We start from the raw sequence: 72,089 nt of genomic DNA, 5'->3' as shown, positions 1-72,089 counted from the left end.
CCACCCACAAAGGGTCCACGAAGAAGCAACCTTGTCTATCCCACCATGGCCATCGCCCACATAGGACTTGCCTCACTAGCGGTAGATCTTCACAAAGTAGGCGATCTCCTTGCCCTTACAAACTCCTTGGTTCAACTCCACAATCTTGTCGGAGGCTCCCAAGTGACACCTAGCCAATCTAGGAGACACCACTCTCCAAGAAGTAACAAATGGTGTGTAGGTAATGAACTCCTTGCTCTTGTGCTTCAAATGATAGTCTCCCCAACACTCAACTCTCTCTCATAGGATTTGGATTTGGTGGAAAGAAGATTTGAGTGGAAAGCAACTTGGGAAGGCTAGAGATCAAGATTCATATGGTAGGAATGGAATATCTTGGTATCAACACATGAGTAGGTGGTTCTCTCTCAGAACATATGAGTTGGAATGGTGTATGTGTTCTGATGGCTCTCTCTTCGAATGAAGAGGAGGTGGAGGGGTATATATAGCCTCCACACAAAATCCAACCGTTACACAGTTTTCCAATCTCGGTGGGACCGAATCAACAAACTCGGTCGGACCGAAAATGTAAACCTAGTGACCGTTAGAGATTTTTCGTGGGACTGACATGCAACTCGGTAGGACCGATATGGTTAGGGTTTGGGCATAACGTAATCTCGGTGAGACGGATTACACAAACTTGGTGAGACCGAATTTGGTAATTAGCTTACCAGAGAGTTGGTCAGGCAAACTCGGTGGGACCGATTTGCTCTTTCGGTGAGACCGAAAAGTTACAAAGGGGAAACACTGAATTTACATTGCAATCTCGGTGGGACCGATTCGCTCTTTCAGTGAGACCGAAAAGTTATGAAAGGGAAACAGAGAGTTTGCAATCGCATCTCGGTGAGACCGAGATCCCTATCGGTAGAACCGAATTGCTAAGGTTTGGCAGTGGCTTATGACAAGTGAAACTCGGTGGCGCCGGATAGGAAGAATCGGTAGGACCGAGTTTGGCTTAGGGTTTAGGTCATTTGTGGAATTGGGAAAGTAGTTGAGGGTTTTGGAGCATATCACTAAGCACATGAAGCAAGAGGCTCATTAAGCAACACCTCATCCCTCCTTGATAGTATTGGCTTTTCCTAAAGACTCAATGTGATCTTGGATCACTAAAATGTAAAATGATGAGTCTTGAGCTTGAAGCTTTAGCCAATCCTTTGTCCTTAGCATCTTGAAGGAGTTCCCACAACCTTTAGTCCATGCCACTCCATTGTCGAACTTATCTGAAACATGCTAGATCGAAATGTTAGTCCAACAAGAGATATGTTGTCATCAATTATCAAAACCACCTAGGGAGCACTTGTGCTTTCAATCTCCCCCTTTTTGGTAATTGATGGCAACATACATCAAAGCTTTAGATAAAGATATAAAGAACAGAAAGTAAAGCTTTGGAAGGACATGTAACAAGCATAGGCTCCCCCTACATGTATGCACTCATGTAAATATGAAATATAGAGACATGTGAGAGCATAACCATGACAGAGTAGGCAGTGTGTTACATGCATCTTGGCCATATGCATCAGAGCAAAAGATTATCAAGGAAAATACCTTCATGCTCATGAGTCCTTCTTGCAAACAGTATGTACATAAGCAAGAACTCCTCATACTCATGATTTTGATGCATATACTTACCTTGTGGTCTTGAGTTGGCTTAGGATGGAATGAACCTGCACAAACAAGGTTAGGTAACACAGGTACGTCCACTAGCCAGAGCAAACAAAAGAAACCACAAGAATACCAAGACTGGGATGACATGTAGAGAGTGAGTACAAGGTACCACATTGAATTCAACATGTCCCCAAGAATAAAGATGTGCAATGAATTTGACTAATTTCTTTCCCTTAGGTGTCTTGCTCCCCTTGAATCTTCCATGGGATATTGGGAGAAGATAGGAAACAGAAAATCAGAGTTGAAAGATATGAATAGAACTTAATTCAAATGAGTTCATATGAACATGTCTTTCCCCCAAAAAGACATGTGGCATCTCTCCTCTTGGACATCAAGCATCTGGGATCCTTGAGTATTCTTTCCCCCTTTGAGATTTCTTTCTCCCCCTTAATATATGGGGTCCTTGAGTATTCTCTCCCCCTTAGTACTTTCTCTCCTTTGTAGGTGATAAGCTTTTGATGTGATCTCTCTCTCCCTGATGATAAGCTTTGATGTGATCTCTCTCTCCCCCTTTGACATCAATTTCCAAGAAGGTCTTTCCTGGAATCCGTCGAATAGGTTTGGTCCTTGAGATTCAGTACAAAGCAGGGAATAAAACTATGATGCTTGTAGAGGACAAGATTCATTGAGTGGAGCTGGATCAGAAGAAATATAGAATATGTGGCAAACTGTTTTTCCTGTTGCGAAATCGGTGGCACCGAGTGGCATGTTTCGGTAGTACCGAAGGGATTCGGTTGTACCGAAAATGGCAATTCGGTGAAACTGAGTTCATCATAGAGAAAAACACTTGTCACCTCAGCTCACTAGTCAAGTAAGATCTTACAAAGATTTGCAATGAATTAGCTGAAAGATTTGCAAAGAATTTGATGCAGAAATATGCAGAACAAAAATCAAAAAGAAAAGAGTGAAAGTTTCTAGATGAAGTTTTTTTTGTTTGAAAAAGAAGGAAACAAATATGCAAGGGACAAATGCAATAACTCAGAAAAGAACACAAGAGAACTTCATCTAGAATTGGGCGGTGACATAGTCACCTATGTTAGAGTATATTGACTTAGGAGTCAAGTGAGGACACTTGATCGTAGGTCATACTCATCGTTTTAAGCTCAAAATGGGGTTACCATTTTTCGTTTAAGCATCTTGATGTATTCTCACCTTGTTAAGTTGCTTTGACTCATGTCTTGGAGTAAAGCTTCTCTAAGATGGAATAACATACCTTGGGTGGTGGTGTGGTTCTTGCTCATGTAGTTGAACTTGTGTGGGTGCTCAAGGTTGATGTAGCTCATCAAGAGTTGGGAGCACCACTTGGAGTTTGAGTTCATCTACCTACATGGGTTAGTTCTTGCAAGGAAAAGCACTTGTGTATCCAAAAAGGACAATCATGAAGCTTAATATAGAATTTGTCAAAGGATATGTTTGAATGGTTTTGTGCTTCCTTGTCTTCAACCACTATTGTGTAGAGTCTTGGTGATGTAGAGATTGCTCAAGATATGAGTGAGTCGCAATCTCATGGAATTAGATTCAACCAAGCACCTACATGGGTTAGACAACATGCAAGGTGCAAATATATCCAAGACATAAGATAGTTATCATAAGAGATATATCATGGATTAGTCATAAGCTCATGTCTTGCATGTATCCAATGGAGTTTCTACTCCAAGTTCGAAGCATCAATGATGTTCAATTCTCCTCTCGACCTGCAAAACACTTTCTCATCAAGTGGTTTAGTGAATATATCCGCTAATTGCTTGTCGGTGCGAACATGCTTAAGATTGATGTCACCCTTAGCAACATGATCTCGAATGAAATGATGACGAACTTCAATATGCTTAGGTTTGAGAATGTTGTACAGGATTATGACCAATTTTGATAGCACTTTCATTGTCACAAAGCAGTGGAACATGTTTCACATAAATCCCATAATCTTTAAGAGTTTGGGTCATCCAAAGTAATTGAGCACAACATGAACCAGCGGCAATGTATTCCACTTCGGCGGTGGATAGGGATACTGAATTTTGTTTCTTGGAAGACCAAGACACAAGAGATCTACCAAGAAATTGACAAGTACCCGAAGTGGACTTTCTATCAACCTTGTCTCTGGCATAATCCGAGTCAGAATAGCCAACAAGATCAAAAGAAGACCTCTTAGGATACCAAATGCCAAAATTTGGTGTATGGATTAAATATCTCACTATCCTTTTCACAGCCTTAAGATGACAATCTTTAGGAGTAGCTTGATATCGTGCACACATGCACACACTTAGCATAATATCGGGACGTGAAGCACATAGGTATAGCAATGAACCGATCATAGAGCGATAAACCTTTTGATCAACCGGTTCACCATCTTTGGTTAAATCATTATGTCCACTAGTAGGCATGGGTGTAGACATACCTTTGCATTCTTGCATATTGAACTTCTTGAATAAGTCCTTGGTGTACTTTGTTTAAGAGACAAATGTACCTTCCTTAGTTTGCTTGATTTGCAACCCGAGAAAGAATTTGAGTTCACTCATCATAGACATCTCAAACTTCTCTAACATTAGCTTTCCAAACTTTTCACTAAAGAGAGGGCTAGTTGAACCAAATATGATATCATCAACATATATTTGGCATACAAATAGTTCTCCATTAACCCTTTTAGTAAAAAGAGTAGAATCAATTTTACCAATTTCAAAACCACTTGTAGTAAGGAACTTGGTCAAGCATTTATACCATGCTCTAGGAGCTTGTTTAAGACCATAAAGAGCTTTGTGAAGTTTGTAAACATGATTTGGTTTCTTAGGATTGATAAAGCCGGGAGGTTGTTTCACATAAACTTCCTCCTCTATTTCACCATTTAGAAAAGCACTTTTAATGTCCATTTGGTACAAGGTGATATTATGGTGATTAGCATAGGCAAGTAAGATGCGAATGGACTCAAGTCTAGCAACGGGAGCATACGTCTCACCATAGTCCATACCTTCGACTTGTGGGTACCCTTGGGCGACGAGACGTGCTTTGTTGCGAACCACTTGTCCATCTTCATCTTGCTTGTTGCGGAACACCCATTTGGTACCAATGATGTTGTGGTTGTTGTCGGGCTTCTCGACCAATGTCCAAACTTGGTTTCTCTCAAAATTATGTAGCTCTTCATGCATAGCGTTTATCCAATCCGGATCTTCCAATGCTTCTTCAACCTTCATAGGTTTAATGCTAGAGATGAATGAATAGTTTTCACAAAAGTTAGCTAAACGAGTTTTTGAGCGAGTGATTCTCCCGGTTTGTATATCATTTAGGATTTGCTCGACGGGATGATCTTTGGCAATTCTTGCTCGAACTCGTGAGAGCTTTTGCTTGGTTCTTCGTTGAACATCTTCTTCATCTTGTTCTTCTTCTTGGCCTTCTTCATTGTTGACGTCGTCGTTCTCTTGTCGTGGTGGAGAAGAAGGTTGTTGATGTTCATCTTGACGTACTTCCTCGTTTTCTTCATCTTGGTGTGTCCCACTTGTGGATGCTTCCGTGTCGATTCTTGGTTCACCTTGTCGTGAAGTAGAAGCTTACACTTGGACGGATGAAATACTCTCCTTCACCTCCGTTGGACGAATTTTGCCAATGGACAAGTCTTGAATTGCTTTTGAAGGGTCTTTGTCTCCTACATCAATTGGCAATTGCTCTACTTGCGAGCCATTAGATTCATCAAACTTCACATCTGCCGTCTCTTCAACCTTTCGGGTGAAATTGTTGTAGACACGGTAAGTGTGAGAGTTTGAGCCATAACCAAGTAGAAAACCTTCATGAGATTTAGGAGCAAACTTTGAACGACGATGCTTATCAAGAATGTAGCACTTTGAGCCGAATACTCGAAAGTATCCAACTTGGGGTTTGTTACCGGTGAGAAGCTCGTATGCCGTCTTGCCGAGTAGCTTGTGAAGATATAAGCGATTTGTTGCGTGACAAGCTGCTTCAACCTCTTCTGCCCAAAAGTGCTTTGGCGTCTTGTATTCATCAAGCATCGTTCTTGCCATTTCGATGAGCGTCCGGTTCTTCCTCTAAACAACTCCATTTTGTTGAGGTGTGTACGTAGTCGAGAACTCATGTGAAATCCCTTCTTCGTCAAGAAAGGTGTCCACATTTGCGTTCTTGAACTCCGTTCCGTTGTCACTCCGAACCTTCTTGATCTTCACATCAAACTGATTTTGGGCCTTCCTAGCGAAGTTTCTGAAGATCTTCTGGACCTGCGACTTGTCATTAAGAAAGAACACCCACGTAAATCTTGAAAAATCATCAACTATAACTAGACCAAAGGAATTTCCACCGAGACTCTTGTAGGCGTTGGGACCAAAAAGATCCATGTGAAGTAGCTCAAGTGGCCTCCTTGTGGTCATGATGTTCCTCACGGGATGTCTTCCTCCAACCTGTTTACCTGCTTGACAAGCACTGCAAAGTCTATCCTTATCAAATATGACATCGTTGACTCCAAGGATATGATTTCCTTTAATAAGCTTGTCAAGGTTTCTCATGCCAACGTGACCTAGTCGTCTATGCCACAACCAACCTTTTGAGGATTTAGCAACAAAGCAAGTTTTAGGTTGTGCCTTTTTAGAGAAATCGACAATGTAAAGATCACCTCTACGCATACCCGTAAAGACCATTTTATGATTGTCTCGACGAAATACTTGGCAATCTACCTCAGTAAATAGGACATTCAAACCGAAATCAGCAAGTCTAGATACTGAAAGTAAGTTGTAGCCAAGAGATTCAACGAGCATGACATTTTGAATGGAAATATCATGTGAGATGGCCACCTTACCAAGGCCAACCACTTTACCCTTTGAATTATCACCAAAGGTGACATATTTTCGAGGACCGTCATTTTCAGCAAGCTCACGAAACATCTCTTCATCTCCGGTCATATGATCAGTACATCCACTATCAAGAACCCATTCCTTTCCTCCTGATTCATATCCCCGAAGATTTGCCATAAGACCAAAATGTCTCATTGCATCATCAAGATCGAAGTCACTATCATCATCATCATAATATTCATGTTCATCATGATCTTGTGACTCATCATTTCCTAGAGAGGGTAATTCATTAGATAAATGATCATCAAAGTGGTCACTTTTATGAATTCTTATAGCGTTGAATATGATATCATTAATGATTCCAACATCTCCTTTAGCATGCTTAAGATTGGTAAGTTCAAATAGACATTTACCAAAACTAGGATCACTAGAGTTCATCTTACTCAAGGCAATAGATTTATGGAGAATTTCATCCAAAGTTTTCAAGGAATGATCGGGAAATCGTTCCTCAAGAAATTTCCATATAGTATAGGCACAATTTTGAGAAGGCAAACTAGCAATCAAATTCTTGGGCAATCCTCTAATGATGAGCTCAATAGTTCTAAGATTGTGAATCATGTCAATATCTTCATCTAGGGTAGGATGCAAAAGATCAATATGAGGTGCACAAGGGCTCGCAATATACTTGTTCAAATGATATTGATTGAAGATTAAAAGCATCTCATTTTTCCACTCATGAAAATACTCTCCATCAAGAATAGGCACTCTATGTCTAAGACTCCCTAGATTAGACACATCCATCTTCCTCCAATGGTGATTAAACCAAGGCAATGGAGACCAATGCTCTGATACAACTTGTAGGATCTAGAAGTAGATGTGTCTAGAGGGGGGTGATTAGACACTTAATGCTAAAGTTGCAATTTTTAAGCTTTTTCGGTTTAAGTGGAGTTTGGGCACAATTTCAACACACACAATACATATCAAGCAAGCATGCAAAGAGTATATGAGCAGCGGAATGTAAAGCATGCAACTTGCAAGAATGTAAAGGGAAGGGTTTGGAGAGATCAAACGCAATTTGAGACACGGATGTTTTTCCCGTGGTTCGGATAGGTGGTGCTATCCTACATCCACGTTGATGGAGACTTCAACCCACGAAGGGTAACGGTTGCGAGAGTCCACACAGGGCTCCACCCACAAAGGGTAATGGTTGCGCGAGTCCACACAGGGCTCCACCCGTGAAGGGTCCACGAAGAAGCAACCACCCACAAAGGGTCCACGAAGAAGCAACCTTGTCTATCCCACCATGGCCATCGCCCACACAAGACTTGCCTCACTAGCGGTAGATCTTCACGAAGTAGGCGATCTCCTTGCCCTTACAAACTCCTTGGTTCAACTCCACAATCTTGTCAGAGGCTCCCAAGTGACACCTAGCCAATCTAGGAGTCACCACTCTCCAAGAAGTAACAAATGGTGTGTAGGTAATGAACTCCTTGCTCTTGTGCTTCAAATGATAGTCTCCCCAACACTCAACTCTCTCTCATAGGATTTGGATTTGGTGGAAAGAAGATTTGAGTGGAAAGCAACTTGGGAAGGCTAGAGATCAAGATTCATATGGTAGGAATGGAATATCTTGGTATCAACACATGAGTAGGTGGTTCTCTCTCAGAACATATGAGTTGGAATGGTGTATGTGTTCTGATGGCTCTCTCTTCGAATGAAGAGGAGGTGGAGGGGTATATATAGCCTCCACACAAAATCCAACCGTTACACAGTTTTCCAATCTCGGTGGGACCGAATCAACAAACTCGGTCGGACCGAAAATGTAAACCTAGTGACCGTTAGAGATTTTTCGTGGGACTGACATGCAACTCGGTAGGACCGATATGGTTAGGGTTTGGGCATAACGTAATCTCGGTGAGACGGATTACACAAACTCGGTGAGACCAAATTTGGTAATTAGCTAACCAGAGAGTTGGTCAGGCAAACTCGGTGGGACCGATTTGCTCTTTCGGTGAGACCAAAAAGTTACAAAGGGGAAACACTGAATTTACATTGCAATCTCGGTGGGACCGATTCGCTCTTTCGGTGAGACCGAAAAGTTACGAAAGGGAAACAGAGAGTTTGCAATCCCATCTCGGTGAGACCGAGATCCCTATCGGTAGAACCGAATTGCTAAGGTTTGGCAGTGGCTTATGACAAGTGAAACTCGGTGGCGCCGGATAGGAAGAATCGGTAGGACCGAGTTTGGCTTAGGGTTTAGGTCATTTGTGGAAGTGGGAAAGTAGTTGAGGGTTTTGGAGCATATCACTAAGCACATGAAGCAAGAGGCTCATTAAGCAACACCTCATCCCTCCTTGATAGTATTGGCTTTTCCTAAAGACTCAATGTGATCTTGGATCACTAAAATGTAAAATGACGAGTCTTGAGCTTGAAGCTTTAGCCAATCCTTTGTCCTTAGCATCTTGAAGGAGTTCCCACAACCTTTAGTCCATGCCACTCCATTGTTGAACTTATCTGAAACATGCTAGATCGAAATGTTAGTCCAACAAGAGATATGTTGTCATCAATTATCAAAACCACCTAGGGAGCACTTGTGCTTTCAGCGGGCCCTAATAGCCTGCGGCCTTGGTCGACGCATGGCGGTTGATTGGATGTGGGCATCTCCGCTTCCCCACGTCGCCTCAGCAACTGCCTGACTTGACGAGTCCCTGCCGCATGCAAGAAAAAATCATCATTATTACCTTAGATCATGGAGGCCGGTGGTTGGCCTCCCTTTGGCTATAAATGGGAGGTGGGGGCGGAGCCCCATCACCTGTCTCTCCTCTGCCTCTCCCGCTTCTCCTCCTTCCTTGCTCCACTCCTTGCTGGTGCAGTCATGGCGCTGATTCAGAGGTTCTCGGCCGCGGAGAAGGGAAAGGCTCCCCTCAACAAGCCCGAGCTGCTCCCGCCGAAGAAGAGGAGGTCCCATCACCGCGAGATGGTCGTGAGGCCGGTGGTGTCACGGCCGTGGTACAAGAGGCCGCCTCCTGGGTACCCGTTGCCCTTGTATGCTCACGCCGATGATTCCGGAGGGAGGAGCGACGAGCACTTGGATTCTCTTCCCTTTCTTCTTCTCTACAGAGATGCCGCCAAGGGGACCCCTCGAGCTTTCGCTGCAGCACGCCGACTGCGACGCCCCGGCGACTGGAGCGGAAATTGAAGCCATCGCCTCCGGGAGGATATTCATGACCCGAGGCTGGGGCGATATTGCCCGAGTCTGCCGCGCAGAGGGCGCCCTCACGATCCACTTCGAGTACGACGGCGCCTCCATGCTTCTCTTCAAGGTCTTCGATGAGGAAGGCCGCCGCCTGGAGTGCTGCCTTGAAGGAGGTCGCCAGGATGGTGCAGCGGCGGGCACTAGGCTGCCGCAGGCCTCGCCTGCAACTCCTCCAGCGATAGCGGCGACTCCTGGTGGTCCAGCGACTCTCCCGAGCTCATGGAGTCTCCGGAGACAAGCGACGACAGCTACGTGCCCCCGAGCTCCCATCGCGCCCGAAGCAAGGCTGCAGTGTCTGGCTGCCACCGTTGATGATCTGGATGGGGTTGGCGCCGGCCTCTCGTGGCTCACTGTTGATGATGGCGTCAGCATCGTCCGGCGCATGTAGATAGAGCTCCTAGGGATTCCTTTCCTTTTGTTCCCTGCGAGGAATCGAAATGGACCCCGCTCGGGCGTGTAAGGCGTCTATAATGTCCTTTGTTGATATCATCCTTATTATGAAGATGTGCGTGTGCGTGCTCCATTCCGGCTTGGTTTCCCCTTTCCAACCTTGCGATGGCGTGGTGCTCTACGCCGACAGGTCCCGGTCCCCAGGCAGGCTTCAGCCGTCACTGGTATGCCAGGTCTCAATGTCGTGGTCAAGGCCAGGAGGTGAGCGGCCCGAGGTCCAGTAAGAGCCCCTGAGACGCGATGCTCAGGAGGTCCCCTTTGGCGCACAAGCGACCACCGAGAGGTAAGAGAGGGAGACTACGTCGCCACAGCAGGGCAACACAAATGAGAACTCTATGCTGTAGCGGTTGGTTGACCTGAGTGTGAAACTTATCTTGGCAATCCAGTGTTGGTCCTTCACGAGATGTCGGGCTTGGGCGCTGGCCACTGCTGAGTAGCTAGGTTTAGACCCATGCGGGCCTCCCCCTCTTCTCCATGTTCTTCCTGGTGATCTACGTCCTCAGGTCCCGGCCCTCGAGCGAGCTCAGCCGCCGCTTGTATGCCAGGTCACGATGCTGTGGTCAAGGCCAGGGGTGAGGTCTGGAGAGCCAGTAAGAGCTCTGAGTCGCGATGCTCAGGTGACCCCCTTTTAACGCGTAAGCGAATTGCATGGGAAAAGAGAGAGAGTCCACGGTACCACCTGCTATAGCCTTTGGGAAGTTCCTGCAAGTTAGCGTGAGGAAGGGCACCAATCGCCATGGTGATTGCCGATCCGCCTCTGGTACGTGGAAGGGGACTCCTTAGTGCGGAGAGCCCCCGGGGCGTGTACAACCCTGCCCTGACACGTGGCTTGCATACCAGGGCTAGACGAGGTGTGTCTGGGCACTCGTGAGCCAGGGCGGGGATCACGAGGCCCTACCTCATGGTGGGTTGCGCCTGGTCTTGATTCTTGTTTGCTGTGTTGGTCCTGCGAGGTGGTCAGACAACCTGCGCCGAACGAATCTCCTGAGGTTATCGCATGAGAAAGCCAAGCACCAACGGCCCCAGGATGTGACATGAACAGGGTCGGGCCGCCAGACAGAGCTCAGCCGTTGGATTTATCGACGCTGCAGGGACGGACCTGAACACAGACGCCGTGCCTAACCCTCTCACGCGAAGGATCCTGAAGAAAGACGACCGGCGCGCGGCTCCGGCGGTGCGCGACAATCAAGCAGGTGATAATCATAGATAGATTAAGCGTGGAAGCCAAACTAGCTCAGGTAAATGCATAAATGATACGGGCCACTGGGTCTAGCCCGAGCGGCTTGGGGATAATGCAGCCCGAGGGGCGCCCCTAGCAAGGTAAGCTAAAGACATAAAAAAGAAGGGATACATGCCACAGGGATGGACCCACGCGACCTAGGAATAATGCAGCCCCCTGGGTGCTCCCAGCTAAATAAACTTGGAAAATGTCACCTGGTTCCGTTGATGAAGGGGCGTTGAGGTAGCTGAAGGTACGGGGCGAAGGGCTTTCTCCTCACGAGCCACCGGGGCCCTGAGCCTCGGGAGGCCTTGGGGGTCCAGGCGGTTCCTTGAGGACCATCACCATCTCCGCCAGGACTATGTGGTGCCTGGCCTCCTGACCCACCATGACGTTCCGCAGGTTGCGCTGGAAGGCAGCAGACACGCTCGGCAGGCCGAACGGCATGCGAACGTAGTTGTGAGGTGGACCTTTGCAGCGCCCAACACACGAAGGCCAGAAGCGCTCCTGAGATGCGGCTCGGTTGAGCCCTGGTATGTTGATGCAGACGTGCAGCTCACCACCCTCGCCTGGGTGGGGAGCAACGCCAGGTGGGCTGCGGTCGCCGCGTATTGCTCTTGCTTCCTGAAGCTCCTGAGATACCTTGGTGATGAACTCCTGAGCACCGGGCGCTCCTTGCCTAGTGTCCTCCTGAGTGAGACGTGCCGCGAAACACACCTCCAAGTGGTGCCCGAGCGCCTCCCTCGTGACGTTGGCGAGGTCTGAGGCCCTCCAAAAGAGAGCCCCCGAGCCCTGCCCGAGGAGGGCGCCGGGCGTGCCTTCCTATGCGACAGAGGGAGGCGCCCTAGGTGCGGGCGCTGATCCTGACGAGGTACCACTAGCGGCGGTGCCCTCTTGAGGCCCGGCACGGAGTAGCTGCTTCTTCTTCTTGGGGACGACCTCAGGAGGGTACCAAGCTACATTGTTGCCAGGGTCTTCGATTGACGCTGCTTGGAAGGCACGCTCGAGGGAGCACACCGCATCTCTTTCTTCGCGGGGGACTGTGATGATCCCGCCGCTTCCTGGCATCTTGAGGACGTCGTAGGCGTGGTGCGTCACTGCCATGAACTTGGCTAGGGCTGGATACCCAAGGATGGAATTATACGGCAGACGAATGTGGGTGACGTCGAAGTCGATGAGCTCGGTGTGGTAGTTGTTGTGTTCTCCAAAGGTGACTGGGAGGCGGACCTGACCTATCGGCGTGGTGGAGCCATCGGTCACTCCTAAGAAAGGCTTGGTAGACTGAAGCTGATCATATGGCACTTGAAGGTTGTCAAATGTCTCAACGGACAGGACGTTGAGCCCTGCGCCGCCATCGATGAGGGTCTTGCTGACTTGCATGTTGCTGGTGACGGGTGAACAAAGCATTGGGAGAGCACCAGCGGTGGCCGCGCACTTGAGCTGATTTGCTGAGCTGAAGGTAATAGTGCACTTGGACCACCTGAGCAGGCGTGTAGCCTCGAGCTTCAGAAGGGCTGCGTTCACCTCGCGGGCAAACTGCTTGAAGATACACTGTGAGGCTGGGGCTTGAGCTCCGCCCAACATGCAGGCGATAGCACGCGGCTCCTGGAAGCCCCCAGCCCGCTCGTCTTGGTGGTGGTCGTTGTTCCTTCTTGGTGGCGGCAGTGGAGGAAGTCCAGCATTGTCGTGAGGACGGTCCTCGCGAGGCTGATCCCTCCAGGCACCTTCGCAAGGCTAACCCTGCCAGCGGTCCTCATGAGGCCGATTGCGCCACTCCTGGCGTGGGCCCCGGTCGTCCCAATGTCCTCTGTCGCGTCTTCCTCCTCGGCCATAGCCTCGATCGTTGCGCTCTGGGCGTCGACCGAAGCGTCCGTCGCGCATGGCTCTGAGCTCTTGGCAATCGTTGGTGTTGTGGCTGTGTATGTTGTGGAAGGCGCAGAACGGTCAGCTGCCCTTTGATGACTTAGGCTGGTCCCTGCCGCACTTTGTGTCTGGCTCTGCCGCAAGCACGGCGACTCCCTTGCGCTTCACATCCTTGGCCTTGGATTTATTCTCCTCCGGGTCAGCGGCTGGGAGCTCGAGGAGAGAAAGGCATCCTTCCTCAGCCCTTGAGCACCTGGTCACCAGGTTAAACAGCTCCAGGGATGTGCCCAACTTCTCATGGATGGCGAGCTCCTCCTTCATCTTGAGGTCGCGGACGCCATCGGAGAATGCAGAGATGATGGCCTCGTTCGTCACCTTGGGGATCTTGAGACGAACATTGTTGAAGCGTTGGATGTACTTCTGGAGGGTCTCCCCTGGTTGTTGCTTGACGCAGCGCAGGTCACCCATGACCGGGGGACGGACGCGAGTGCCCTGGAAGTTGGCGACGAAACGGTCGCGCGTCTCGTCCCAGGAAGAGATGGAGCCAGGAGGCAGGTTCAGGAGCTAGGAGCGGGCGCCATCCTTGAGAGCCATGGGGAACTAGTTCGCCATGACTTTCTCATCGCCACTGGCCGCCTCGATGCTCGGCTCATAGAGCTGCAAGAACTCTATGGAGTCAGGGGTGCCGTCATAGCGTGGAGGCAGGTCTGGCTTGAACTTGCCTGGCCAGGCGACGCTACGCAGCTCAGGGGTGAAGGCGTGGCAGCCGGCCGTGGTCACCGGGGCTCGCCTTGGAGGTGGAGCCTGGTCGTGGTGCCCCTGCGCTGGCGCAGCACGCGGCGCATGGCCCTGTCGCAGCAAGCAATCCTAGCGTAGCGGAGTTGGGAGTGGTGGAGCACTTCCTTGGGGACGAGGAATCTCTTGGCAGCTTCTTTCCTCGTGCGCCGGCACGCGGCGTGGTGGGTCGCGCCGCTAGACTGCGCATCTTGGAGCGATGACGCCACCCTGGCGCGGGGGAGGCTGAGGTGCTGCCTGAGCCACACGCCTCAGTGTAAGGGCGCCATTTTGTTGTGGAGGAAGCGGAGGCGCCCCGTGAGCCACGTCGCCCGCAGCTGGCGGAGGGCGAGGCAGCGAGAGGGACGGTGCAGGAGAGACTCCCACGGCGCTGACGAGCTCAGCGATGCGGTCCAGCCGGTCCTCGTAGAGGTCGTCGACCGGGCGGTAACGCAGGAGCTCGCGTGCCATGAGTAGCGCGGCCTGCATGTCCGTGGGACCGTGGCGAGCGTGAGATGACGAGCCGGCCGGAGTCAGCGACGGGGTGGCGGTGTTGCCGTCCCGGCGCATGGAGGGATGTAGTGAAGAGGCTTGCTGCTCGTTCGCCGCTAGATCGGTGACGGCGTTGGCAGCGGGTGATGGAGAACGACGGGGAGGCCCGCCGACAGGAGCCGTCTGAGCAACACGGGTGGCGAGGGCAGCCGACGCTCAGTGCGAGCTCGGCAAGCGTCGGCCATGAGCTTCGTGGAGTGACGAAGCATGGGTCGACGAAGAAGAAGGCTTTGGCACACCCCTACCTGGTGCGCCAAATGTCGGATTTCGGGTTCCGGCAAAACCCTTAAGGTTCGAACACTGGGCTGCGCACGAAGATCTCTCCCTCACCGATCACACCCCCAAGCACTTCGCGATCTCAAAGGCTAGCTCGACGAACTCAGGACATAAGAGACACATGATTTATACTGGTTCGGGCCACCGTTGCGTTGTAATACCCTACTCTAGTGTGGTATGGTGGATTGCCTCTTGGGCTGACGATGAACAATACAAGGGGAAGAACGGGCTCCTGAGGTGAGGTGTTCTTGTGCTAGGTGAGTGTGTGGATGGGTTGGATCTAGGTCTTCATCCGCTGCCCCCCTATGGTGGTGGCTAATCATATTTATAGAGGCCCTGGTATTCTCCCCAAATATTGAGTGGGAAGGGAGACAACAACGGCCAATTTGAAAGGGGACAACTAGTACAAGTTATCCTGACAAAAGCAATCTTCGCCGGCCAAAGGCTCTGGTGGTGACGCCATCTTGGGCTCCACGGTGACCTCCGCCCTGCCATCCTGCTGGTCTTGGTCTCATTGCACCGATATGGAAACCTTTGCTTGACGCCTCGGTACTCTTCATCTGTGCATGCCTCCTTAACACCAAAGAGGAAACAAGGACACTGTGAGCGCTGGCGCCCACCTGGCACCCGCCTGGTCTCGATCGTCATGGCTCACGTCATTGGAACCTCGCGAGGTTTGCCTGGCCTTGATCTCCCCGCCCCTCACGAGCCAGCCTGGTGAGGACGCTCCTGAGGAGGTCTTGTGTCCTCCGCCTCGCGAGGGTCTTGAATGCTTGTTGGTGAAGATGGGCCGTACGGGCCCGCTGGCAGAGCCACGCTGTGGGCCACAGGCAGGCAACTCTGAGGACCCCTGTTCCCAGAACGCCGACAAAAACACCCTCTCCTCGCCTGAAATAGCTCGCGCCCACTATTTCAAAACACGCTCTCCTCGCCCGAAATCGCTCGCGCCCACTGTCGGTCTCAAAACCGGCGGATCTCGGGTATGGGGTCCCGAACTATGTGTCTAAGGCGGATGGTAACAGGAGGCAGGGAACACGATGTTTTACCCAGGTTCGGGCCCTCTTGATGGAGGTAAAACCCTATGTCCTTCTTGATTTATTCTTGATGATAGGAGTATTACAAGAGTTGATATACCATGAGGTCGGAGAGGCTAAACTCTATAAGCTAGCCTATGGTATGATTGTATATTGTCCTACGGACTAAACCCCTCCGGTTTATATAGACACCGGAGAGGGTTAGGGTTACACAAGGTCAGTTACAAAGGAGGAGATATACATATCCGTATTGCCCAGCTTACCTTCCACGCCAAGTAGAGTCTCATCCGGACATGAGACAAAGTCTTCATTCTTGTATCTTCATAGTCCAACAGTCCGGCCAAAGGATATAGTCCGGCTGTCTGGAGACCCCCTAATCCAGGACTTCCTTAGTAGGCCCTGAACCAGGCTTCAATGACGATGAGTCCGGCGCGCAGTGTTGTCTTCGGCATTGCAAGGCGGGTTCCTCCTCCGAATACACCACAGAAGAATTTGAATACAAGGATAGTGTCCAACCCTGCAAAATAAGTTCCACATACCACCGTAGAGAGAATGATATTTCCACAAATCTAATCTGCTGACACGTTTTGGCAACATGACATTATGCCATGGCCCGGTGATTATTCGAACCGTTTCCTTTAACTAGCCCCGCACATAACGCGAGGCAGTTCCTTGACACGTCTTATCAAAGCAGAGATCGTGTCCCCCTTATTACGGGATTCTCATCAATAGGGCGTGGGTAACCCAACCGCGCCATCGGTTACGGCGCTTGGGGGATAAGCGAGTTTTACCAGGCTAGTGGGGGCGCATAGTTTCGGCCGCCCTTATAAAGGAACAAGGTTTAACCTTTTTCTACCCATGCCTTCTTCCTCCTTGCTCATCCATTCTTGCGCACTAGAGCTCCAATGCCCAAGTCCACATCCTTCCCCTCAACCTTCTCTAATCATGTCCAGAGTGGGAGGCAAATGGATGGCTTCCTTCGTTACGGAGGGACACGTCAAGAAGCTGCGCGAAGCCGGATACTTAGCCGCGAATATCGTGCATCGGCTGCCCGCTGCGGGGCATATCGTTCCTACCCCTGAACCTCACGAGAGGGTAGTTTTCCTCCACCACTTCCTCCGTGGACTGGGGTTTCCCCTCCATCCATTCGTCTGCGGTCTCATGTTCTACTACGGGCTGGACTTTCATGATCTGGCCCCGAACTTCATCCTCAACATTTCGGCGTTCATCGTCGTGTGTGAGACTTCCCTCCGCATCCGGCCCCACTTCGGCCTGTGGCTGAAGATCTTCAATATCAAGCCGAAGGTGGTGGGAGGTCAACAAGCAGAATGCGGTGGAGCCATGGTGGGCAAGATGCCCAATGTTATATGGCTTGAAGGCTCCTTCGTGGAGACCATAAAGGGGTGGCAATCGGCATGGTTCTACATCACCGAACCGCGCGACACCAACTGGGTGGCTGCCCCTGAGTTTCGATCCGGAATCCCCATGCGGCTCACCTCCTGGAAAGAGAAGGGCCTGTCCTGGGGTTCATCGGTGGAGCTGGACGGACTCTGGAAATGTATCCGGAATATGGCAGGCAAGAAGCTCAAGCTTGTCAACATAGTCCAGGTCATGCTCATCCGTCGGATCCTCTCGTGTCAACAACGGGATTTCAAATTGTGGGAGTTCGACACGGCCTAGCACCAGACTCTGAGCGAGCTCTTCGACACGACGCACAAGGATGTCTGGAGGGTGATGTTCAATGGCGCCGAGGTCCCTCCCTCTCTCACCGAGGACCGCGGGCTAAGCGTGAAGCGCCCAGCGCATTTGGTGAGTTCTATACATCTGGTAGGATATTTATTTCCCCTAGTTTAACCATGTGCGGGGTCTGAGCTCCATGCCTTTGACAGGACTGGCTGGAGACGTCAGCGCAGATTAACTGTCCGGCCCCTCTGCCCGAAGACACTGCGGACGCTCTCCTGACAGAGATGCTGACTCCGGCTCCTTACAAGGTGACGGAGAAGACCAAGAAGGCCAAGGGAACCCGAAAGAGTTCCCGACGCCAGGTGTTATCGGACTCATCGTCCGATAACTCCACAACGCACTCCTCCCACGAAGACGAGGAGGAAGATGAAGATGCTCCCCCTCCAGTCGGGGGAGACAAGAAAAGGAAGGCCGCCCCAACCGGGGGGGCGAAAGGTCCAAGAAGGGAAGGACTCTCCTTCCGGACTACTCCACCACCGCCGCCGAAGGCGAAGACGAGTGGCTGCTCAGGTCCAACCCCTAGAGAAGTCGTAAGTATTCAGATGTGAGAATAACTCATAGCATACCTTTGTCGCACTGCTTCTCCTAACACCAAATTATCATTATGCAGACCGCCACGAGCCTATATCGACGTATCTTCGGATGGCTCCCTGGGCTCGTCGGATATGGATAGCGATCCACTTCCGACCGCCACCTCCCCTTGCCCTACAGACAACGCTGAGGTATTGTCTCAACAGGCACCGGGTCGAGGGGAGGCAGTCCCGGAGGCGCCTCAAGGAGACCTTGCGGATTCCGGGAGCAGAGGGAGCAAGGCTCTCGAGGGTTCCGAGTTCGGCCCTCAGCCGAACACCGTGCCGGAACCACCAGTGGTTCCGGACTAAGGAAGGTGGCCTCCTTCCAAAAGGGGCAAGACGCCTGTGCCGGTGACCTCTGTCCATCCAGAGGCACTGGACAGTCTGCTGGGAGCGCTTCGCAGCGCTTCCATCGATGAAGAGCACCGCACTATTATGAGTGCGGTGGTCCAGAAGGTTTAGTCCGCCAAGAGCGGACTGACTGAAGCCTATGCCAGCCTTCTAACAGGCTTTGAGGTAGGTTTTTGAAATATAGGAAAACTATTACCGCATAGACAGTAGCCCCTGACGCTCTGTTCAGTGTTCACAAAGAAAAGCCGAACAGAGGATCAAACAATATCGTAGGAGTCTAATATAAGTATGTCTATATGCGTATGCAGGCTTCGCTGCTGGCCTCTGCCGCACTGACTACGGAGGTCGCCGCATTGAAGCAGGACCTTAAAGGGTCCAAGGACGAGCTCGGCCTTTCCAAGAGGCAGCTCGAGGAGAACAAAGGTAAGTAGTACCTAGTCTATGGATATATATAAAAACAATGCGATTGCAAAATGACAGGATCATCGTAAATTTGCCAGGGGCCACGACCGAGGTGGCGACCCTGAAGGAAGCATTGTCCGAGGCCAAAAACAAAGCGGCCAAGGAGCGCACCGAGCGGGAAAGGCAGGAGGCTCGGGTGGGCGAGGTGCGGCAAGAGGTCCACGCTCTCGTGACGAAGCACGGGGCGTTGGAGCTTGACTTGAAGACGCGAGAGTCCGAGCTTGCCGCGGCCCTCGAGAGCGCAAAGAATGCCAAGGCCGAAGCCCAAAAGGCCCTCCAGGAGATTGATGTGATGAAGAAGATAGCGGCGGGTAAGGCATTCTATATGCAAAGCAAGCATGTGAAAGTGAATTACTTGTTACTTACCCGAATCCGGAGCTCTCCAGGAGCATTCGCAGATTTGCCCCGCAGCGTGTCGGATGCCGCACAGTTTTACCAGGCCGAGGAGGGAAGCTCAATGGAGAAGCTGTTCTGGTCTCAGTATACTGGGACCGAACACCCGGTGCCTCTGAGCGACTAGCTGAAGCAACTGGTCGAGCTGCACAAGGCGGCCGAACAGGCCATGAAGGGCTTTATAGTCCGGATGTGGCCTGGCGATGCCCTTCCCAACAGCTACTTCGGCCTGGTGAGGCGGCTTGTAGATGCCTGCCCATGGCTGAAAGTCATCAAGCGGTCCGTCTGCATCGAAGGTGCACGCCGGGCTTTCACCCGTGTGAAGGTGTAATGGGCCAAGATGGACGCCGTGAAGCTGGTGAAGGAAGGGTCGCCGCAGGGCAAGGAGCATCGCCACCCCGAGATGTACTATGAGGGTGTCCTGAAGGATGCCCGTCTCGTAGCGGACGAGTGTATAAAAGATGTAATATTGGAGTAAACTTGCTCGTGTGATCCTGTATTATGAAAACTTATTCATATGCGCTATGCAACGCTTGTTTGAATTTAAAATATTACCTTATGTTCGGCTGTTTATCAAATCTGAGAGATGGCTAGTCGTCGGCTTTTGCCCCCACGCCACGAGTGCTGGGGTGTTCGGGATAAACCTGAGCACTCTTGTTTCCATTGTTGGGTCCTTCGAGGGAGGTGCTCAGCACAATGAACAAGGCAATCGGACCATAATGCGTTATCACTCTCACTTAGCCATAGAATTCTATAATTTTAAATTTCGGCGAAGCCCCTAGTATTCGGAAGGCCGAATTTGGGGCATGATACATGCCTTAAGCCGGACAGGGCCGACTCCTCGCTCTAAGCGGCATAAGTCTTTAGGGACTTGAAACCTCTCGAATAGCGACCAGTCTCTCACCTTGTCATGACAGTCAGTTTTAGCTTTCTCTACAGAGGTGCTTAGCCCGGCAGAACCGGGGCGCAATCGCAGTAGTTCTCACAGTGCTACCTTAGCCGATATAGCGGAACGTAAGGTACCAAAACATGGGAGCCGGGCAAACCCAACTATTGACCCAAGACATGATTCGGAGCTGATGCATATAATGCTATAAGTTCGGGGTGTCGCACTGTCGAAAGTGTTCATACTTCTCACGTCGTATTATGGGGTATGCTTAAGCCCCTGGCGTATTGGCCATACCAGAGTGTACGGGTGCTAGATGTCGTGAATGAACATATATGTAAAAAGGAGAATCGCAATAATAGTCTTAATGCTATGCTTTGTTTATTCAAAAAGGTGCGTTAAAGCAGAATGATACAAGTAGTGCGATAAGCAAAAAGTAGGAATGTTTGACATGTACCTTCCAAGGGCAAGCTGAGGAATAGTATTAAAGCAAATATTTCACTTGTTATCGTAATCCACCTGGGAGTTCGGTGGTGTGACATAGCTTTCTGCCTCCTTGGTTGCTGCATCATGTGTTCGGCAATCATGCTGCCGAACAGGGTTTCTAGAGATTAAAGTCCTGAAAGAGAAAAAATAACAAAGCGGGAAGCCCCTTGTGCGGTTTAAGCCGCGACTTGGAGTGTGCCGCAGTCGTGCCCCCCTCCCGGCCTGTGCCCATGGTATTTTTAATGCGTAATTATGTACACGTGGCACGGATTTCGCCGTTTGGCTGGGACCGAGGAGGGGGCCGCATTGCTATGCGAGCTCGGAACGTGCCAGGCGGTCCTGTTGCCGATTACTCCGGGCGCGCTTGAAGGTGTCCAGGTCCTTAATCTCCGAACTAGTGGATTGCCTTAAGAGGCTGCTTTGCGCTTCTGCTGGGAGGGCCGCAGTGTGCTCCTCCGTGCGGAGAGAGCGCTCTGTGTTTCCATTGACTGTGATGACCCCCCGAGGTCCTGGCATCTTGAGCTTGAGATATGCATAATGCGGTACCACATTGAATCTTGCAAATGCGGTTCGCCCGAGCCGTGCATGGTAGCCACTACGGAACGGGACTATGTCGAAGATTAACTTTTCGCTTCGTAAGTTATCCGGAGATCCGAAGACCACTTCCAGTGTTACTGAGCCTGTGCAATGGGCCTCTACACCTGGTATGACGCCTTTAAAGGTCGTTTTAGTGGGTTTGATCCTTGAGGGGTCTATACCCATTTTGTGCACTGTGTCCTGATAAAGCAGGTTCAGGTTGCTGCCACCATGCATAAGGACTCGAGTGAGGTGAAATCCTTAAATGATTAGGTCTAGGACCAGTGCGGCGAATCCACCATGACGGATACTAGTGGGTTGGTCCCTGCGATCGAAGGTGATTGGACAGGAGGACCATGGGTTGAACTTTGGGGCGACTGGCTCCAATGCATGTACGTCCCTGAGCGCACGCTTCCGCTCCCTCTTGGGGATGTGGGTTGCGTATATCATGTTCACCGTCTGCACTTGTGGGTGAAACCTCTTCTGTCCTCCGGTGTTCGGCTGCCGGGGCTCCTCCTCGTCATCGCTATGTGACCCCTTATCTTTGTTTTCGGCATTTAACTTGCTGGCCTGCTTGAACACCCAACAATCCCTGTTGGTATGGTTGGCTGGCTTGTCGGGGGTGCCGTGTATTTTACACGAGCGATCGAGTATACGGTCCAAACAAGATGGGCCCGGAGTGCTTCTTTTGAATGGCTTTTCCGCTAACCGGGTTTAGAGCCTTTGAATCTGGCATTGACTGCTGTATCCTCGGTAATGTCGTTGTTAATGCGGCGCTTATGCTTGTTGCGACGTGACCTGCCATTGCCATCCTTGGCATCCGAAGTACCATGGTTCTTTGATATGTTATTACTACGAGTCAGCCAGCTGTCTTCTCCCGCGCAAAAGCGGGTCATGAGTGTCGTGAGGGCTGCCATAGATTTCGGCTTTTCCTGACCAAGGTGCCGGTCTAGCCACTCGTCGCGGATGTTGTGCTTGAAAGCTGCTAGGGCCTCTGCATCCGGACAGTCGACGATTTGATTTTTCTTTGTTAGGAACCGTGTCCATAATTGCCTGGCCGATTCCTCTGGCAGCTGAATTATGTGGCTCAAGTCATCGGCATCTGGTGGTCACACACAAGTGCCATGAAAGTTGTCGAGGAATGCGGCTTCTAGATCTTCCCAACAGCCAATGGACTCTGCTGGCAAGCTATTGAGCCAATGCCGAGCTGGTCCTTTGAGTTTTAGTGGGAGGTATTTGATGGCGTGTAGGTCATCACCGCGGGCCATGTGGATGTGCAGGAGGAAATCCTCGATCCATACCGCAGGATCTGTTGTGCCGTCGTATGATTCAATATTTACGGGTTAGAAACCCTCTAGGATTTGATGATCCATTACTTCGTCTGTGAAGCATAGGGGGTGTGCGGCGCCTCTGTACTGGGCTTTGTCGCGACGCAGCTCGAATGAGTCTTGCCCGCTGTGTTTCGCCCGGCCGGACTTACTTTTACTGTACCCAGCGTGACGATTATCGTCTCGCATAGTGGCGCGCCCTCGTGATCCATAGATCGATCTTGCGTGTTTTCCTTTGTCCTCCAATACGTCTCGCAGATCTGGCGTATTTCCCCATGCCTTTTTATTTGAATGGCGTCGGGGTGCGGGTTGAGCTTTTTGCTGGAATGCCTCTCTGTCGCGGCCACGAGGTGGCCGATCAGCCGCATCATACGCCGGGGATGTTGGTTTTGGTGCTTCCTCCTCCAGTCGGGGTAGCAATCTGCACTTTGGGTAACTCTTGGAGGGGCGTTCGAGTTTATATTCCTCGGCCGCCAGGACTTCAGTCCATCTGTCAGCTAGCAAATCTTGATCAGCTTGAAGCTGCTGCTGCTTTTTCTTAAGGCTATTTGCCGTGGCTATAAGCCAGCGCTTGAAGCGCTCTTGTTCGACGGGATCTTCTAGCACGATGAATTCGTCATCGTCGAAGCTTGCCTCGTCTTCGAAGGGAGGCATGTAATTATCATCCTCCGCTTCTCCATCTGCCGCTCTCTTAGGCGGGCTGGCTCATTCATCCTTCTGGTCTAAATCTTGCTGGAGGGGATTGTTGTTGTCTTCGGCACTGTCTGGAGTGCTATTATCTTCGGTGCTGGTATCACCACTTTTTCCTTGGCGGGACTTAGAGCGGCGCCGCTGACGCCGGCGCTTGGGTTGCTTTTTGGAGGGGTCATCCTCCGTTGTCTCGTCGCCATTGCCTTCTTTCGGTGTATCCACCATGTATATATCATATGATGAGGTGGCTGTCCAGTGCCCTGTGGGCAGTGGTTCCTCTTCGTCTCCCGCATCGTCGTCCATACCGTCGATGTCTTCGGAGTCGAAGTCGAGCATGTCGGTTAAGTCGTCGACAGTGGCTACTAAGTGGGTGGTGGGTGGGCAGCGAATTTCTTCGTCATCCGCATCCCAATCTTGCTGGACGTAGTTCGGCCAGGACTCTCCTGACAAGGAGAGAGACCTTAATGAGTTAAGTATGTCGCCAAAGGGCGGGTGCTGAAAAATATCCGCGGAGGTAAACTCCATGATTGGTGCCCAATTGGATTCGATGGGAACGGGCACAGGCGGTTCGGAGTCCGTGGCCGGAGAAGGATCCGGCAGTTTAGCAACACGGCTCTCGTGAAGGGTAAGGTCGATATTCGGCTCAATCGCCGTTGAGGGTACGGCCTCCGTGACGGGGTCTATCCACCCATCCATGGATGGCGCAACTGGCTCCGAATTGAGGCTCGGAGCGGTCGCCGATGCGATCTCCTGAACACGATCTGGTGGTAGAGCTACATCGTACTCATCGTGACCGCGTGGCACACAAGGCAGGGGCTCGAATCCTTCGAAGATCAAGTCTTCGCATATATCGTCCGTGTAATTTAAGCTTCCAAACCTAACCTGGTGGCCAGGGGCGTAACTTTCGATCTGCTCCAGATGGCCAAGCGAGTTGGCCCGCAGTGCGAAGCCGCGAAACACAAAGATTTGTTTGGGGAGAAAAGTCTCACCCTGGACTGCATCGCTATCGATGATCGTAGGAGCCATCAAGCCTAATGGCGACGACACATAGGAACTCCCAACGAAAGCACCAATGTCGGTGTCAAAACCGGCGGATCTCGGGTAGGGGGTCCCGAACTGTGCGTCTAAGGCGGATGGTAACAGGAGGCAGGGGACACGATGTTTTACCCAGGTTCGGGCCCTCTTGATGGAGGTAAAACCCTAGGTCCTGCTTGATTTATTCTTGATGATAGGAGTATTACAAGAGTTGATATACCATGAGATCGGAGAGGCTAAACCCTAGAAGCTAGCCTATGGTATGATTGTATGTTGTTCTACGGACTAAACCCCTCCGGTTTATATAGACACCGGAGAGGGTTAGGATTACACAAGGACAGTTAAAAAGGAGGAGATATACATATCCGTATTTCCTAGCTTGCCTTCCACGCCAAGTAGAGTCCCATCCGGACACGAGACAAAGTCTTCAATCTTGTATCTTCATAGTCCAACAGTCCGGCCAAAGGATATAGTCCGGCTGTCCGGAGACACCCTAATCCAGGACTTCCTCACCCACCATATTTCAAAACACGCCCTCCTCGCCCGAAATCGCTCGCGCCCACTATATTTCAAAACACGCCCTCCTCGCCCGAAACCGCTCGCGCCCACTATTTGGAAGAATCAAAGTTACTCTACTATCCCCGACCCTCAGTACACAGACCCATGCCGAGAAGCCTAAAGGCAGGGTAGAACCGTAACTCCCTCCCACATTCTAGACAAATGCGTCTGTATGACATGGTTCCCCCTCCCAATTCCCCATTCATACCTTGTGGGCACCAAATCACATTCTCCCCAGAAGCTCCCTTCTCCCGAGCCGCAAAACCTCAGCCCCTCCTCCATGGCGCCCCCACCGCACCAAATTCACAACCGCCCTCCTCTCTAATCCAGGAGGCGCTGTTCATTTGCTGTCGTGCACTGGACCGTGTGCCTCTTACTCCGTGCTGTCGGAGATGCCTCGACGATGGCTGCATGAACCGTACCAGAGCCGATTCACCCCTGCCGTTGTTCACGGCGCCGGAGTGGCTCCAACTTTGGATTCGTCTAGAGCCCCGGGGCTGCTTCCCCGCAGCCGTCGACCATCGCGACATCTCTGCTTCCCTACTGCCGGTAGCCACCGCAACCGCGCTGGCCTCACCAACCCGGCAGCTGAAGCTGCCTACTTCATCGGGCCGCCAGAAAGGTCGCACCCTCATCTCAAATCACTTTGTTTAGGCGTCATTTGTCTGAATTTTTATTCTTGGCCAATCCATTCCCAATGGGAAGCAGCACCCCTCGAGGCGACGGAGCTCCTAGGCTGCCGGTTGGATGGTGTCTAACGTAAGGGTGTAGGAGCACAAGTTCGCCGTGGAAGCAGCGCTTAGATGGCTATATTAGAGTTGCGTGGGTTGAAGGTACTACCGCCGCCGGATCTGGATGATGGCTGCGGGAGTCCTGGGACTAAGAGGTCCTCAGATGTCCAATCTATTGGATATGAGCCAGACTAATGGGCTGTAAAGATACAAAGACCGAAGACTCTACCCGTGTCCGAATGGGACTCTCCTTGGCGTGGAAGGCAAGCTTGGAGACCAAAGATGAAGATTCCTTTCTCTGTAACCGACGTTGTGTAACCCTAGATCCCTCCTGTGTCTATATAAACCGACAGCCTGGGTCCGTAGATACATCCTCATAATCATAGTCAGGCTACACTTATAGGGTTTAGCCATTACGATCTCGTGGTAGATCAACTCTTGTAATACTCATATTCATCAAGATCAATCAAGCAGGAAGTAGGGTATTACCTCCATAGAGAGGGTACGAACCTGGGTAAACATCGTGTCCCCTGTCTCCTGTTACCATCAATCCTAGACGCATAGTTCGGGACCCCCTACCCGAGATCCGCCGGTTTTGACACCGACATTGGTGCTTCCATTGAGAGTTCCACTTTGTCATCGTCAAGAGGTTTGATGGCTCCTTCAATCATTTACAACGACACTGTCCAAGGGGAAGTCTTCCTCCCCAGACAGATCTTCGTGTTCGGTGGCTTCGCACTGTGGGCCAACTCGCTTGGCCATCTGGAGCAGATCGAAAGCTACGCCCCTGACCACCAGGTCAGATTTGGAAGCTTGAACTACGTTGCAGATATCCGTGGAGACTTGATCTTTGACGGATTCGAGACCACGGCAACCGCTCCTTGCCACCACGATGAACATGACGTAAATCTGTCATAGATCCGGAGCAGATCCGGAGATAGTACCTGTAGCTACTCTAGCCATAGATCCGGAGCAGATCACGCCATCCGAAGACGGGAAGCTCAACCCCGCCGCGGAAGCCGCAGACTCAGTGGTGTTGGAGCCGCACACAGACTTAACTTCAAGTGACATGTATGTCACCGGAGCTACGGACTCGTCTCCGGCCACAGGCTCCGAACCTTGTGCGTCCGCGTACGTCGAGCTTGATCGGTCATCGATCGTCGAATTCAACTCCGCGTACATCTTCCGACACTCGCCTTTGGGCGACGTGCTAAACTCGTTAAGATCACTATCATTAGCGAGGGGCTCATAGCCAAATTGTGTCCGCTTCCAACCGGAGGCTGATGAGGGATAATTTCACTTCCCACCTACCACCCACTTCATAGCCACTATTGAAGACTTAACTGACATGCTCGATTACGGCTCCGACGACATCGACGGTATGGATGACGATGCCGGAGAAGAAGAGGCCCAGAACCCGTCGTTCACCGGACGCTGGACGGCCACTTCCTCGTATGATGTATACATGGTGGACGCACCAAAGGAGAATAGCGGTGATGACAAGGAAGATCCAGTTGAGGATAAACCTCCCGAGATAAAATCAAAGCACCGGTGTTAGCGGCGCCGCTCTAAATCACGTTGATGGAGCTACTGAATAGGATGAACGGGAAGATGGGCAGGTTAGCCCTGGTAAACAGGCCACGCACGAAGACTCGGAGGACAGCAATTATCTTCCACTCTCCGAGGATGAGGCGAGCCTCGGCACTAAGGATTTCATCGTGCCTGAGGAACCTCTTGAGCAGGAGCGCTTCAAGCGCCAGCTAATAGCCACTGCAAGGAGCCTGAAAAAGAAGCAGCAGAAGCTTCAAGCTGACCAAGATCTACTCAATGATAAATGGACCGATGTCCTAGCAGCCAAAGAATACGGCCTCAAGCGCCCAGCCAAAAGCTACCTGAAGCGCAAATTGCTACCTCAATTTGACGACGAGGCGCCGAAACACATAGCACCATCGCGCAATGCGGCTGACCGACCACCACATGGTCGGGATAAAACGGCAACTCAAGCCGAACACCAGCCCGCCCCGCCTCATCGCAAAGGCAAAGGTAAATCAGCTCGCAGTCATACATATGACCTTCGGCAGGACCTGAATAATAAAGCAGGACATACCAGATCAATCTACGGATCGCGAGGACGTGCCTCGACACGCGACGATGGCCATCTATTCGGACGTGACAAACCTAGTCATGCGTGAGCTGAAAGCCGCAGACGGACTCCATCAGAGCTACGTCGCGATACGACCTAATATAGAGGCGCCGCACATCCTCATTTCTTCACCGACGAAGTCATGGAACATGAATTCCCAGAAGGGTTCAAACCCGTGAATATAGAATCATACGACAAAACCATAGACCCCGCGGTATGGATAGAAGACTTCATTCTCCATATTCATCTGGCCCGCGGTGATGACCTTCATGACATTAAATACCTCCCCCTAAAACTCAAAGGACCAGCCCGGCACTGGTTGAATAGCCTGCTGATACGTCTCCAATGTATCTATATTTTTTGATTGCTCCATGCTATATTATATACTGTTTTGGACTATATTGGGTTTTATTTTCCACTTTTATATTATTTTTCAGACTATATTATTAACCGGAGGCCTAGCCCAGAATTGCTGTTTTTTGCCTATTTCAGTGTTTCGAAGAAACGGAATATCAAACGGAGTCCAAACGGAATAAACCTTTCTGGAACGTGATTTTCTTCCCGAATATGACCCAGGAGACTTGGACCCTACGCCAAGGAAGCTTCGAGGTGGGCACGAGGTAGGGGGCGCGCCCTATACCCCCAGGCGCGCCCCCCACCCTCGTGGGCCCACCGAAGCTCCACCGACGTACTTCTTCCTCCTATATATACCTACGTACCCCCAAACGAATAGATACGGAGCCAAAAACCTAATTCCACCGCCACAACTTTCTGTATCCACGAGATCCCATCTTGGGGCCTGTTCCGGAGCTCCACCGGAGAGGGCCGTCATCATGGAGTGCTTCTACATCATCATAGCCTCTCTGATGAAGTGTGAGTAGTTTACCTCAGACCTTCGGGTCCATAGTTATTAGCTAGATGGCTTCTTCTCTCTTTTTGGATCTCAATACAAAGTTCTCCCCCTCTCTCGTGGAGATCTATTCGATGTAATATTCTTCTTTTTGCGGTGTGTTTGTTGAGACCGATGAATTGTGGGTTTGTGATCAAGTCTATCTATGAATAATATTTGAATCTTCTCTGAATTCTTTTATGTATGATTGGTTATCTTTTCAAGTCTCTTCGAATTATCCGTTTGGTTTGGCCAACTAGATTGGTAGTTCTTGCCATGGGAGAAGTGCTTAGCTTTGGGTTCGATCTTGCGGTGTCGGCACGTATTGCATCATTGCCATCGAGGATAACAAGATGGGGTTTATTTAATATTGCATGAATTTATCTCTCTACATCATGTCATCTTGCTTAAAGCATTACTCTGTTTTTAACTTAATACTCTAGATGCATGTTGGATAGCGGTCGATGAGTGGAGTAATAGTAGTAGATGCAAAATCGTTTCGGTCTACTTGTCACGGACGTGATGCCTATATACATGATCATGCCTAGATATTCTCATAACTATGCTCAATTCTGTCAATTGCTCAACAGTAATTTGTTCACCCACCGTAGAATACTTGTGCTCTTGAGAGAAGCCACTAGTGAAACCTATGGCCCCCAGGTCTATTCTCATCATATCAATCTCCATCACTTTAATCTTGCTTTGCTTTTTACTTTGCCTTTTACTTTTAACTTTGCATCTCTATACCAAAAATACCAAAAATATTATATCTATCAGATCTCACTCTCGTAAGTGACCGTGAAGGGATTGACAACCCCTAATCGCGTTGGTTGCGAGTAGCTATCGTTTTGTGCAGGTACGAGGGACTTGAGCGTGGCCTCCTACTGGACTGATACCTTGGTTCTCAAAAACTAAGGGAAATACTTACGCTACTCTGCTGCATCATCCCTTCCTCTTCGGGGAAATCCAACGCAAGCTCAAGAGGTAGCAAGAAGAATTTCTAGCGCCGTTGCCGGGGAGTCTACGCAAAAAGTCAACATACGAAGTACCCATCACAATCCCTATCTCTCGCATTACATTATTTGCCATTTGCCTCTCGTTTTCCTCTCCCCCACTTCACCCTTGCCATTTTATTCGCCTTCTCTTTCCCAATCTCCTTCTCCTTCTTCCCCTCTCTTTTCCGCTTGCCTTTTTGTTTGCTCGTGTGTTGGATTGCTTGTTTTTCGCGATGGCTCAAGATACTACCAAATTGTGTGACTTCACCAATACCAATAATAATGATTTCCTTAGCACTCCGATTGCTCCTCTTGCCAATATTGAATCTTGTGAAATCAATACTGCTTTGTTGAATCTTGTTATGAAAGATCAATTCGTCGGCCTTCCTAGTGAAGATGCCGCTACTCATCTGAATAGCTTCGTTGATTTATGTGATATGCAAAAGAAAAAGGATGTCAATAATGATGTCGCTAAATTGAAGCTATTTCCTTTTTCGCTTAGAGATCGTGTTAAAGCTTGGTTTTCGTCTTTGCCTAAAAATAGTATTGATTCTTGGAACAAGTGCAAAGATGCTTTTATCTCTAAGTATTTCCCTCCCGCTAAGATCATCTCTCTTAGAAACGATATTATGAACTTTAAGCAACTTGATCATGAACATGTTGCATAAGCTTGGGAGAGAATGAAATTAATGATACATAATTTCCCTACTCATGGTTTAAATTTGTGGATGATTATACAAATCTTTTATGCCGGATTGAATTTTGCTTCTAGAAATCTTTTAGATTCGGCCACAGGAGGCACTTTTATGGAAATCACTTTAGGAGATGCTACTAAACTCCTAGATAATATTATGGTTAATTATTCTCAATGGCATACTGAAAGATCTTCTAATAAAAAAGTGCATGCGATAGAAGAAATCAATGTTTTGAGTGGAAAGATGGATGAACTTATGAAATTATTTGCTACGTGTTTCTTCTGATCCTAATGATATGCCTTTGTCTACTTTGATTGAGAATAACAATGAATCTATGGATGTGAATTTTGTTGGTAGGAATAATTTTGGTAACAACGCTTATAGAGGGAATTTTAATCCTAGGCCATATCCTAGTAATCCTTCTAATAATTATGGGAATTCCTACAACAACTCTTATGGAAATTATAATAAGATGCCCTCTGAATTTGAGAATAGTGTTAAAGAGTTTATGAATTCACAAAAAAAAATTAATGCTTTGCTTGAAGAGAAATTGCTTAAAGTTGATGATTTGGCTAGGAACGTTGATAGAATTTCTCTTGAGGTTGATTCTTTAAAGCTTAGATCTATTCCTCCTAAGCATGATATCAATGAGTCTCTCAAAGCCATGAGAATTTCCATTGATGAGTGCAAGGAAAGAACCGCTAGGATGTGTGCTTCCAAAGATGCCTTTATTAAAGCGTGTTCTTCCAATTCCTATGAAAATCAAGATGAAGATCCAAAAGTTATTGATGTGTCTCCTATTAAATCTTTGTTTTGCAATATGAATCTTGATGAAGCTGAATATGATCTTCCTTTACCTAGAAGTCGTTCAAAAAATTCAGAGTATTTAGATCTTTATGATGAAATTGATGAAAGTGGGATTGAAAGAAATAAAAATCTAGATGTTGCTAAACCCACTATATTGGATTTCAAGGAATTTAATTATGAAAGTTTCTCTTTAATCGATTGTATTTCCTTGTTGCAATCCGTGCTAAATTATCCACATGCTTATAGTCAAAACAAAGCCTTCACCGAACATATTGTTGATGCCTTGATGCAATCTTATGAAGAAAAACTTGAGTTGAAAGTTTCTATCCCTAGAAAACTCTATGGTGAGTGGGAACCAACTATTAAAATTAAAATTAAAGATCATGAGTTTTATGCTTTGTGTGATTTGGGTGCTAGTGTTTCCACTATCCCCAAAACTTTGTGTGATTTGCTAGATTTCCGCGATTTTGATGATTGCTCTCTAAACTTGCATCTTGCGGATTATACTATTAAGAAACCTATGGGAAGGATTAATGATGTTCTTATTGTTGCAAATAGAAATTATGTGCCCGTAGATTTCATTGTTCTTGATATAGATTGCAATCCTTCTTGCCCTATTATTCTTGGTAGACCTTTCCTTAGAACGGTTGGTGCGATTATTGATATGAAGGAAGGGAATATTAGATTTCAATTTCCATTAAAAAGGGCATGGAACACTTTCCAAGAAATAAAATAAAATTCCATATGAAACTATCATGAGAGCCACTTATGGATTGCCTACCAAAGATGGCAATACCTAGATCTATCCTCGCTTTTATGCCTAGCTAGGGGCGTTAAACGATAGCGCTTGTTGGGAGGCAACCCAATTTTATTTTTATTCCTTGATTTTTGATCCTGTTTATTAATAAATAAATTATTTAGCCTCTGTTTTGGTTGTGTTTTTTGTGTTTAATTAGTGTTTGTGCCAAGTAGAACCGTTGGGAAGACTTGGGGAAAGTCTTGTTGAACATGCTGTAAAAAACAGAAACTTTAGCGCTCACGAGAACTGCTGTCATTTTTATTTGGAAAGTGCTATTTAGTTAATTATTTTTGCAGATGATTAATATATAAATTACGCACGTCCAGAAATTTATTTTAGAATTTTGGGGGTTCCAGAAGTTTGCGTTAGTTACAGATTACTACAGACTGTTCTGTTTTTGACAGATTCTGTTTTTCGTGTGTTGTTTGCTTATTTTGATGAATCTATGGCTAGTAAAATAGTTTATAATCCATAGAGAAGTTGGAATACAGTAGGTTTAACATCAATATAAATAAATAATGAGTTCATTACAGTACCATGAAGTGGTCTTTTGTTTTCTTTCTCTAACGGAGCTCACGAGATTTCTATTTGAGTTTTGTGTTGTGAAGTTTTCAAGTTTTGGGTGAATTCTTTTGATGGATTATGGAACAAGGAGTGGCAAGAGCCTAAGCTTGGGGATGCCCATGGCACCCCCAAGATAATCCAAGGACACCAAAAAGTCGAAGCTTGGGGATGCCGCGGAAGGCATCCCCTCTTTCGTCCACTTCCATCGGTAATTTACTTGGAGCTATATTTTTATTCACCAACATGATATGTGGTTTGCTTGGAGCGTCTTGTATTATTTGTGTCTTTGTGTTTTAGTGTGCCACAATCATCCTTGCTGTACACACCTTTTGATAGAGCCATACATGAATTAAAATTTGATAGAATACTCTATGTGCTTCACTTATATCTTTTGAGCTAAGTAGTTTTGCTCTATGTGCTTCACTTATATCTTTTTGAGCTAAGTAGTTTTTCTCTATGTGCTTCACTTATATCTTTTTGAGCTAAGTAGTTTTGCTCTATGTGCTTCACTTATATCTTTTGAGCGTTATAATTTTGCTCTATGTGCTTCACTTAGATCTTTTAGAGCACGGTGGTGGATTTGTTTTAAAGAAACTATTGATCTCTCATGCTTAACTTAAATTATTTTGAGAGTCTTAATAGCATGGTAATTTGCTTAATAATAACATGCTTGGTATTCAACATTTGTGAAACTTTCTTTTGAGTTCATTGAATACTAAGAAAAGATTGAAGCATGATAATTGTTTTGAGATATGGAGGTGATAATATTAGAGTCATGCTAGTTGAGTAGTTGTGAATTTAAAGAATACTTGTGTTAAAGTTTGTGATTCTCGTAGCATGCACGTATGGTGAACCGTTATGTGATGAAGTTGGAGCATGATTTATTTATTGATTGTCTTCCTTATGAGTGGCGGTCGGGGATGAGCGATGGTCTTTTCCTACCAATATATCCCCCTAGGAGCATGCGCGTAATACTTTGCTTTGTTAACTTCTAGATTTTTGCAATAAGTATATGAGTTCTTTATGACTAATGTTGAGTCCATGGATTATATGCACTTTTTCTCTCACCCTTCCACCTTTGCTAGCCTCTCTAATACCGCGCACCTTTCACCAGTATCATACACCCACCATATACCTTCCTCAAAACAGCCACCATACCTACCTATTATAGCATTTCCATAGCCATTCCGAGATATATTGCCATGCAACTCTCCACCGTTCCGTTTATTATGACACACTCCATCATTGTCATATTGCATATCCCGGTACACCGCCGGAAGCATTCATATAGATTCATATTTTGTTCTAAGTATCGAGTTGTAATTGTCGAGTTGTAAGAAAAATAAAAGTGTGATGATCATCATTATTAGAGCATTGTCCCAGTGAGGAAAGATGATGGAGACTATGATTCCCCCACAAGTCGGGATGAGACTCCGGACGAAAAATAAAAGAGACCAAAGAAGCCCCAAAAAAAGAAAAAAAAAGAGGCCATAAAAAAAGAGAAAAGGCCCAAATAAAACAATAAAAAAATGAGAGAAAAAGAGAGAAGGGACAATGTTACTATCCTTTTACCACACTTGTGCTTCAAAGTAGCACCATGATCTTCATGATAGAGCGTCTCTCGTTATGTCACTTTCATATACTAGTGGGAATTTTACATTATAGAACTTGTCTTGTATATTCCAATGATGGGCTTCCTCAAAATGCCCTAGGTCTTCGTGAGCAAGCAAGTTGGATGCACACCCACTTAGTTTCTTTTGATGAGCTTTCATATACTTATAGCTCTAGTGCATCCATTGCATGGCAATCCCTACTCACTCACATTGATATCTATTGATGGGCATCTCCATAGCCCATTGATACGCCTAGTTGATGTGAGACTATCTTCCCCTCTTTTTGTCTTCTCCACAACCACCATTCTATTCCACCTATAGTGCTATATCCATGGCTCACGCTCATGTATTGCGTGAAAATTGAAAAAGTTTCGACAAAGTTAGATTATGAAACAATTGCTTGGCTTGTCATTGGGGTTGTGCATGATTTAAATACTTTGTGTGGTGAAGATAGAGCATAGCCAGACTATATGATTTTGTAGGGATAACTTTCTTTGGCCATGTTATTTTGAGAAGACATAATTGCTTTGTTGGTATACTTGAAGTATTATTATTTTTATGTCAATATAAACTTTTGTCTTGAATGTTTCGAATCTGAATATTCTTATCACAATTAAGAAGATTTGCATTGAAATTATGCCAAGTAGCACTCCTCATCAAAAATTCTCTTTTTATCATTTACCTACTCGAGGACGAGCAGGAATTAAGCTTGGGGATGCCTGATACGTCTCCAACGTATCTATAATTTTTGATTGCTCCATGCTATATTATCTACTGTTTTGGACTATATTGGGCTTTATTTTCCACTTTTATATTATTTTTGGGACTAACCTATTAACCGGAGGCCTAGCCCAGAATTGCTGTTTTTTTGCCTATTTCAGTGTTTCGAAGAAACGGAATATCAAACGGAGTCCAAACAGAATAAAACTTTCTGGAACATGATTTTCATCCCGAATATGACCCAGGAGACTTGGACCCTATGCCAAGGAAGCTTCGAGGTGGGCACGAGGTAGGGGAGCGCGCCCTATACCCCCAGGCGCGCCCCCCACCCTCGTGGGCCCACCAAAGCTCCACCGACATACTTCTTCCTCCTATATATACCTACGTACCCCCAAACGAACAGATACGGAGCCAAAAACCTAATTCCACCGCCGCAACTTTCTGTATCCACAAGATCCCATCTTGGGGCCTATTCCGGAGCTTCGTCGGAGAGGGCCGTCATCACGGAGGGCTTCTACATCATCATAGCCTCTCCGATGAAGTGTGAGTAGTTTACCTCAGACCTTCGGGACCATAGTTATTAGCTAGATGGCTTCTTCTCTCTTTTTGGATCTCAATACAAAGTTCTCCCCTCTCTCATGGAGATCTATTCGATGTAGTCTTCTTCTTTTTGCGGTGTGTTTGTTGAGTCCGATGAATTGTGGGTTTATGATCAAGTCTATCTATGAATAGTATTTGAATCTTCTCTGAATTCTTTTATGTATGATTGGTTATCTTTGCAAGTCTCTTCGAATTATCCGTTTGGTTTGGCCAACTAGATTGGTAGTTCTTGCCATGGGAGAAGTGCTTAGCTTTGGGTTCGATCTTGCGGTGTCCTTTCCCAGTGATAGAAGGGGCAGAAAGGCACATATTGCATCGTTGCCATCGAGGATAACAAGATGGGGTTTATTTCATATTGCATGAATTTATCTCTCTACATCATGTCATCTTGCTTAAAGCCTTACTCTGTTTTTAACTTAATACTCTAGATGCATGCTGGATAGTGGTCGATGAGTGGAGTAATAGTAGTAGATGCAAAATCGTTTCGGTCTACTTGTCACGGATGTGATGCCTATATACATGATCATGCCTAGATATTCTCATAACTATGCTCAACAGTAATTCTATCAATTGCTCAACAGTAATTTGTTCACCCACCGTAGAATACTTATGCTCTTGAGAGAAGCCACTAGTGAAACCTATGGCCCCCGAGTCTATTCTCATCATATCAATCTCCATCACTTTAATCTTGCTTTGCTTTTTACTTTGCCTTTTACTTTTAACTTTGCATCTCTATACCAAAAATACCAAAAATATTATATCTATCAGATCTCACTCTCGTAAGTGACCATGAAGGGAATGACAACCCCTAATCGCGTTGGTTGCGAGTAGCTAACGTTTTGTGCAGGTACGAGGGACTTGAGTGTGGCCTCCTACTGGATTGATACCTTGGTTCTCAAAAACTGAGGGAAATACTTACTATCGGTGTCAAAACCGACGGATCTCGGGTAGGGGGTCCCGAACTGTGCGTCTAGGCCGGATGGTAACAGGAGGCAAGGGACACGAAGTTTTACCCAGGTTTGGGCCCTCTTGATGGAGGTAAAACCCTACGTCCTGCTAGATTAATATTGAAGATATGGGTGTTACAGGAGTAGATCTACCACGAGATCAGAGAGGCTAAACCCTAGAAGCTAGCCTATGGTATGATTGTGTGTTGTGATTCTTGTCCTACGGACTAAAACCCTTCGGTTTATATAGACACCGAAGAAGGTTAGGGTTACACAAGGTCGGTTACAAAGGAGGAGATATCCATATACGTATTGCCTAGCTTGCCTTCCACACCAAGTAGAGTCCCATCCGGACACGAGACGAAGTCTTCAATCTTGTATCTTCATAGTCAAACAGTCCGGCCAATGGAGATAGTCCAGCTGTCTGGAGAGCCCCTAATCCAGGACTCCCTCAGTAGCCCCTGAACCAGGCTTCAATGACGATGAGTCCGGCGCGCAGTTGTCTTCGGCATTGCAAGGCGGGTTCCTTCTCCGAATACATCACAGAAGAATTTGAATACGAGGATAGTGTCCGACCCTGCAAAATAAGTCCCACATTTCACCGTAGAGAGAATATTGTTTTCGCAGATCTAATCCGCTAGCTTGTTGTGGCAACATGATGTTACGTCATGGCCCGGTGATTATTCGAACCATTTCTTTTAACCAGCCCCGCACATAACGCGAGGCAGTTTTTTGACACGTCTTGTCAAAGCAGAGATCAGGTCCCCTTATTACGGGATTCTCATCAATACGGGCGTGGGTAACCCAACCACGCCATCAATTGTGGCACTTGGGGGATAAGCGAGTTTTACCAGGCAAGTGGGGACGTTTAATTTTGTCCGCCCATATAAAGGGATAAGGATTCACCTTTCTATCCATGCCTTCTTCCTCCTTTGCTCATCCGCTCCCGCACACTCGAGCTCTAGCGCCCAAGTCCTCACTTCCATCTCAACCTTCTCCAACCATGTCCGGAGCGGGAGGCAAGTGGATGGTCTCCTCCATCACGAAGGGACACATCAAGAAGCTGAGGAGAGCCGGATACCTGCCCGACGATATCGCGCACCGGCTCCCAAATGAGGCACAGCTCATCCCCACCCCCGAGCCCCATGAGAGGGTGGTATTCCTCACCCATTTCCTCCGCGGACTGGGATTCCCTCTCCATCCCTTCGTCCAGGGGCTCATGTTTTATTACAGCCTGGATTTCCACGATCTGGCCCCGAACTTCATCCTCAACATCTCGGCTTTCATCGTCGTGTGCGAGGCCTTCCTCCGCATCAAGCCCCACTTCGGCTTATGGCTGAAGACCTTCAATGTCAAGCCGAAGGTAGTGAGCGGCCGCCAGGCGGAGTGAGGAGGCGCCATGGTGGGCAAGATGCCCAACATCACATGGCTCGAGGGCACCTTCGTGGACACCATAAAGGGGTGGCAATCGGGGTGGTTCTATATCACCGAGCCGCGCGACCCCGCATGGGTGGCGGCCCTCGAGTTCCGATCTGGCATCCCCATGCGGCTCACCTCCTGGAAAGAGAAGGGCCTGTCCTGGGGTAATTCAAAAGAGCTGACCAGACTCCAGTCATGTATTCAGAACATGGTGGATAAGAAGCTCAAGCTTGTCAACATAGTCCAGGTTATGCTCGTCCGTCGGATACTCCTGTGCCAACAATGGGAGTTTACCTTGTGGGAGTTCAATCCGGCGCAGCACCGAACTCTGAACAAGCTCTTCGACACGACTCATGAAGATGCCTAGAGGGTGCTATTCAAGGGCGCCGCGGTCCCTCCCCCCATTACTGAGGATCGCGGATTCAGCGCGAAGCGCCACGCCAGTGCGGTAAGTTGTTTTACCTTTCACAGGATACTTGTTTTCTATATAGATTGATTCTATGCGGGATCCAAACTCTCGTGCCATTAACAGGACTGGCAGAAGATGGCCGGACAAATCGACTGTCCGGCTCCCTTGCCCGAAGGCCCTGCAGATGCCCTTCTAGCGAAGATGTTGACTCCGACCCCTTATAAGGTGCCGGAGAAGACCCAGAAGGCCAAGGGAGCTCGAAAGAGTTCCTGACGCCAGGCATCGTTGGACTCACCGTCCGATGAGTCTGCGGCGCACTCTTCCCTCGAAGACGAGGAAGAGGAAGAAGAGGCTCCCCCACCGACTGGGGGAGACAAGAAAAGGAAGGCCGCCCCAACTGGGGAGGCCGGAGGGTCCAAGAAGGGAAGGACGCTCCTTCCGGACAACTCTACCGCCGCCGACGAAAGTGAAGTCGAGTGGTTACCCAGGGCCAAGCCCCAGGGGAGATCGTAAGTATTCGGATACCAAAGTAACCCATAGGATTCCTTTGTCGCATTGCTTTCCCTAACGCCGAACTCAATTGTGCAGGCCGCCCCGAGCCAATATCGAGGTATCCTCGGACGGCTCCCTGGGCTCGTCGGACATGGATAGCAATCCAGTCCCGACCGCCACCTCCCCTCATCCAGCCGACGATGCCGAGGTGCTGTCTCAAGAGGCACCGGATCGGGGGGACAGTCCCGGAGGCGCCTCAAGGCGACCTTCCGGACTCCGGGAGCCGAGGGGACGGGGTCCCCGAGAGCTCCGAGTTCGGCCCTCAGCCGAACACCGTGCCGGACCCTCCAACGGCTCCGAGCTCGGGCAGGCGGTCCCCTTCTAAGGGGGGTGAGACGCCTGTGCCGGTGACCTCTGTCCATCCAGAGGTGCTGGACACTATGTTGGAAGCGCTTTGCAGCGCTTCCATCGAGGAGGAGCACCGCACTATCATGAGTGCGGTGATCCAGAAGGTTCAGTCCGCCAAGAGCGGATTGACTGAAGCCTGTACTAGCCTTCTAACAGGCTTCGAGGTAAGTGTTTTAAAATGTAGTAGAAATATTACCACATAGATAGTAGCCCCTGATGCTTTGTTCGGTGTTCACAAAGAAAAGCCGAATAGAGGATCAAATAATATCGCAGGAGTCTAATATAAGTATGTCAATATGCATATGCAGGCTTCGCTGCTGGCGTCCGCTGCACTAACTGTGGAGGTCGCCGTACTGAAGGAGGCCCTCGAGGGCTCCCAGAAAGAGCTCAGCCTTGCTAAGAGGCAGCTTGAGGAGAACAAGGGTAAGTAATACCCCATCTATAGATGAGAAAAAGGACGCGATTGCTGAATGACAGGATCATTGTATGTTTGCCAGGGGCCACGACCGAGGTGGCGATCCTGAAGCAAGCGCTGTCCCAGGCCGAAGAGAAGGCGGCCCAGGAGCGCACCGAGCGAGAGAGGCACGAGGCTCGGGTGGGCGAGGTGCAGCAAGAGCTCCAGGCTCTCGTGAGGAAGCACGAGGCGTTGGAGCTTGACTTGAAGACGCGAGAGTCTGAGCTTGCCGCGGCCCGTGAGAGCGCGAAGAGTGCCAAGGCCGAGGCCCAGAAGGCCCCGGATCCGGAGCTCTTCAGGAGCATTCGCAGATTTGCCCCGCAGTGTGTCCGATGCCACACAATTTTACCAGGCCGAGGACAGTAGCTCGATGGAGAAGCTGTTCTGGTCTCAGTATGCTGAGGCCGAACATCCGGTGCCGATGAGTGACCAGCTGAAGCAGATGGCCGAGCTACATAAGGTGGCCGATCAGGCCATGAAGGGCTTCATAGTCCGGTTGTGGCCTGGCGATGCCCTTCCAAACAGCTTCTTTGGCCTGGTGAGGCGGCTTGTTGATGCCTGCCCACGGCTGGAGGTCGTCAAGCGATCCGTTTGCATTGAAGGTGCACGCCGGGCCTTCGCCCGTGTAAAAACGCAGTGGGTCAAGCTAGACGCCGTGAAGCTGATCAAGGAGGGGCCACCGGAGGGCAAGGAGCACCGCCACCCCGAGATGTACTACGAGGGTGTTCTGCCGAGCGCCCGTCTTATCGCGGATGAGTGTTCACAAAATGTAATATTTGAATGAGACTTGCTCGTTTTGTCCTATGTGTATGAAAACTTGTATCGTATTCGCTATGCAACGCTTGTGTGAATTTAAAATATTACCTTCTGTTTGGATGTTTATCCAATTTGAGAGATGGCTAGTCCTCGGCTTCTGCCCCCATGCCACGAGTGCCGGGGTGTTCGGGATAAACCTGAGGACTCTTGTTCCCATGTTTGGGTCCTTCGAGGGAGGTGCTGAGCACAACGAACAAGGCAACCGGACTAATAATGCTTTATCACTCTCACTTAGCCATAGAATTCTATAATTTTAAATTTCGGTGAATCGCCTGGTATTCGTAAGGCCGAATTCGGGGCGCAATACACGCCTGTAAGCCGGACGGAGCCGGCCCCTCGCCCTAAGCGGCATAAGTCTTTAAGGACTCGAAAAACCTCGCCGAAAAGCGACCAGTCTCTCGCCTTATCATGACAGTCAGTTTTAGCTTTCTCTACTGAGGTGCTCGGCCCGGCAGAACCGGGGCACAATTGCAGTAGTTCTCCTAGCGCTACCTTAGCCGATAGAGCGGAACGTAAGGTACCAAAACATAGGAGCCGGGCAAACCCAACATTTGACCAAAGACATGATTTGGAGCTGATGCATATAATGCTATTAGTTCGGGGTGCCGCACTTGTGAAAGTGTTCGGACTTTTCACACCATATTGTGGGTACGTAAGCCCCTGGTGCATTGGCCGTACCAGAGTGTATAGTTGCTAGGCGTCATTAATGAACACATAGATATGTATACATATAACAAAAATGCGATAATAGTCGTAATGTCATGCATTATATATTAAAAAATTGCATTAAAGTAGAGTGATACAGATAGTGTAATAGGCAAAAGAGTAGGACTATGTCCCTTCCAAGGGCGAGCTAAGGAATTATATGAAATATGTAATCCACCTGGGAATTCCGTAGTTGTCGGCCTCCTTGGTTGCTATATCATGTGTTCGGCAATAGAGCTGCCGGACAGTGTTTCCAGAGATTGAAGTCCTGAAAGAAAAAGAAAAATAACCAAATGGGAATCCCCTGGTGCGGTTTAGGCCGCGTTTTGGGGCATGCCATAGTTGTGCCCTCCCTCCCTACCTGTGCCCACGGTATTTTTAATGCGTAATTATGTACGCGCGGCACGAACAATGCTGTTGGGCTGGGATTGGGGTGGCCGCCGTATTGCTACGTGAGCTCAGATAGCGCCAGGCGGTCTGTTTGCCAATTGCCCCGAGCGCGCTTGAAGGTGTCCGGGCTTTGAAACGCCGAACTGGTAGATTGCCTTGAGAGGCTGCTTTGCGCTTCTGCTGCAAGGGCCGCAGTGTGCTCCTCTGTTCAGAGAGAGCGCTCTGTGTTTCTGTTGACTATAATAACTCCGCGAGGTCCTGGCATCTTGAGCTTGAGGTATGCATAATGTGGCAACGCACTGAATCTAGCGAATGCGGTTCGTCCGAGCAGCGTGTGATAACCACTGCGGAACGGGACTATATCGAAGATTAACTCTTCGCTTCGGAAGTTATCTGGGGATCCGAAGACCACTTCCAGTGTAATTGAGCCTGTGGAGTGGGCCTCTACACCTGGAATGACACCTTTAAAGGTCGTCTTTGTGGGTTTGATCCTTGAGGGGTCTATACCCATTTTGCGCACTGTGTCCTGATAAAGCAGGTTCAGCCTACTGCCACCGTCCATAAGGACTCGAGTGAGGTGAAATCCGTCGATGATTGGGTCTAGGACCAGTGCGGCGAATCCGCCGTGACGGATACTAGTGGGGTGGTCCCTGCGATCGAAGGTGATCGGACAGGAGGACCAAGGGTTGAACTATGGGGCGACTGGCTCCAACGCATATACGTCCCTAAGCGCACGCTTCCGCTCCCTCTTGGGGATGTGGGTTGCGTATATCATGTTCACCGTCCGCACTTGCAGGGGAACCTCTTTTGTCCTCCAGTGTGCGGCTGCCGGGGTTCTTCCTCGTCATCACTATGCGGCCCCTTGTCCTTGTTTTCGGCAATTAGCTTGCCGGCCTGCTTGAACACCCAACAATCCCTATTGGTGTGATTGGCTGGCTTGTCTGAGGTGCCGTGTATTTGACACGAGCTATCGAGTATACGGTCCAAGCTGGACGGACCCGGCGTACTTTGTTTGAATGGCTTTTTCCGTTGACCGGGTTTACAGCCTTTGAATCCGGCATTGACTGCCGTATCCTCAGTACTTTTGCCGTTAATGCGGCGCTTATGCTTGTTGCAACGTGACCTACTATTGCCGTCCTTGGTATCTAAGGTACCATGGTTCTTTGATATGTTATTACTGCGAGCCAACCAGCTGTCTTCTCCCGCACAAAAGCGGGTCATGAGCGTCGTGAGGGCTGCCATAGATTTCGGCTTTTCCTGACCAAGGTGCCGGGCTAGCCACTCGTCTCGGATGTTGTGCTTGAAAGCCGCTAAGGCCTCCGCATCCGGACAGTCGACGATTTGATTTTTCTTTGTAAGGAACCAAGTCCAGAATTGCCTGGCCGACTCTTCTGGCTGCTGAATTATGTGGCTCAAGTCATCGGCGTCTGGTGGTCGCACATAAGTGCCCTGAAAGTTGTTGAGGAATGCGGCTTCCAGATCTTCCCAACAGCTAATGGAGTCCGCTGGCAAGCTATTCAGCCAATGCCACGCTGGTCCTTTGAGTTTTAGTGGGAGGTACTTGATGGCATGTAAGTCATCACCGCGGGCCATGTGGATGTGGAGGAGGAAGTCCTCAATCCATACCGCAGGGTCTGTAGTGCCATCATATGATTCAATGTTTACAGGTTTGAAACCTTTTGGGAATTAATGTTCCATTACTTCATCTGTGAAGCATAAGGGATGTGCGACGCCTCTGTATTGGGCTATATCACGACGCAGCTCGTATGGGTCCTGCCCGCTGTGTTCGGCCCGGTCGGATTTTCTTTTACTGTATCCGGCGTGACGTTTACCATCTCGTAGAGTGGTGCGCCCTCGTGATCCGTAGATCGATCTTGAATGCTTTGCTTTGTCCTCCAATATGTCTCGCAGGTCTGGCGTATCTCCCCATGCCTTTTTATTTGGATGGTGTTGAGTGGAGGCTGAGCTTTTGGCTGGAATGCCTCTCTATCGCGGCCACAAGGTGGCCGATCAGCCGTATCATACGCTTCTTCCTCCAGTCGGGGTAGTAACATGCGCCTTGGGTAACTCTTGGAGGGACGCTCAAGTTTATATTCCTTGGCTGCGAGGACTTCAGTCCATTTGTCAGCTAGCAGATCTTGATCAGCTTGAAGCTGCTGCTTTTTCTTCAGGCTATTTTCTGTGGCCATAAGCCTGCGCTTGAAGCGCTCTTGTTCGACGGGATCCTCTGGTACGGCGAATTCATCGTCGCCGAGGCTTGCCTCGCCTTCGGAGGGGGGCATGTAATTGTCATCCTCCTCCTCTCCGCCAGTCGCTCTCTCAGGAGAGCTGGCTCCTTCATCCTCCTAATCTAACTCTTGCTGGAGGGGATTTTTGTTCTCTTCAGCGCTATCCGGAGTGTTATTATCTCATGTGCCGGTATCACCACTTTTGCTTTGGCGGGACTTAGAGCGGCGCCGCTGACGTCGGCGCTTGGGTTGCTTCTTGGAGGGGTCATCCTCCGCTGTCTCGTCGTCGTTGCCTTCATTGGTTGTATCCACCATGTATATGTCATACGACGAGGTGGCTTTCCAGTGCCCTATAGGTGTTGGTTCATGTTCGTCTCCTACATCGTCGTCCATACCGTCGATGTCTTCGGAATCGAAGTCGAGCATGTCGGTTAAATCATCGACAGTGGCTACAAATGGGTGGTGGGTGGGCGTCGAATTTCTTCGTCGTACGCATCCTAGTCCTGTTGGCCATAATCCGGCCAGGGCTCTCCTGACAAAGAGAGAGACTTTAGTGAATTCAGAATGTCGTCGAAGGGCGGGTGTTGAAAGATATCCGCAGCGGTGAATTCCATGATCGGCGCCCAATCGGATTTGATTGGCAGGGGCGCGAATGGTTCGGGGTCCGGAGGAGAGTCCGGCACCTTGGAGTCACGGGCTGCGCAGAGGATTATGTTGGTGTTTGGCTCGATCGCCGTCGAGACTGCAGCCCCTGAGGCGGTGTCTAGCCACCCGTCCTCGATTGGCGCAGTTGGCTCCGAGCTAAGGGTCGGAGCTGATGCGGGCGCGGCCTCTGGGGTACCGTCCGATGGCAGAGCTAGGTCATACACATCACGACAGTGCAGCGCGCCCGGCTGTGGCTCGAATCCGTCGAAGATCAAGTCCCCATGGATGTTGGTCGTGTAATTCAAACTTCCAAATCTGGCCTGATGGGCAGGGGCGTAGCTTTCAATCTGCTCCAGATGGCCAAGCGAATTAGCCCGCAGTGCAAAGCCGCCGAATACGAAGGTCTGTCCGGGGAGAAAAGTCTCAACCTGGACCGCATCGCTATCGATGATAGTAGGAGCCATCAAGCCTAACGGCGACGACACAGAGGAACTCTCAATGAAAGCACCAATGTCGGTGTCAAAACCGGTGGATCTCAGGTAGGGGGTCCCGAACTGTGCGTCTAGGCCGGATGGTAACAGGAGGCAAGGTACACGAAGTTTTACCCAGGTTCGGGCCCTCTTGATGGAGGTAAAACCCTACGTCCTGCTAGATTAATATTGAAGATATGGGTGTTACAAGAGTAGATCTACCACGAGATCAGAGAGGCTAAACCCCAGAAGCTAGCCTATGGTATGATTGTATGTTGTGATTCTTGTCCTACAGACTAAAACCCTTCTGTTTATATAGACACCGAAGAAGGTTAGGGTTACACAAGGTCGGTTACAAAGGAGGAGATATCCATATATGTATTGCCTAGCTTGCCTTCCACACCAAGTAGAGTCCCATCCGGACACGAGGCGAAGTCTTCAATCTTGTATCTTCATAGTCTAACAGTCCGGCCAATGGAGATAGTCCGGCTGTCTAGAGACCCCCTAATCCAGGACTCCCTCACTTACGCTACTCTGCTGCATCATCCCTTCCTCTTCGGGGAAATCCAATGCAAGCTCAAGAGGTAGCACCTACCCGAAAATTCCATCGGCAGCTGGGAGGACTTGGAAGAAGCCTTCCTTGATAACTTCCAAGGTACATATGTTCGACCTCCGGACGCTGATGACTTAAGCCATATAGTTCAACAACCCAGTGAGTTCGCCAGGAAATTCTGGACCAGGTTCTTAACTAAAAAGAACCAGATCGTCGACTGTCCGGATGCCGAAGCCCTAGCGGCCTTTAAACACAGCATCCACGATGAATGGCTCGCCCGCCACCTCGGCCAAGAGAAGCCAAAGACAATGGCAGCCCTCACGGCACTCATGACCTGCTTTTGAGTGGGCGAGGATAGTTGGCTGGCCTATAGCAAAAACAATGCAAGCGACGTCGGCACCCCCGAAGCTAAAAATAGCAACAACAAGTCTCGACGCAACAAATACAAGCGCCGAAATAACAATGACAACACCGAGGATACGGTAGTCAATGTCGGATTCAGTGGCTCTAAGTCCGGTCAGTGGAAGAAGCCGTTCAAAAAGAACAATTCGGGCTCATCTAGCTTGGACCGCATACTTGATCATCCGTGCCAGATTCACGGCACCCCAGACAAACCACCCAATCATACCAATAGAGATTGTTGGGTTTTCAAACAGGCCGGCAAGTTAAATGCCGAAAGCAAGGATAAGGGATCGCAAAGTGAAGACGACGACGAGGAGCCCCGGCTGCCGAACACAGGGGGACAGAAGAAGTTTCCCCCTCAGGTCAAAACGGTGAACATGATATACGCTACCCACATCCCCCAAAGGGAGCGCAAGCGCGCATTCACGGACGTCTACGCGATAGAGCTAGTCGCCCCAAAATTTAATCCATGGTCGTCATGCCCGATCACTTTTGATCGCCGGGATCATCCGACCAGTATCCGTCACGGCGGTTCAACCGCACTGGTCCTGGACCCAATAATTGATGGGTTCCACCTGACGTGAGTCCTAATGGACGGTGGCAACAGCCTCAACTTGCTCTATCAGGATACAATGCGCAAAATGGGCATTAACCCATCACGGATCAAGCCCACAAAGACTACCTTTAAAGGAATCATACCAGGCGTAGAGGCCCGCTGTACAGGCTCAATCACACTGGAGGTTGTCTTCGGATCCCCGGACAAGTTCCGAAGCGAGGAGTTAATCTTCGATATCATCCCCTTTCGCAGCGGCTACCACGCACTGCTCGGACGAACCGCATTTGCTCGATTCAACACGGTGCCACACTACGCTTATCTCAAGCTCAAGATGCCCAGACCATGCGGCGTCATAACAGTTAATGGAAACACGGAACACTCCCTCCGCACCGAGGAGCACACCACGGCCTTAGCGGTAGAGAAACATGGCGGCCTTTTCAAGCAGAACCTCAATTTGGCAGCCGATCCCCCGGACACTGTCAAGAGAGTCCGAACCATTCTACATTAGGACAACTCGACTCGTCAAGAGCTCGACTAGCAATTTGGCCTCCATCCCAGTCCTAACCATGTGGCGGCAATTGTACCGCACGTACATAATTACGTACTAAAAGTACCATGGACACGGATGGAGGCATAACCAGCTTGTGATCCGCAATACGGCTTGATCGCCCCGGACACACATACTTTCACTATTTCCCCTTTTTTCCCTTTTCACGGGCCTTTCCTGACGGCTTGACCGTCGATTCTTTTCGAAGGATAAAGACACCAAGACGACAAGAAGCATGGACATACTTGGGAATCTTTAGGTGATTTCTTTAACAATCACTTTACCTGCTTTCAGGACCCACATGCAGCTCTCCCTTGGTTAAGGCATCGTCAATAGCCTTCTGCTTATTGCACTACTTGTATAAATGCACTTTAGCGCACCAATGAAATTATAATAGAAACAGTTTGCGGACCAAATTTAATGGCTCTAGCTTACTACATGTTCTTCTTTTTCTTCCTTTTTGTCTTTTCTTTTCTGGTAACTCTATCAGATAACACCCGTACACTCTGGTGCATTTCAATGTGCCAGGGGCTTCATAGCGCCCCACAACATGGCAACAAAAGTCCGAACACTTTTACAGTACAGTTCGACACCCCGAATTTAGCACTATATGCATTGGCTCTGAATCATGTCTTTGGTCAATAGTTGGGTTGCCCGGCTCTTGTGCTTACTACCTTACGTTCCGATGTATCGGCTAGGGTAGTAAAGGGAGAACTACTGCGATTGTGCCCTGGCTTACCCAGGTGAGCACCTCGGTAGAGAAAGCTGAAAACTGACTGTCATGATGCGGCGAGAGCCGGTCAGCTCTTCGGAGGTCTCAAATCCTTAGAGATTTTTTCTGCATTACGCGAGGGATTGGTACTTACCCGATCAAGTGTTTACAGCATCCTAGTCCGGATACTAGGGGCTGCGCCTATATTTCTATTGTCAAACTCCTATGGCTAAGTGAGGGTGCTAAAGCCGCATAGCCCGATTGCCTGGTTCGTCGCGCTAAACACCTCCTTCAAGGAGCAAACAATTGGATCAAGAGTGTTTAGATTACATCCCGAACACCCCCGTATTTCCTACATGGGGGAGAAGCCGACGACTGGCCAAATCTCAGATTTCACATAACACGGCCGCACAGGAGGAGAAATTCTTCAAATAGCAAACCATTATATTACATAAAGATTTTGTTTCATCATACAAGGCAAAGACAACATGAATGTATCCATTCGAAAATAATGTCTTGTGCACAATGTGTTGCTACAATGCGAGACCCCTCCAGGACATCTGCAAAATACTGCTCTGGCGTGCGGTGCTCCTTGCCCTCTGGCGGCCCCTCGGTCGTCAGCTTGACGGTGTCCATCCTCGCCCACCACACCTTGATGCGGGTGAAGGCCATGCACGCACCTTCAATGCAGGTCGATCGCTTGACGACGTCCAGCCGAGGACATGCATTCACCAGCCGCTGCACGAGCCGACGTAGCTGCCGGGCATAGCTTCGGCAGGCCACATCCGGATTATCAAATCCTTCATGGCCAGTTCGGCCTCCCTATGCAGCTCAACCAGCTATTTTAGCTGATCGGTGAAGGGAACGGGATGCTTTGGTGCAAGGTACTGCGACCAGAACAGCTTCTCCGTCAAGCTCCCTTCTTCGGCTCGAAAGAACTCCGCAGCGTCGGACACACTGCGCGGCAGATCTGTAACTGCCCCCGAAGAACTCCGAATCTGGGTTAGTAAGAAATACTTCTTCTTCAAATACTTTCTTTGCATACTAAACGCATTACCCACCGCGATCTTCTTGGCCTCCTAGATCTCCTGGAGGGCACCCTGGGCTTCAACCCAGGCCGCTTACAAGCTTTGACGAGCCTTGGCAAGTTCGGTCTCTCGAGCCGAAACATCGCCCTCCAAGGTCTCATACTTCTTCACAGCATCCTGGAGCTCTTGGTGGACCTCGTTCAGCCGGGCCTTAAGCTTCTTACGAGTGGCCTGCTCCTTGATAGCTTTCCCCTCGGCTTCGGCCAGGGCCATTTTAAGGACCTCGACATCGGTCGTCGTCCCTACACATATCATGACACCACGGTCAATATACATCATTTATTCTTTCCGAATGTATAGCGCGTCATTACATACCTTGCTGGTCTTCCAGCTGCTTCCTCGCTTGGCCGAGCTCCTCCTCGGCCCGCTCCAATCTATGCGTCGGGCCGGCTTCGGCAGTGTGTGAGGTCGTGGCCAGCAACGAAGCCTGCGTATTCACATCAGACACATTTTAGTTAGTTTTCTGCGAAATTTCATTGATCCCCTGTCCGGCTTTTCTTTTCGAACACCGGACAGTGTCTCAGGGGCTACTGTCTATATTGGGATTTCCCTTGTTACGTTGCTTACCTCAAAACCTGTCAGCAGGCCGCTGTAGGCTTCGGTCAGTCCGCTCTTGATGGACTGAACCTTCTCAATCACCGTACCCATAAGGATACGGTGTTCTTCCACAATGGAAGTGCCTCGTAGAGCTTCCAGTAGATTATCCGGTGCCTCTGGTTGGACAGAGGTCACCGGCGGAACAGGCACACCCCCTTCTTTCGAAGGAGGTTGTTCGCTAGATTCCGGAGCCGCATGGGTCTCCGGATTGCCATGGGGATCTGCTCCCCCATGTGTCCGGAAGCCGAGGTCTTGCCTCCTGGCGCCACCATGACGGCCTCCTGAACCTCTCCCTAGCCTATGAAGGTCCTTTGGGACAGCACCTTGTCATCCCCCTTGGCCTTGGGAGAGTAAGTGGCCGGCGGTGTCTCGCTGGCCATTGCCTTCGAAACCAACGAGCCTCTTGGTGAGGATCGCTGGGAGCTATCATGGGCCGGACTGCAATAACATGATTAACCATATGAATACCATAGATTGGAGAGGCCAGATAAATAGATGAGTGCGGGTTCTTAGTACTCACGATGCGGCCAGGGGCTTGGTCCGGGGGCTTCGCTCCGGGCTGTTGTCGACGTCCCACGCGGAGTTATCCACAAGGAGGCCTTTCCCCCTCTTGGGCGCCTCCGCCTCCAGATTTGTGGATGCCACCCTCTTATTCCTCCCCCCCATCAGGGGGAGAGTCATCTTCGGCGATGGAGGAGTGGGTCTTGTCTTCGGATGTCACGTCCGAAGCGCCCTTGCGGCAGGGGCCACTCCGGACCCCCTTGGCCTTCTTCTCCGGTGTCGTATAGGGCGCCGGCAACAGCATCTTAGCTAGGCGCGGGATGATTGGTTCCTCGGGTAGCGGAGCCGGACACCGAATTCGCTTCGCCCTCACCATCCATTCCTGAAGAAGCAATGATAATAAAAGTTTAGGTATCCTCCTTGAAACAAGCAAGTAGAGGATGTGTTAAAGGCTTACCTCGTTGGCAGGGTGGGTAATGTCGTGCCTGCGGTCCGAATCTATGGCTGGCGGCGTCTCATTGCCTTTGAAGAGCAATTTCCAGGCATCTTCGTGAGTGGTTCCAAAGAGCCTTTCCAGAGTTTGGTGCTTCTTCGGATTGAACTCCCATAAAGGGCGGCTTCGGCTTTGGTAAGGGAGGATCCGGCGAACCAGCATCACTTGGATTACGTCGACAAGCTTAATATCCTTATCCACCATGCTTTGAATGCGCGTTTGTAGCGCTATTACCTCGTCTAACGAAGACCAATTCGGGCTCTTCTCAATCCATGAGGTGAGCCGCATTGGAGCTCCAGATTTGAAATCGGCAGCCGTGGCCCAGGTGGCACCGCGGGGTTCTGTGATGTAGAACCACAGTTTCTGCCGTTCCTTAACAGTCTCCACGAAAGTGCCTTTTGGCCAGGAGACATTGGTCAGCTTGCCCACCATGGTGCCTCCGCACTCCACGTGCTGGCCATCCACCACCTTCGGCTTCACGTTGAAGACCTTGAGCCATAGCCCAAAGTGGGGTTGGATGCGGAGGAAGGCCTCACACACGACGATGAACGCCGAGATGTTGAGGAAAGAGTTTGGGGCTAGATCATGGAAGTCTAGCCCGTAATAGAACATCAAGCCACGGATGAAAGGGTGGAGTGGAAACCCTAGGCTGCGGAGGAAATGAGGGATGAATAACACCCTCTCGTTGGGCTTCGGTGTGGGGACGACTTGCCCCTTGGCTGGAAGACGGTGGGTGATTTCCTTTGCCAGGTACCCGGCCGCCCAAAGCTCAGTAATGTCCTTCTCCTTGACGGAGGAGGCCATCCACTTGCCTTGACCTCCGGATTTGGACATGGTTGAGAACTTTCTCGAGTGGGGAAAAGATGAGAACTTGGGCACTAGAGCTCAAGATTGGAAGGGCAGAGGAAGAGAGAAGGCGTGGGAGAAGAAGGGTGATCCCTATCCCCTTATAAAGGCAGTAAATATCGAACGCCTCCCTACTCGCCCTAAAACTCGCCTATTCCCAAGGGCTGTGTAAACAGCGCTGTTGGGTTACCCATGCCCGTATTGATGAGAATCCCGCAATAAGGGGACACGGTCTTTGCTTTGACAAGATGTGCCAATGGAAACCACATCTCGAAACGCGGAACGGCAGACAAAAACGGTTTGATATAATGATGGGACATGTGTGATGTCATCTTGCAAAAAGTTGTCAGCAGATGGGACTCATGAAATATTATATTCTCTGCAGTCGTGTGTGGTACTTGTGTTGCAGATCCGGACACATTCGTTTTATCCGAAGACTATCTTGGACTATTCGGAAAGGGGAACCCGCCTTGCAATGCCGAAGACAGTCTGCGCGTTGGACACCTCGTCATTGAAGCCTGGTTCTAGGGATACTGAGGGAGTCCTGGACTAAGGGGTCCTCAGGTGTCCAGTATATTGGATATGGGCCGGACTGATGGGCCGTAAAGATACAAAGACCGAAGACTCTACCCGTGTCTGGATGGGACTCTCCTTGGTGTGGAAGGCAAGCTTGGCGACCAAATATGAAGAGTCCTTTCTCTGTAACCGACCTTGTGTAACCCTAGATCCCTCCTGTGCCTATATAAACCAGAGGGCTAGGTCCGTAGATACATCCTCATAATCATAGTCAGGCTAGACTTTTAGGGTTTAGCCATTACGATCTCGTGGTAGATCAACTCTTGTAATACTCGTATTCATCTAGATCAATCAAGTAGGAAGTAGGGTATTACCTCCATAGAGAGGTCCCGAACCTGGGTAAACATCGTGTCCCCCATCTCCTGTTACCATCAATCCTAGACGCACAGTTCGGAACCCCTACCCGAGATCCGCTTGTTTTGACACCAACAACGGCGAGTCTTTGTGGATTGGCCCGGGGTAGTGCAACCATGGCAGTGTGGTAGGGTAGGGAGCGGGGTTTTGGTCGGGGCCACGGACGGTGGAGGTGGGCTTCTCTGCTGGTGGTCGCTGGCTCTTCGGGGAAGATTTCGAACAATGTGAGCTGAGAGGCACAAGACGGCCATCAAGCCATCCGGCGTAGATCGGACAGTAACAAAATAAAATAAAATCATGTGACCCCATTTTAGACTTCAGTCAACAGACGTGTGACCACTCTTGTACGTTGTTGTTGATCTCTTAGGGTATTTCTTCATATCAAAGAGATGTGTCGTTCTTAACATTATGCGTTTTCTACATCTTCAACCACATCGTCTTCCGACTCACCGCAGCTGCTCCAACAAGGGAAGCATACACGAGAAGAGAGCTATAGTCCCCACTCAATAGTTTCCTGCATCAAATGTGCGTTCCCGACATGGATAGCCACAACAACTGCAGGGCCATCGATAAGTCAGCACATGATTCTCACTCCTATGGATGGCAGCCAGATAGGTTGTACCCTCATCTTACTTGTGTGCAAAATTTATGGCTTTGTTATTCATCTAAGCATGGAAACTAGATTATCACATTTCACTGTATATTCATGCTGATCTCTTGCGGGTCTTGTTCAGGAGTTAATGTTGTTACATAGTTTAGCTAAGAGACTTGTTCTTTAGGTAACGATGTTCCATAGTTATCATCCATCAGCCAATGCTATCCCACACACTGGTGATTATAGTATTATACCACGTCTAGCATTACCTATGTTGTTCTTTAATACTTTTGTGTGCCATCTAGTTAATCTCGAGTACAAACGATACATATTCTGTAGCTTTCATATGTGTTCTCCCTTTAGTTTCTGAGACATGTTGCTGCTAGTTAACCCCAGTCCTACTATTTATGTCATCTCCTACAGGCACTCATTACATAAATCTAACTACTAGTTGTCTTCCATGGATCTCAGATATAATTGCACACACTGATTTATCCACAAGAACCTCACGGAGCAATGTAACGGCCAACAAACTTGACGTCAATGATACCCAATATGATGGAACATGTAAAGGCAGTTCTTCATAAGACTTGCAGAAAGATGATGAATCCTATTCACCCCACAAGGTCCTTGCTCTAACTTGGCCCTTGATATGGGTACAACATGCATATAATGTCCTGGAGTGCATCTACTCTTTTGCAATGCCTTGTACTTAGCCAGATGATCATGCATGTAAATATGGCATGCCTTCCTATTTTTCAGTACCTATTCCATTCATGATAACATGTTTTCAAATTCAAGTACTGTCATTCTACTCTATCGCAATGCCATCTTCTTAGTTTGGACATCATGCTTCTGAATATCTTATGCATTGTTACTCATCAGTATGTACTTCATCTGTCTACCATGCCATGTTCTTTTTTTACATTGAAGTGTTGTTCTAGTGGTCTCTTTCAATGCCATCTTAGTTTCCCAATCATACACGCATATGTTGCCTTAGTGTTTTTCTGTATGTATTCCACTAGCATACAATTTTACATTCAAGTAGTGTTTCTACACTGTTGTCCTGGCGTATCCCTAGCTCTTACATCATACTCCCTCTGTCTGGATTACATGTCGTAGAAATGGATAAAACTAGATGTATCTAGAACTGAAATACGCCTAGACCCATCCATTTATTTCCGGATGGAGGGAATACATGTCAATATGTCATGTTTTTCTATTCTTCAGTACAAATTCCATCTCTGTTGTAGCATGTTTTATAATAGAAGCACCATTCTTCTATATAAGGCACGCAAGGGGAAGACGGCTATGTTAGAATCAGAAGGGTTACAAACCAGGTCTTTGCAAAAGATCCAAACACCAGGAGATAATAAACCAACTCCAGTTTTCATAGATACTACTCCAGCACAAAGAAACCCAACTCCCACTGATAATAAGCAGATTCCAGTGGCCAAAGAACTAGTCCACTCCAGTCCAGCAAAAATATGTCAACTCCATTCTAAGAAGCGTGTGCGCATCCTCGCATCATGAAATTTTATAGCATTCTGATCATATTTTATACATGTTTCTTACCCATCCCTCTTTTAGAAAATAAGGTTAAACGATAGAAGATTTTCTCCATTGGGATTGTATTCGAGGAAAGTATCTTGCGGGAATTCTCTGTGCTCCAATGCTGATGTAAGTACCTCTTGTATATCACTATATTTTTACATCAGCATGTATTTTGTTAATCGGCGTGAATCCAACCTTTATCTGATCTAAAATTAGTTGTAGCAAAATGTTAAAGGCGACAATGTTGATTTTTGTAAGGAAAACTTCCTGGTAGTTTTGCATACAGAGCTACATGAGTGCACTATCTCATATCATGCACATTACTGAATTGTAGTGCTACTCTGGTTGCCCATTCATTCATTGTGTCAATGTTGCTTTCGTATTACCTTACCTGGCTTATGATAGATGTGCCATATTGTGTTAATGTGGTGTAGGCTGGTGTCGTCTGGTTGCCCAAACGTTCGTTGTGTCAATGTTGCTTTCCTATTATCTGACTTGGCCAACGATAGCAATGCTAGTGTGTTAATTTGGTGCAGGCTGCTGAAGATAAGAAGACAAACTCTGAAAATAGCAATGCAACCCCATTGTTTCTTTCCAATAAATCTAGTCCAGGTAATATGGCAATAACTCTTGATTAATTTGTTCGGTTCCCCTCCTAATTTATGTTATGATGTAGTGGTCAAGACACTCTCCACTATCAATAATACAAGCCAGCCAAAATCGCGATCTGAATCTGTTCAGTTTCCTTTGTCTCGAATGCAACGGAAAAAATGTATGTTTGTGAACCAATTAATGGGTAAAGCAATGATGGAAATGGTGGAGGAATCAAAGGTGCACATTTGTGCGCAACAACAACTAATCAATGTTTTCAGAGACAGTGTAGCAAAGCAGCAAGAACTTGCCCACATGCTTATGGGCGTCATCCACGCTGAGGTTGCAGATTGTGACATTGTAGATCATTAGGTTCTATTCATTTATTTGCACTGGCATCAATCTTTGATTGCCCAGTGGATGTAATTTCCTGTAATATATGCTGGATGTGCAACATTTTTCCCGGTATGCCATACCTTTGCTTGATCGGTTTTGGTCCCGTGCATAATTGCTCGTCGTAATGGGTTCAAATTATCTAATTGGGCCTAAAGACATGTACGAACTTTAGTGGGCCCATTAAGTTAATGGGCCGTTACCAGGCCAAAAGTTAATGGTCGGCCCTCTTACCTCCCGGGTCATTAACAGGCTGACATCGAAGCGGGCAACAGGTGGGCCCATTTGATTTCACGGGCCGTTAACAGGCTGATACTAAGTTTGTGTTACATATGGCCCAACTATACTGTGGGCCTTTAGCATGCCGAAAGAGACAACGGGCTCATACTGGACCATGAAGGGCATGGGCCGCTAAGAAGCCGAAAGTCAGGTCGTACTGTAAATGGCCCAACTGTGTTGTGGGCCTTTAGCAGGCCGAAAGAGAAACCGGGATGGAATTGTACAATGAAGAGCATGGGCCGTTAAAAGGCCAAAACTCAGGTCTGACGGCAAATGGCCCAACTCACTTATGGGTCATCAACAGGCTGAAAGACACACCGGGCCGGAAATTGGCCCAACACTTAAATGGGTCGCTAAAAGGCCAAAAGATGTACATCCTGAAAATTGGCCCATCGCTTGAATGGGCCGTTAATACGCCGGAACCACATCAGGCCGATATTGAGCCCAAATATATAGCATGCTGTTAACGGGCTCGAACTTACGATGGGCTGCAATGATGTCAAATCGTTAACGGGTCGTTGACGGGATGAATTGGCACATCTCGTATGGGTTGTGGGCTTAAATGGACCTAACACAAGTAGGCCTTATATGGGCCGGCCTGCTAATTCTTACTGGGCCAGCCTGCTAATTCTTACTGGGCCGGCCTTTTTCACTAGAATGGGCCACTTTTGGGTCTTGCCACGTGTCGATCTTTCATAGGCGCCTCATGTCCAATGAGTGGATGACATCTGTCCCATCAGTGAGCTGACATGTGGTTCCTCCGGCCAATGAGAATTTTACACGTGGAAAATCCCCATTGGTCCGGGCTGTTAACGGTTTATCGGATCCAAACCAGAACCCAATAGCTTAACGGCGACCCGTTATGGTGGATGCCACGTGTCGGTCACCCTTGACAAAAGCACTTCTATGACGTGCGATTTATCATTATGGAAGTGGACACTTCCGTGATGATAATTTTGCTAATGTCATGGAACACTTCTACGACAGCACAGGTATGACTATCTTGATTCTGTCATAAAATCGTCATGGATGTACATGCATGACAGAAAACATGACCTACTGTGACAAACATGTATCAACGCGGAAGTGTATATTTTTGTAGTGCTATATATGAATATTTACCTCTCGACCATTTTGAGACTCCTCGTCATGTCCCTGATCTCATCTGGGACTCTGAACAACATTCGATCACCAAATCACATAACTCATATAATACAAATCGTCATCGAACGTTAAGCGTGCGAACCCTATGGATTCGAGAACTATGTAGACATGAACGAGACACCTCTCCGGTCAATAACCAATAGCGGAACATGGATGCTCATATTGGTTCCTACATATTCTACGTAGATCTTTATCGGTCAAATCATAATGACAACATACGCTATTCCCTTTGTCATCGGTATGTTACTTGCCCGAGATTCGATCGTCAGTGTCTTCATACCTAGTTCAATCTCGTTATCGGCTAGTCTCTTTACTCGTTCTGTAATACATCATCCCGCAACTAACTCATTAGTCACATTGCTTGCAAGGCTTCTTATGATGTGCATTACCGAGAGGGCCCAGAGATACCTCTCCGATACTCAGAGTGACAAATCCTAATCTCGATTTATGCCAACCCAACAAACACCTTCGGAGATACCTGTAGAGCATCTTTATAATCACCCAATTACGTTGTGACATTTTATAGCACACAAGGTATGCCTCCGGTATCCGGGAGTTGCATAATCTCATAGTCAAAGGAATATGTATATGACATGAAGAAAGCAATAGCAATAAAACTGAACGATCATAATGCTAAGCTAACGGATGGGTCTTGTCCATCACATCATTCTCCTAATGATGTGATCCCATTTATCAAATGACAACACATGTCTATGGTTAGGAAACTTAACCATCTTTGATTAACGAGCTAGTCTAGTAGAGGCTTACTAGGGACATGGTGTTTTGTCTATGTATTCACACATGTATCAAGTTTCCGGTTAATACAATTCTAGCATGAATAATAAATATTTGTCATGATATAAGGAAATATAAAATAACAACTTTATTATTGCCTCTAGGGCATATTACCTTCAGTCTCCCACTTGCACTAGAGTCAATAATCTAGTTCACATCGTCATGTGATTAACACCAATATTTCACATCACCATGTGATTAACACCCACAGTTCACGTCGCCATGTGACCAATACTCAAAGGATTTACCAGAGTCAATAATCTAGTCCACATCGCTATGTGATTAACACTTAAAGAGTACTAAGGTGTGATCATGTTTTGCTTGTGAGAGAAGTTTAGTCAACGGGTCTGCCACATTCAGATCCATATGTATTTTGCAAATATCTCTCATAATATGCAAGGTACACACAAAGAGGGAGAATTCCGGCAGCTGGAAATCTAGACCTGGAAAAGCTATGTCGGGCCACCTATTCTGCACAACTCCAAACAAGCTAAAACTTCATGAGGATTTTAATGGAATAAATAATAAATACTGGAGCAAATAACCACCGGAGGGGGGCACCTGGTGAGCACAAGACACCAGGGCGCGCTTGGCCCCTCAGTCGCGCCCTGGTGGGTTGTGCTCAGCCCGGCCCACCTCCGATGCCCATCTTATGGTATATAAGTCATTTTGACCTACAAAAAATAAGGAGAGGACTTTGGGGATGGAGCGCCGCCGTCTCGAGGCGGGACTTGGGCAGGAGCACTTTTGCCCTTCGGCGGAGCGATTTCGTCGGAGGAACTTCCCTCCCGGAGGGGGAAATCATCGTCATCGTCAACACCAACAACTCTCCCATCTTGGGGAGAGAAATCTCCATCAACATCTTCAATAGCACCATCTCCACTCAAACCCTAGTTCATCTCTTGTGTTCAATCTTTGTACTGGAACTATATATTGGTGCTTGTGGGTGACTAGTAGTGTTGATTACATCTTGTAGTTGATTACTATATGGTTTATTTGGTGGAAGATTATATGTTCAGATCCAATATGTTATTTAATACCTGAAAGTACAAGTGCTCCCTGGGTGGTTTTGGTAATTAATGTCAACATATCTCTTGTTGGACTAATGTTTTCATCTAGTATATTTCAGACAAGTTCAACAGATGGAGTGGCGTGGACAAGAGGATGTGGAACCCCTTCAAAATGCTAAGGACAAAATATTGGCTCAAGCTCAAGACTCTACATTTTGCTTTTAGTGATCTAAAACCACACAAAGTCCATAGGAAAGCCAATACTATTAAAAGGGGATGAGGTGTTGCTTAATGGGTTTCTTGCTCAAAATGCTTAGTGATATGCTCCAAAAACCCTCAAACCACTTTCTCATATCCACATATGTCCCAAACCAAAAAGTCAAACTCAGCCCCACCGATTTGTTCCATCTGGCGCCACCGAGTTCTCTTGGCATAGCCACTGCCACAAACCCTAATCAATTCGGTCTCACCGATGGGATCTCAGTCTCACCGAGATGGGCTTGCAAACTCTCTGTTACCTATTGCAATAATTTCGGTCCCACCGAGATATGCAATTGGTCCCACCAAGTTTGCTTGACCAACTCTCTGTTTTGCTTATTACCAAAATCGGTCTCACCGAGTTTGTGTAATCGGTTAAACGGAGATGAGGTTTTACCCTAACCCTAGCACATCGGTCCCACCAAGTTGATCATATCGGTCCCACCAAAATTCCTAATGGTCACATTATGAACTAAATTGGTCCGACCGAGTTTTCTGATTCGGTCCCATCGAGTTTGGTGATTTGTGTGTAACGGTTAGATTTTGTGTGGAGGCTATATATACCCCTCCACCCATCCTTCATTCGAGGAGAGATCCATCAGAACATGCCCACACTTCCAACATTCATTTTTTGAGAGAGAACCACCTTCTTATGTGTTGAGACCAAGATATTCCATTCCAACCATATGGATCTTGATCTCTAGCCTTCTCCAAGTTGCTTTCCACTCAAATCATCTTGCCACCAAATCCAAATCAGTGAGAGAGAGTTGAGTGTTGGGGAGACTATCATTTGAATCACAAGGGCAAGGAGTTCATCATCAACACACTGTCTATTACGTTTGGAGAGTGGTGTCTCCTAGATTGGTTAGGTGTCACTTGGGAGCCTCCGTCAAGATTGTAGAGTTGAACCAAGGAGTTTGTACGGGCAAGGAGATCGCCTACTTCGTGAAGATCTACCCTAGTGAGGCAAGTCCTTCGTGGGCGATGGCCATGGTGGGATAGACAAGGTTGCTTCTTTGTGGACACTTCGTGGGTGGAGCCCTCTGTGGACTCGCGCAACCGTTACCCTTCGTGGGTTGAAGTCTCTATCAACGTGGATGTACGATAGCACCACCTATCGGAACCACGCCAAAAATCTCCGTGTCTCCAATTGCATTTGCACACTCCAATCCCATCCCTTTACTTTCTTGCAAATTGCATGCTTTACTTTCCGCTCCTCATATACTCTTGCCATGCTTGCTTGAATGTATTGTGGATGTTTAAACTTGTGCTAAAACTCTACCTTAACTTGAAGAAAATAAAAACTGCAAGTTTTCTTTGTTAGGAGTCTATTCAACCCCCTCTAGACACCTCTTCTCGATCCTTTCAATACCCCTCTGATCTTGAGCATGATTATCATTTGTGAGTAGTTACTTTTGTTCTTGAGGTCATGGGAGAAATAGTGTTGTAAGTAATCATGTGAACTTGATATGTGTTCGATATTGTGATAGTATGTATGTTGTGATTCCCTTAGTGGTGTCATGTGAGCGTCGACTACATGACACTTCACCATATTTGGGAATAAAGGAATGCATTGTGGATTAGTTATTAGATGATGGGTTGCGAGAGTGACAAAAGCTTATTTTGTAAGGGACCGATTGGATCCAAAAGATTAAAGCTATGGTTAGAATTTATTCTTATTACTTTTCTCGTAGTTGCGGATGCTTGCGAGGGGGTTAATCATAAGTAGGAGGTTTTTTCAAGTAAGAACAGCACCTAAGCACCGGTCCACCAACATATCAAATTATCAAAGTAGTGAACACGAATCGAACCAACATGATGAAAGTGACTACATGAAATTCTCGTGTACCCTCAAGAACGCTTTGCTTATTATAAGAGACCGTTTTGGCCTGTCCTTTGCCTCAGAAGGATTAGGCTACCTTGCTACACTTTTTTTACTATTACCCTTACTTGCTCGTTAAAAATTATCTTGCTATCAAACTACTCTGTTACTTACAATTTCAGCACTTGCAGACATTACCTTGCTGAAAACCACTTGTCATTTCCTTCTGCTCCTCGTCGGGTTCGGCACTCTTACTTATCAAAAAGGCTACAATTGATCCCATATACTTCTGGGTCATCAAGGCTATTTTTTGGCGCTGTTGTCAGGGAGTGAAGCACTCTTGGTAAGTGGAAATCAGTAAGGAAAAATTATTACTACATGCTGAAATTTATTGTCACTTGTCACTATGGAAAACAATCCTTTGAGGGGTTTGTTCGGGGTATCTTCACCTCAACCGGAACCAAAATTAGTTACCCCTCAACCTACTGCACCTATTGAAAATATTGAATATGAAATTCCTTCGGTATGATAGAACAACTGCTAGCTAATCCTTATGCAGGAGATGGAACCGAACATCCTAATATGCACTTGATATATGTGGAAGAAATTTGTAGATTGTTTAAGCTTGCAGGTTTACCCGGAGATGAAGTTAAGAAGAAGGTTTTCCCTTTATCTTTGAAGGGAAAGGCATTGGCATGGTATAGGCTATGCGATGATATAGGATCTTGGAATTGGAATCGATTGAAATTGGAGTTTCACCAAAAGTTTTAACCTATGCATCTAGTTCATTGTGATCGGAATTAAATATATAATTTTTGGCCTCGTGAAGGAGAAAGCATCGATCTAGCTTGGGGGATGCTTAAGTTAATGTTATATTCATGCCCCAATCATGAGCTCTCAAGAGAAATTATTATTCAGAATTTTTATGCTCAACTTTCTCATAATGATCGATCCATGCTTGATACTTCTTGTGCTCGTTCTTTTATGAAGAAGACTATTGAATTTCGGTGGGATCTCTTAAAAATAATTAAACGCAACTCTAAAGATTGGGAACTCGATGAAGGTAAAGAGTCAGGTATTACGCTTAAGTTTGATTGTGTTTAATCTTTTATGAATACCGATGCTTTTCAAAAGTTTAGCACTAAATATGGACTTGACTCCGAGATAGTAGCCTCCTTTTGTGAATCATTTGCTACTCATGTTGATCTCCCTAAAGAGTAGTGGTTTAAATATCACACACCTATTAAAGAAGAAATTAAAGAACCGGTACTAGCTAAAGAGGAAACTATAATTTATATTGTTGATACAGTTGTTCCTACTGCTTACATTGAGAAACCACCTTTCCCTGTTAGGATAAAGCAACATGCTAAAGTTTCAATTGTGATCAACAAAAGTTATATTAGAACATTTAAACCTGATGAACAAATCAAAGTAGAACCTAGTGTTGCTATGGTTAAGGATCTCCTGGAAGAAAATATAGATGGGCATGTTATTTACTTCTATGATGAAGCTGCTAGAATTGCCAAACCCGATAAAAAGGATAAACATAGACCTGTTGTTGGCATGCCCGTTGTCTCAGTTAAAATAGGAGATCACTGTTATCATGGCTTATGCGACCTAGGTGCTAGCGCGAGTGCTATTCCCTTTACCTTATATCAAGAAATTATGAATGACATAGCACCCGCAGAGATAGAATACATAGATGTTACTATTAAACTTGCTAATAGAGACACCATTTCATCAATTGGGATTGTTAGAGATATTGAAGTCTTGTGTGGGAAAATAAAATACCCTACTAATTTTCTTGTTCTTGGTTCCCCACAAGAAGACTTTTGTCCCATTATCTTTGGTAGACCTTCCTTGAACATCGTTAATGCTAAAATAAATTGTGAGAAACAAACTCTCGGTGTTAGCTTTGGTGATGAGTCTCATGAGTTTAATTTTTCCAAGTTTAGTAGAAAACCTCATAAAAAAGAATTGCCTAGTAAGGATGAAATAATTGGTCTTGCTTCTGTTGTTGTGCCTCCTACTGATCCTCTAGAACAATATTTGCTAGAACATGAAAATGATTTACATATGCATGAAAGAAATGAAATAGATAAGATTTTCTTTGAACAACGTCCTCTGCTTAAACACAATTTGCCTATTGAAACTCTAGGAGGTCCTCCTCCACCTAAAGGTGATCCTGTGTTTGAATTAAAACAATTGCCAGACACTTTGAAATATGCTTATCTTGATGAGAAGAAGATATATCCTGTTATTATTAGTGCTAACCTTTCAGAACATGAAGAAGAAAGATTATTGAAAGTTCTAAGGAAGCACCAAGCTGCTATTGGATATACTCTTGATGATTTAAAGGGCATTAGTCCGACTCTATGTCAGCACAAGATTAATATAGAACCTGATGCTAAACCCGTTATTGATCATCAATGTCTGTTAAATCCAAAGATGACTTCTCTGTTTATGGGAAGTCTTTTGATGATTGTTTAAGCAATCTTGATCAAGTTTTATAGAGATGCGAGCAAACAAATCTTGTCTTGAATTGAGAGAAGTGCCACTTTATGGTTAATGAAGGTATTGTTTTGGGCCATCAAATTTCTGAAAGAGGTATTGAGGTGGAAAAAGCTAAGGTTGATGCAATTGAGAAAATGCCATGTCCTAAAGATATCAAAGGTATTCGTAGTTTCCTAGGTCATGATGGTTTCTATAGGAGATTTATCAAAGACTTTTCTAAAATTTCGAGGCCCTTACAAATATTTTGCAAAAGGATGTTCCTTTTGTTTTGTATGATGATAGTTTAGAAGCCTTCGAAACACTCAAGAAAGCCTTAATTTCTGCACCTATTGTTCAACCACCTGATTGGAACTTGCTTTTGAAATTATGTGTGATGTTAGTGATTATGCTGTTGGTGCTGTTCTAGGACAAAGAGTTGGTAAGAAACTAAATGTTATTCATTATGCTTGTAAAACTCTAGACAGTGCTCAACGAAATTATGCTACTCCTGAAAAAGAATTTCTAGAAGTGGTGTTTGCTTGTGATAAATTTAGATCTTACATTGTTGATTCAAAATTAATTATTCACACCGACCATGCTGCTATTAGATATCTTATGAAAAAGAAATATGCTAAACCTAGACTTATTCGATGGGTTCACTTGCTACAAGAATTTTATTTACATATCACTGATAGAAAAGGAGCAGAGAACCCCGTAGCTGATAACTTGTTTAGGCTTGAAAATGTTCTTGATGACCCACTACCTATTGATGATAGTTTTCCTGATGAGCAATTAGCTGCAATAAACGTTTCTCATAACACTCCTTGGTATGGTGATGATGTCTACTACACAACCTTCTTCTTGTAGACGTTGTTGGGCCTCCAAGTGCAGAGGTTTGTAGGACAGTGGAAAATTTCCCTCAAGTGGATGACCTAAGGTTTATCAATCCGTAGGAGGCGTAGGATGAAGATGGTCTCTCTCAAGCAACCCTGCAACCAAATAACAAAGAGTCTCTTGTGTCCCCAACACACCCAATACAATGGTAAATTGTATAGGTGCACTAGTTCGGCGAAGAGATGGTGATACAAGTGGTATATGGATGATAGATATAGGTTTTTGTAATCTGAAAATATAAAAACAGCAAGGTAACTAATGATAAAAGTGAGCACAAATGGTATTGCAATGCTAGGAAACAAGGCCTAGGGTTCATACTTTCACTAGTGCAAGTCCTCTCAACAATAATAACATAATTGGATCACATAACTATCCCTCAACATGCAACAAAGAGTCACTCCAAAGTCACTAATAACGGAGAACAAACGAAGAGATTATGGTAGGGTACGAAACCACCTCAAAGTTATTCTTTCCAATCAATCTGTTGGGCTATTCCTATAAGTGTCACAAACAGCCCTAGAGTTTGTACTAGAATAACACCTTAAGACACAAATCAACCAAAACCCTAATGTCACCTAGATACTCCAATGTCACCTCAAGTATCCGTGGGTATGATTATACGATATGCATCACACAATCTCAGATTCATCTATTCAACCAACACATAGAACCTCAAAGAGTGCCCCAAAGTTTCTACCGGAGAATCACGACGAAAACGTGTGCCAACCCCTATGCATAGGTTCATGGGAGGAACCCGCAAGTTGATCACTGTCGTGGGTTTGTCACGGCAGATGTCCTCGTGAAAGGACTTAGTTGTGGAGCCATCGCAACGGGTTAGCTTAAAGGGGTTAAACCGAACAAGGGTACACGGGAGTTTATACTAGTTCGGCCCCTTTGATGAAGGTAAAAGCCTATGTCTAGTTGTGATTGGTATTTCTAGGGTTTCGAAGGCCAGGGAGCGAATCCGCTTTGTCTGGCTTTCGAGTTGTTGTTGTCCCCCCTAAACCGCTGTGGGGTGGTCCCTTTATATACATAGGTTGATGCCCGCCGGGCTACAGAGTCCCGAAGCCGGTTTATAAACGTATCCGGTTCGGCCTCTCTCTTTCTATCTTACTATACAAGTTACATGACTAGGCCGGTTTACATTTACATACTGTAACTCGCCTTTGGGCCCTTCGTAAAGCGCTAGCATCTTTACATCTTCATGGGCTTCTAATCTTCAAAGAGTCAACCCGGCTACATAAGGCCGGTTTACCTCCAGTAGTAATATCCCCAACATTAGGCCCCAGATTGGTTTGAACTTGTTCATATCAATCTTCCACACTTTAGAAAAAATCTTCTCTCTTGTCTTCATTTTTGATCTTGTAAACCGCCGTGACGTCATACATCAAAATTATGATAAAACATCCTGATGTCATCCATCCGTTGATATCGGAGATTTCCTTCATTTAATATATATCCAGCTATCGAGGCGACACCTTTATTAACTTATCCATTTTTTGGACTCCTCAATTCCCACACTTGCCATTTTTCAGTTCGCCTTATAAATAGGACCGAGGGGTCATTTTCACCGTTTCCCCCCGTGCCTCTTCGCATCGTCTTCCTCGCGCCGCTCAGCCTCTGGAACTCCGCCGCCACCGTCGACCGTCGTTTCTGCTCCGACCTCGGCCGCTGCATCGCCCTGAACGCACCAGAGAACTGCGACACCCTTCCGCTTCCTCACTAGCTCTGGTAAGTTCTCTGCTTTTTTCACCATAGATCTGTTCTAGGGTTTCGATATTCCTCGCAGTTCTTCCGAAGTTCATCAGTGCTATTCTTCCATGTTCTTCTTTTATTATATGGACACTTCATGCTTGATACATCTCTTACCATAGCTTACCTACCATGATCATCACAAATCTTTATGCGCAAAGAACCGATCTGTCTGTCAAAAATTGCTTCAGTTCTGGACCCCTTTAAGATCCAATTATTTTTGTTTTTCTGTCTTATCTCTAGATCCAAAAGTTTTATACATCACTGTGAGATATGTTTCTCCTCGCACCAATATAAGAGATTTGACATTGGATAAATAGTCTATGCCATTAGCCCTCTGATAAACCGAAAGAGCATGTTACCTTCATAATTACGCTCCGGTTTAACAGTGTCTGATCAATCCTGCGCTAGCATTACCTTCTTTCTCATTATACTAGTCTCCGGGTTGTACCATTTATTATATCAGTACGTTTCTTACTCCCTTGTCTCTTGTGTATGATCATGCATAATTTATAAACCGGCCTTTCATTTTCAGTTTGTTCGCTTTGCAATGGCCAAACAATTCACTGCCTGCAACTGGGCTCGTTCCCGGGTTACTGAGGCTCAACTGGATGAGATGGTTAGCATCGGCTCTCTGCCTAAGAAAACTGAGATCAAATGGCGAGCCCCAGGAATTGAGAATCCTCCAACCCCAAGACAAGGCGAAGTGGTAATCTTTGTTGACCATATAGGCCGTGGTTTCAAACCGCCGGGGTCAAAATTTTATCGAGATGTGCTTGCCAGCTTCCAACTGCATCCACAAGATATTGGTCCCAATTCAGTCTCCAACTTATGCAATTTCCAAGTCTTCTGTGAAGCCTATTTACAGGAAGAACCAACTGCAGAATTGTTCCGGGATTTCTTTCACTTAAACCGATGCACAGAGTTTGTGAATGGCCCGAATACAGAACTTGGTGGTGTCTCGATTCAAAAGCGGAAAGAATTGGAATTTCCTCATGCCAAACACCATAGCCACCCAAAGGAATGGAACCAAACATGGTTCTATTGCAGAGACACTTCGCCTGAAGATGAGAATCCCCTCCCCGGCTTCCGAGATCATAGATTATCCAATACTCACCCAATGCCACAACGCCTGAGCTCCTTAGAAAGGGCAAAATACGCTCCTCAAATCGCCAAGCTCCGGGCCTTTATGGCAAACGGTTTAACAGGTGTGGATTTTGTACATTGTTGGGTATCCTGGAGTATCTTGCCGCTAAGCCAGCGTCCCGGTTTAATGTGTGAATATACCGGTGAGGTTGACGATCCTCAACGCCACTGCAACATCCAATTATCTGAGGAAGAAGTTACTGAAGGGGTAAAGAAAATTCTGAATGAATCGGAACTGGTCTGTAGTCAAACCAGTCTGAATCCCTTCTACACCAAGAACAAACCGCTTGCTGTAAGCATTACACTTCCTCTTCATCTCTAATATCTTTGACTTATACAAGATGTAACCCTTCTTCTTTATATGGGTGATGACCCTTTCTGGAAACGAAAATCCATAGAGAAAGCGGCAAAGCCAACTGGAGATAAAGTGGCCAAACCAACCCGCCCGAAGACCAAAGCCGTAAAACGGACATCAAAGCGGAAAACGGCTGACCGGATTACTATGGAACTTGATGATGATACTGATGAGCCAGAAGCTGAGGTAGAACTTGACTCACTTGGCTCTCTTTTTATGCATCTTGTTAACAATGATCTTCCTCAGGAGGAGGCCGAAGCTAGTCAGGCTGAGGACGTAGAGGTAATTACCCTTTCCTCCGGTTAAGACTCTATGCCAACACAAAAAACTCACCAAACAATCTGGAAAGTAAGCTTTTCTCATCCTCTTGCTCACTTGGATCCAACATTTATTTTGAAGACTCAACAGCATGAGGCTTGCCGAACAACTCGGCATAGTGGCCAACAGGTCACCTCTACCGGTTTACCTGATACTCTGGTTCGGAAGCGTCGGTCTGAGGTCTCTCCTACTTCTGACTATTCTTACCCCAAGGCAGGTTATTTCAGACAGCCTCTTAATTCGTCCGATTCAAATTATCAGGTGACACCTCCTTCCTCTTCTGGTGAATCGACAGCAACTCAACTCCCCCCTTTGAAAACTGTGGCTGGGTGAGTTACGAAAAACCTTTCCTTTCAATGCGCCCTCGTCTTTTGAACAGGATGTTAACCCTTTTTATTTTGTTTGCAGGGCCAAAGCCAGACCCAGCAAGAAAGCTCGGGTCACCAATCCGCCAGAAGACCCTGTTGCTGAAGAAGAAGAACCAAGAGGTGAACCGGAAGGCCTCCATCCTGAAACAACTTTTGATGATCCGCCCCTTGACGGCCAACATACTGACGAACCCACAGATGTTGAGCCTGCCGCCCCTGATGCTGAACCGGCAGAACCAAACCGGGCTAATCCAATGAAAGACACTGAAATTCCATCATCATCCGCCCAAAATCCTGAAGGCCAAGGCGATGATGTTATTATTACTGGAGCAGGCCACAGTTCTCCTGGTCATCCCGTCATTTTGGCTCAGCATAATGCCAAAGAAGAGAAAATTGCCAGGGATAAAGGTAAATGGAGCGGCGACTTATCAAACTATGCTCATCTTAACGCTGATGAGCTTCATTCCGGCTTCTTGAGCCGTCTGCACTCAAACCAGGATTATGAAGCCGGTTTGGTGAATTTGATGAAAGAACGATATGAGGTAAATTCTTCTCCCTTGCACATTGATTTATAGCTGAAATACTATTCCAAGTAGCCCCCAAGAGCCGTTTTATGATTTTCAATCATAAACCGGGTCTTTGTAACACTTTAAGCATCCCATCATTAATCCTTTCCAAGGCGTGTCTTCAATCATAGATAAAACTCATGTTTGAAAAATTAGATAACGTTCTGTAGCATAGCCCCCAAAGGTCGGTTTAACTTGGCAAGTTAATCCAGTTTTTAATCCACACCGCCAGTTTAGAACAAACGTACATTAGCCCCCAAGTGTCAAGGATAATGCTTGCATTGTTCTGGAGACTTGCATAGAAGGTAGTATTTGAGAGCAAATAAGCATTAGCCCCCAAGTATGAAGTGGATAACTTGTTACATGCTTTATACTTAGTGCATATATATGTTGTTTTGTTGAAGATACCTTCAATGTTGCAGGCTGAACTGAGAAGCAAAGATGCCAAAAACTCTGACTTGCAAGAAAATGTGAAGTTGCAACAAGCCGAAGCTGCAAAAGCCAAAGAGGAGCTGACCCAGGCCCTGGCCGGAATGGAAAAATTGAAAGAATCCTTCAATCAAGATCGTGCTGCATGGGAAACCGAAAAAGCCGGTTTGACCAAAAGAGCCGTAGATGCCGAGGAAGCCCTGAAACCGGTGGCTGAAGAACTAGCCGGTTTGAAGCGCCAAATCAACGCTATGACCTCTGCTATCTTTGGTAAGTATCTGCTTATGTATGTTGCATCAGTCAATGAATCTTAAAACTGATCACGATGTTGAAAAAAATCTTTGGCAGGAACTCGGATCACTCATCTTGGTGCAGATATGCGGATGAAGCTCAAAGTGGCATACACATTGGTTGAGCAGCTATACTCTGGATCTCAGCGAGCCATTAGTACAGCAGCTTATAACAAACGGGTGCCAACGTTGATTAAGGAAACCCTTGAGAAGCTGGGCATGTTACCGGCGCGTATTGCCGAGTTGAAAAGAGCTGCTGCAAGAGCCAGAGCATTAACTGCCCTTATTCGAGCCAAGGCCTGGATTCCAGATCTTGAAGCGGAAGATATCATTAAAGGGTATCCAGGCGTGAAAGAAGACGGTTCAAATTTTGACAATGATGATCTTCGGCGGTTGACCAAACAGATGCGGCCAGCGGCTAGCAAATTAGTTGAAGACACTGATTTGTCCCATTTTTAACCATTTTATGATGCAGAAGGGAAAAGACAGCCGGCCGAGATCCATGAAGTCGAAGAACTTGTGCCTCTGATCCATAAGCACACTTATGCCCCTGATATTAACCCTTCTGATCTTATCCATGAAGAAGCATTATTCCAAGCTTTAACCGGAATCGACTGGTCAACGGCTGATTTCCAGCGGCTGGGGCGGGATGAAGAAGTGCGTACACCAACTGATCGGCAACTGTCAAACCGTCATGATGAAGAGTCCTGATCCGGTCGCCAGTTTATATGGCTACTGTGAAAAACAATGGCACTGTTGAGCCGCTTTAAAGCTTCATGTAATAGGATAGCTGAAACTTTGTTTATCTGCCATGCCATCGAGCATGCTTCATAGCCCTTTGTGACAATCTGTGCTGCCCTTCAGGATATATTTTATGCATAGTCTATGATGACTTGCCTTCCTGGGTACAAAAAACTTAAAAGTGTCTAGCGGTTTACCACTAAACATGTCATAATATCCAAGAAGTATATAGTACTTGAGCTGAATAATCAAGTGTTTGTACAAGAAATAATGTACAGAACATACCTCATTGAGTGAGTAAACGTGTATACAGCAAAGGTGTTTAACACCAACCCGATACGTTTGATAATCTCATCTTCATAATGCTGGTCTATCTATTAAACCGGACTGGTATACCTACCGGATTTTCTTCATAACACTGGTGATTTAGTTAAACCATACCGGGTCAGTGACCACCGGTTTATAACTGATCATGAGCCAACAGCTGGTGGTTGGAAAGCAAGCCGGATCAAGGATGCCGGTTTATCAAAAAATACTTATGATTGTCAATAAACAAAATTCAAATAGGAAAATATGCGAGGCTTTTTACGAGCTGCCAGGCTCCAAAACGAGGCTTTTCATGGGCTGCCAGGCCTCTGAGTTAAACCATTTAACAAAGCCTTTTAAGATGGGCCTCCAATTAACCAATCACTGTTTTAACTATGACAAGTTCAGGGTCTGTAAAAGATTGACTTCTCAAACGTTCGATGGGTCATGCCAGGATTACCTGGATAGGAGTGGCTTACTTGATGAAGGCAGGTTAACCCGGGGTTTTAGGTGAATACACCAGGCTTCCAAGCCGTGGCTTGATAGCCAATTACGAGGGTCCTTTCAAACTCTTTGTTGCTTTGCAAAAAAGAGCCCCCAAGTAACTTTGTGAGCGATGCTCAGCGTGTGCCTATGTTTGAGTTTGTACAATGTACAATACTCTCTTTGGCTCCACAAATTTTTCCTTGTGTGGCTGAAATGCCTATCAAGAAGTGTAGCTGTGGTTCAAACATGACCAAACCCCCTAGTGATTTTCTTTATCTTTATGCAGTTGCTAAATCCGGTTTAACAAAGACTCCACTTTGCCTGTTAACTTGTAAAAGCACACATATGATATAAGAAAGAACAGATACCCCGCTTATAACGGAGGCTCCGATTTATTATATGGTATATACACTGTCATAAATATGTATAGGTGAAAAAGCCTATGGCTTCAAGTATAGTAAGGCCAAAGGAGAGATATGTTCCATGGCCGCTTTGTCTCCTCCTCCGATTGACGTGAGTCTTCATGCTCTCGAACATCAATGAGGTAGTAGGATCCGTTGTGCAGATTTTTGCTGACCACAAAGGGTCCTTCCCAAGGGGGAGATAACTTATGCATATCAGTCTGATCCTGGATGAGCTGGAGCACCAAATCACCTTCTTGAAAGGTTCTAGTTTTAACCTGGCGGTTGTGATAACGTCGAAGATCTTGTTGATAAATCGCCGAACGCGCTGCTGCAAGATCCCGCTCTTCATCCAACAGGTCCAGAGAATCCTGGCGTGCCTTCTCATTATCAGCTTCAACATAAGCTGCCACACGGGGCGAATCGTGACGGATGTCACTAGGAAGAACCGCCTCTGCTCCATAAACCATGAAGAAAGGCGTGTAACCCGTAGACCTATTGGGTGTGGTGTTGATGCTCCATAACACAAAAGGTAGCTCCTCGACCCAACAACCCGGCGTCCGCTTTAAGGGAACCATAAGCCTTGGTTTGATACCCCGCAGAATTTCTTGATTTGCCCTTTCCGCTTGACCATTAGATTGGGGGTGAGCCACTGATGCTAGATCAAGCCGGATGTGCTCACGTTGACAGAATTCTTCCATCTCTCCTTTTGACAAGTTAGTGCCATTATCTGTTATAATGCTATGTGGAAAGCCAAACCGGAATATCACCTTTTTGATAAATTGAACCGTTGTGGCTGCATCACACTTGCTGACTGGCTCTGCCTCTACCCATTTAGTGAATTTATCAACTACTACTAACAGATGGGTCTTCTTGTCCTTGGAGCGCTTGAAGGGTCCAACCATATCCAGCCCCCAAGTGGCAAACGGC

Source organism: Triticum urartu, chromosome 5A (assembly GCF_056163025.1).
Source record: "Triticum urartu cultivar PI428250 chromosome 5A, HENAU_Tu73, whole genome shotgun sequence".
NCBI lineage: Eukaryota > Viridiplantae > Streptophyta > Magnoliopsida > Poales > Poaceae > Triticum > Triticum urartu.
This window is presented reverse-complemented; position numbering follows the sequence as displayed.